The sequence below is a fragment of the Oreochromis aureus genome, linkage group 2 (genome assembly GCF_013358895.1).
Source record: "Oreochromis aureus strain Israel breed Guangdong linkage group 2, ZZ_aureus, whole genome shotgun sequence".
Taxonomy (NCBI): domain Eukaryota; kingdom Metazoa; phylum Chordata; class Actinopteri; order Cichliformes; family Cichlidae; genus Oreochromis; species Oreochromis aureus.
In genome coordinates, this window is record NC_052943.1 from 9925288 (window position 1) to 9997376 (window position 72089).

Genomic DNA, 72089 nt, shown 5'->3' on the forward strand with positions numbered 1-72089 from the left:
CTGTCTCAGCTAATTTGTCTCTTCAATCTTGTAAGGCGGCCACAATCCACAGAAACCCCTTTATATAAACACACACTGGCATGGAGGATATCTTTTATTTTGAGAAAAAAAGGAAGGTTTTTTTAAGAATATATAAATGTTAAATGGAGATTTTTTTTATTTTTTTTTTAGCTGAGTGCATATGAGATACAGATATATAATTTGATAAAATGGTCCCAAATGGTCCACTTTTCATAGCATTCAACGATTATTTATAGATGAGTTTAAGGAGTCTGGAGATGAGTTGATGTGGAAGCTCAGTATTATAATTTCTTTCACAGCGGCCCGAGACTTGCCGAGTCAAGACAAGCTCCATCCATTCAAAACAATCAAGTGATTTAAAGTTTTAGGAAAAAGTCTAAACCTAAGACTAAATTCCTTCCCTTTTCAACGCGAGGTGCAAATTTGGATTATAGTTGGTGAGAACTCTGTTGAATGATTTATAGGGAGGCCATGAATCAATTTTTTTCTAATGATTTATGTCCTAATATTTTCCTATATCCACTTACTCTTTTTTTTTTCTTTACAAAAAGGGGAATACTAAAATCCATGATCTCAAAATCTGAACAATAATTTACAAATTTGAGTTCAAATGTAGGTGCATTAGTCTGTAGACCAGGGGTAGGCAACTCCAGGCCTCGAGTGCCGGTGTCCTGCAGGTTTTAGACGTATCCTTAATCCAACACAGCTGATTTAAATGGCTAAATTACCTCCTCAACTCGTCTTGAAGTTCTCCAGAGGTAATAAACTAATCATTTGATTCAGGTGTGTTGACCCAGGGTGATATCTAAAACCTGAAGGACACCAGCACTTGAGGCCTGGAGTTGCCTACCCCCGTTGTAGACCTTATTCCATAGGTAAGAATTGTTTAATTACACACACACACAGATGCAAAAACTACTGTGTATCAGAGGGCTACTTGCCCTCTGATACACAGTTTGATTATATTCTCACATTGTATGAGCATTTATTCAAAAGTTTCAGTAATGCCGGCGAACAGCAGCGAACAGCGGCGAACAGCAGCTAACAGAGGCTAACGGTGAACAAAAGAGCAGCACTTACAGACAGAAAAGTTCAGGATATCCCCAACAACTCACCTCTCCATTGCTGTCATCAGACAGATGTGAGCTTCACTCAATGAATTGTATCGGGCTGCTTCATAAAATTTTACTGCCTCTTCAAGAGTAAATAAATGTGGACACCTGCTGAGTGGGCTAGCAGGTGAACAGTGCGCAGAGATGTTCGGCATTTAGCGGCTACTGTAGCTGGAATCTTTAAATCTAGGTTTTTGATAGATGACAGACTGAGGGGTTGCATTAAACTCTACTATAGGATCAGATAAATAAGGATTATTTTGAACTGTGAATCACGCAAAGCTACTTCAGCAGAGTAAGGACTTAAAAAGAGACACTGGGAAATTCCTTTGTTACAGCAGCTAAAAATGATGATAAACAGAACAGAAATAACTAATAGATTAAATAAGTACACTGGTATTAATATAACTCAATAAAATATGTCCAGTTAAATATTCTCTTGTGTATGAATAACACTTGGGAACATTCTGTTCTCTCTTGAATCCAGCCCTTCTTTCACCAGTAACTTCCTCCAGAACCACCAATCCAATGAGGCATTTTAAAGACATCTATCTGGCTTGCGGTTTCTGCCTTGCTGCCGTCATGTTTTGTTGTGATGCGACTTATCTCTTTGCCTATTTTAGGGCTTTTAGTGAAAGATTAATATAAATTTATACTGGTGATTAAGAGTCTTCCTGTTTGTCAAAACTATTACACCACACTGGTCAGATCAACGTTTTCTGCACTTTGTTATGTATTCTGTTTTTGCTGGCACATCTTTATATTGGTCACAACCCTGTGTGTATTTTTTCCTTAAATTTGATTTCATTTACTGACACTGCAGAAAGCTACCCCAGGAGAAATCTCCTCACTGTTTGCTGTGGGATACACAAGTGATTCATCCTTTTGCTATGAGTGTTGTAGCTGAGTGTTTCCAGCCCTTGGTTATAAGGTTGCATCCCCAGACAGTCTTTAACGCCCCACTCAGTGGCTTCGGCTCACTTTCTGGTTGGTTTCTTTATCTTATTTAATTGGAAGAAGTGCTTCTTGAAGGCATTAATTTGTTATATTAACCCTTATGCCCTCTTCATTTTTTTAAACTTTTTTTTGATTTGCCGATCACTTTGGCTGTGCTATAGCTTGTGGCTTGGACTTTTTTGCAGGAAATCTGCTTTTTAGTAAAATCTTTTGAAAACTAGTGTCTTTTACTCCTACATGCCAGCCCTACTCTGTTGATGCATGTTGCACCTTTTCAACACCTTCATGAACAAAAATGTACATGCACAAAGTCTATCATAAGATCCTGATACAACAATATTTTTTTCTGCTTTTTTCCCCATAAATCACTTAAATAACTTGAGCCCTCTTCAAAATGATGACATTAAATCATTTATAGGATTTTAACACTTTAAATGCCATTTGATTTTACACATGTGAATTATTCAGTATTTGTTGAAAAAACTTACAAACAAACAATTATTTTTTTATATAATAAGTAGGATGGGGATGGAACATTGCTGGTGATTAGAGTCTTGGATATGTCAGCGATCAGCAACAAAACTGATTTGTTTGTATTATTATTTTTTGTGTAGTGCCAGATACTCCCTCTCGACACCTTTGTGCCCCATTCACTTTACTGAAATCACTTTTTTTAAGTCTTTCTGCCAATGCAGCACAAAAACATGTATTCTGTTAAGTCAGCATTTTATTTTGAAGAAAAGCAGTGATATTTGACATTTTTACTGCATTCCACCAGGTACAAACTTCTTACTGTTGTAGGACAGTCCATGAAATTCTTGTACTTTTGCCAGTTATATTATGGAGCTGTGTGACCACCAGGGAGCCCCAATGGAGGGAGGGAGCCCCATTTGTATGGATGTGTGTGTGAAACAATTTTCAAATCAACATTTGGTTCATTCAGTGGAAACATTTATTATGCAAACTGCAACACCACTGATAACTTCAACAACAAAAGACAATCACAACAAAACATATGAAATATAAACAAATTTGAAACCAAAATACCCAGGCTGTGAATATGTGATGTGTGAGTGTGTTTGAGAGAAAGAGATAAATAGATTAAAAGAGCATAAGTGTGTGTGTGTGTGTGTGTGTGTGTGTGTGTGTGTGTGTGTGTGTGTGTGCGCGCATCTGAGAGAGAGTGTGTAAATCTCTAAACATGCACTGATCGTTTGGGGGGTGAAAAAGGTCATCTTGGAGGGATGCGTTTGATGTGTCTTTGAAGACATGCTTCAGTCGAAACATGGCCTCTTGCTTTTGCTGTATTCAAAAACAAACTGTTGTTAGCGTGTTTATGCACCTGGCTGCTTTCACAGCCAAAGATAAGCATGCATCTTGGCTGAGGGGTCATTTCATTCGTGATCAGAGAATAAGAAAGACCCGGAGCAATGGTGGCAGAAAACACCGATGCTGCCACTGCTGCCATCAGCTTGACCAGAAGGAGAGATGTGTGCTGGTTCTGCACAGGCCTAAAAGGTCTTCGTCCGTCTGCATCAGGTTTAACAGGCGCATTTGTAGAGAGCACCAGGTCACATACTGCAGGGCCTGCTGGCCTGCTGCTGGAAATGAACTAAACACACCCACGTGAACTCTCACACACACAGACAAACACACACACATATATCGGCCAGCCATGGCAAAAACCTTACATTGGGTGGTGGTCTAATAAATTTGTTAAGGACTATATATTTATCTACTTAGATGAGGTAGAATGAGGTGCTAATAATTCATGTTTTTACAGGAATGAAGAAACCATTAAACTGTAAATAATTTTAAGTAGTGTGTAATGTCGGGTAATTTGGTGGAAAAACAAATTTCCCTATCTTACACTGTACATATGCTGTACTTTTATGGCCATATGTGGTTTTGGTCTAGTAAGCACAAAAAGAAAGCCATATAACACGCTATATAACTAAACTGTACAAATCAAAATTATAAATAAAAGTATTAATAGCTAATAAGAACAGTTAATAATGTTAATAATTTGTTTAGTTTTGGAATTACATACAAATAAAATTTCATTATTCATGTGATTTATTTATTTATTTTTATTATTTTTTTTCTACAGTTTTCTGGTGTATAGTTTAACAGTGTTTGTGAAAGTGAGGCTATTTAAATAGTTCAGTTTAATTCTGAATAATGACTCCATGTTCAGTAAATGAGTTGGTGTTTCTCTTTGCCCCGTTGGAAAGGGCACTGACATTAATTCATTTTCTTTGGCTGCACATCAAATGACAAACTATATGATACTTTTAGATAAAAGCTGCCTATAATAGGAAAATGTTCTGTATTGAATTTTGCTTTATAAGGAAACTAATTAAAATGACAGAGCATGTCTAAGTTGCCAAAGAAACTATCCCCGGCACCCAATACTGAAGGAAAGGGGGGAAAAAACTCCCCAAAACATTTAAAGCAGTAACTCAGTGGGTTGAAGGGTCCTCTCAAAAAGGAGGAGGCAAGTTTTAATTTCCTTGGCTTGCTAAGACCAGGGAGTCATCCAAGACCACCAGAGGCTAAGTTTAACTTGGCATGAAGGCAGTGAAACTTGTCAGATGTAGACAATCCATAAGATATACCATGTAAACCTAAAAAACCCACAAAGTGCACAAGCTATTAATGGGAAACTTCACATAATTGAATTAAAAATAATTGAGTTACAAATGTCATTCTCTTAACACAACAGTTTTTCAGTATAAAAACACTTTTAGCCTGCGTTGAAAGAATGCTATTTAAGAAACAGCTCGATGTTTTTTAAGTAATTATTTAAGAAACATCAGGCTATTGGTATGTAGCTGCACTGCGCAGATTTGGAAAGTAAGCCTGTCGCTTTCAGGCTTTGAGTGACTCCACCTGCACTTTAGTTTTGCTTTTCATCAGTGCAGCTCTCAATGTTTTGAACAAGGCAGAAGTGTTAGCAGCTGTTCATGAGAGCAACCGCTATCATCACACACGAGCAGACAGTTTTACTGCTGCGTCTTTTTGACCAAAGACTGAAGGAGCAGGAGCCAAATGTGAAACTTTGACTTTAATAATTTTCACAGGAAACAGATTTCTGATAGTGACTTTGAAAGCACCCACTATGTTATTTTAGTGTATAAAATTTTAATCAGGCAGCAGCGTCAAGGTTTGTTTAGTACTTTGATGATTCCTTGACCATGAAGTCTCTCCCAGAGGCACAACTCATAGTTGTCTCAATCATCCACATCCCACTATAATACAGCACGCTGTCAAAATCCATCAGCTTAACCTATAGGACCTTTACTGACCTAAAACTGACCCCTGGATATTTTATCTTATCAGTGACCAAATACTTGCTGCACAGTGGCATGCTAATGTACAGGATTCCACATTTTTCTCATTCTTCCTGCTGATACTCACTCTGCTATCCACCGTCGTCTCACGAAAGGCTAAGCTTTTAGGGTCATACTTACTCAGATGGGTTTTCAAAAGGGATCCTGTAAGCGAACGGGACAAAATATGTTTTGGAAAGTAAATTGTAAAGACAGTAACAATGAAAAAGATAAAGGTTGATATGCAAATAAACTGAATCTATATTGTCAGAGCTGCTTAAGCTACATGCTAACTTGTGCCTAGCATGTAGAGCATCTTTCGATAATTGTAACCATAGTTTTTCAAAGATATGGAAGGTGGGAATGATCATGCTGTAGGCGTATGGTGTTTTCTCATAACTCAATAGCCATTCGGCTAATTTTCTAATGTAACCACATGTTGTTGTTTTTTTGTCAACTGTATAGCGCTGTCAGTTTATTTCTCTTTCTTCCAACAACCTCTTTCTTTTCAGAGTTGCAGTAATTTTGCATGTATGCTTTTATACTGAGCAAGTACAAGATAAGTGGAGCCCCTCAATTCAATTTAGCCTCTTGGCATTGCTGAGCAGTACTTACATGCTCGCGTGAAGACTTCAGTGTGGTCTGTGTAGAGCTTTTTCCAGAAGTATAAATCAACCTTTAGATCTTGGTAGGAGTGTTTATAGAGCAATCTATGGATGTTTGTCAGTGGTGGCTGATTTAATTGGGGGAGGGGAAAAACCAATAAAATCTTGACTGCATTTTGTTTCCTTTATTTTAGTTGAAATTTGGGCATCAAAACTGCAGTAACTGCGTTTATTCATGCTGTTGTCTTAAATGTTTGGAACTACTGTTACACTTCTATCCAGCTATCCAGTATGTACAAGGAAAGAACTGTTGTGCATTCAGCCTGCACTGGGTAAATATGAAATACATCAGCCTAAAAAATTGAAAAAGATGTTTTTTATGACATTTTGAAATGATGTGCAGATTTCCTGAACGGCAAACAAATATTTGTTTTCAAAAATATGCCCTGAAAAGGTCGTTAAGAGCAGTACACAGGTGACCTGAGGTACTCAGTTGAGTTTGAAAAATATCTTTTACAGCTGAGGGAATTCAGTATCTTTAAACCTGCAATAAATGATTTGGTTTGCTCCCTTTGGTTCTGCAGACATTGCAATCACTGATATTATAACCTTTTCAGCTGATATTGCAAACTTCGTGAGCAAACATGCGTTCAACAAATTACACCATTATCATTAGGTCAAAGTTGTGCCTGTGGCCACCTGATGAATGTAAAACTGTTATCCGCTCTTCTTTTTATTTTCTGCCTGCTCCGGGGAGAAATATCTGGTGACTAAGCTGTTAAATCCTGCAGTATGTTCACCTGCTAGTTGCTGATTCTGTCTGAGCCGTGGGTATCTGGTGAGAAGCGGGTAGTGCATAGAGGATTTTAAGAGCTCCCTGCTGTGGCTGAAAATGATGCCATGTGCACAGTGAGAATGAAGTGTAAAGTACGAGAATAGACAGCTAAACAGCAAATGGAAAGTCACCATAAAGTGCTGAAAACTGGGGGGGAGCTGCAGAATCAGGTTTAAGATATCCCCTCCACACTATCACACTGATTTCATATGTACAGTAACTTAACACCAGGTGGTAGAAGGCTGCGTGTAAAGATGAGACTGTTTCTACACCCAGTATCACCGAAACAGGGATGAAGGTGGTCTCCGCTATGCTTTGTTTGACCTTGGTAACTCTGTTTAGAAACAGTGATGTCAAATTTTCCTATAGTAAACCTTTAGAGTAGCAAAGTGAAAAATTAAGCCACTAGAGTTTAGAAAAGGTAAATATTTAATTGTGACTGGTTTACTGGAGTGTGGCATGAAGGATAGGGGCTCTGTAATCCCAGTAAAATTTTCAGGTTTGTTCTGCACTGATATGATGACATGCTCTGCATTGTGAAGATACAGAAAGTGCCAAACATGATGAAAGATGTCATCAAGGACGCGGATTCCAGAGCTGGTGTGTGTTTTTGTGTGTTATTATTAATCTCTGGCTCTCTTCCACAGCTCGTCTTTGTCCTGTCTTTTTCCGCTCATCTCCCACCCATTTGCGGCAGATGGCCACCCGTCCATGAGCCTGGTTCTGCAGGACATTTCTTCATGTTAAAAGTGAGTTTTTCCTTCCCACTGTTGCCAAATCCAGTCTTTAAGAGATAGCTATGAACCCTGCTTCCGGCTCCAAACGACTCTGTAGTTAATAAGGCTGTTGTGCTTTTAACATGTTTTAATTCTTTGTATCTCTTTGTATTTAATCAAGCCCCTAAAAAAAAAAAAAAAAAAGTCAGTGATCACTGTCGGCCTCTCTTCATTTTTATTACCACTATTCATTTTAAAACACAGTTTTTAAAACCTTACGTAACTACATGCAGCAGTAAATGAATGACTAACCTCGTATTGTGGATGGATTATCTCAGTTGTTCTCCTGACTGAAGTTTGGTCCGTTTACAGCCATGTGATTGCATTTGTCCATAACCATTGGGAACTCTCACATTAACTTTTATCGAGTGGAAAAAAGTTAGCATCCTCCAGCTTCACTGTGTTTATATTATGCTAACATAGCTGTATTGCTAGCGATTACGTAGCACATCATTATATACCAGCTAGCCCAACTTCAGCAACCCTATAAAAGTCACTGCTGTTTAGTTTACTGTCTTTGTTTATGTTAGAAGTGATAGCAGAGCTGTAAGTTTTAAGTTTTTCAGATATCGCTCAGTCAGAACATGCTATATCATGTTTAGGTGGAAACTAGTGAGCTAACTTCCTGCTAACTTCTAACTCCGTTAAATTTCATAAATTCTGTTTTCATGGATGCTTGGATGTTAAACTTAATTGTTAAACCTGGTAAAGCAGCAACACTGATCATTTTATTAAAGATGAAAAAATTTAGACAGTTTTCAACTCTCAGTGATGCCCCAGTGTTCATTTGACTTAGGGACCTGAAGCAGAGTTTGGACCCTGAAACAGGCTAATGATGTCAGACTTAAACACTGGATAGCCTGGTCATAGAGGATCATATGATTGTTGGGGTTTTCTATGTTTTGTCTGTATTATTGTAGGGTCTTTACGCACTTAGAAGCAACTATTGCTGTGATTTGATGCTATATAAATAAAATTGAATAGAATTGTGTGTGTACACGAACATAAATTAGGAAGCCTAGAAATTAGATTTTTACTGGGACCAGCTGATATTTAATGAGCTGTGCTGTTACCATTTTTCTCATAGTTGGAGTGCGAGTGCCCACTTACCAAAAGAAAAGTGAGCCAGACCTGTAGCAAGTCAGTGAACCCAGTTATATTCGCTTACTGTTATTGTTTAGTCTTTGAGTTCAAACAAATTCAAATAATGTCCATTATTACAGAACAAGAAGTTCAACTGGGTGCTGTGTTAAGTCGCCACAGAAGGAAATGCTTTGTGGAACAAATTAGAAGGAAGCACATAATACCCAGGAAAAAACATTAGCGGCCAATAAAGCAGCGCACGGTATTCACAAGATTTTTCAGAACCCATTTTTTGGCAGCGTCGCTGTGTGTGTGTGAAAGATTAGCTGAGAAACAGTTTTGTATTCGAGATATTTCTGTTACCATCAATCCGTCTGACAGTCTTTACAGAGCATCCCAAAACCATTAACGCCTTAGAAGCTATTAGTTCAGTCACTGCATTAGTTAACAGCATTTTTCTTAACTTGCGCTCACATACACACATGTGCTTATTAAAAATGAGCTTGTATGTCATTTGGAAGCAGAGCTGCAATCTTCTCTCTGTTTTAATTACTGTCATTACAGGAAATAGTACAGACAGGCTTTTGAGTCATGTTCTCACACTTTGTGCTTCAGCCAGACTCACACAGCATTCAGGAGAGCTGCTCCCAGACTCAGGCGCCTCAGTAAAATCATCAGTCATGTTCAGCTCTGCTCTGCCTGGTCTTGACAGCGAGAGGGACACAGATTTGCAGCATTACCTTATCGTAGTCGGACTATATCTGCTTTAAAAATGAAGGCCTGTCAGGAAGAAAAATACGCTGAGCATTTTTAAATTTTGTCATTTCCCAGGACAAAATGTGTACTTTCAAGGCTTTGATACATTAGGGACCTTCGACTGCATGTTCTTCTCGGTCAGCTGTAATTGTAATTTGGCTTTTTGCAGAATAGATGTGTCCAAATATCCAGTGTGATATTTTGTTTTCCATGGCGTCATTCACCTTCACTGAACAGTACAAAGGTAAATGGAAAACAGGTAGTGACGCAGAACGGTGACATGTGACAAGTTAACCATGCAGGGAGGGTGAGATGGGTGACAGCTGTGCACGTGAAAATATTTCACATATGAGATATTTTTACTTTTTGTCATAAAGGGAAAGAGGAAGCCTTAATATTACCATAACATGTATAACTAGACATTTATTTATTTTTATTTGTTAAACATTAACAACTCATTTACTTTTGTAAATCACTGTCAAGGTTTGCATGTAAACATTTATCTTATCTGAACTGGAGTCCAAAAAATTGGGACTTTTTAAAATAAACCTGTCTCTCCCATTTCTAAACTAATGCAGCATTACCCAGCTTTAAAGAATTGCTTTTGTTCTTTTAAATGTAAGTATCGTCAATAAGCTAATAAAACAATATTTACCTGGAATTTTGAAACAGTTCTTAATGTGCTCAACAGGATTTGTTTGACTTTATCAGGTGTACACTAACGCCTTAAAGCCTGAAATATGAAATAGTTGCCAGAAAATTATAAGTTTTGAAAATTGAGAGTTTACTGAACTATGTGAAAAATTTGTTTAAAAAAAATTTATTACATTTTAATTGTGTACTTTTTACAGTACTAATCTCGGCTCTCTTGCTACAAACCTGTGAACCTTCATTCCTTTATCTTGCATGGCTGAGATGTTATCATGTGTGTTTGCTGAAAAATACCACATAGGAGAACTTTGGCAGGTGTTTAGAACTTTTACAGGATTGATGTACTTACGTGAAAGTTTTAAAGCTGTATTGGTGCCATCAAAAAGAAGTATGAAATGACTCTTGAGAACTCACTGTTGTGAGTTAATCACAAGCCGGTTTCTAGTTTGCTGCTTCATATTAAAGTTTTCAAAGCTATGTGTTTGGATGGGCTGTGTCATACAGGCTATTTTACAGCTGGATGCAGATCACTACTAAGTGTAAAGTTTAGTCTGTCCTAAATTGACATCCTTGGTAATTACCAAAATCATTTTTATTGTTCTGTGATTGGTAATAAATAATATAAATAATAAATATTCATTTATTATTCGGACCTGCATATTGATTTGACAAAGAAATTACAGCGTTCACTTTTTACTATTCTTGATGAAACTGGGACAAGAATTACCCACATTTGCATTTTGCATCCATTTTTTGCATGATAGGTTAATTGAAAAATCTAAATTTCTCATAGGTGTGAATGTGAGTGCGAATGGTTGTCTGTCCCTGTGTGTTAGCCCTGCGACAGACTGGCGACCTGTCCAGGGTGTACCCCGCCTCTCGCCCTGTGACTGGGATAGGCTCCAGCGCCCCCTGCGACCCTGAAAAGGATAAGGGAAACGAATAGATGGATGGATCCAATTAAAATAATTTATTTTTTTTAAAAAAAGGTAACAGGATTTAATATGGAAAAAAAAATTCCTCTTTGTTAGGGTAGGTGGAACAGGCTCGAGCACCCGTGTGACCCTAAACTGGAAAAGCAGAAGGAAATGGACGGAGGAATTGTTGGGAAAAAGAAAAGTTTTTTTGTATTTTATATATCTGGTAAGAACGTAAAAAATAGCTGAGATGAGCTCATTATGTCAATCTGTTATTCATAGGAACACTTTGTGATTGTCTTCTTGAAAATCCACTCTTTAGTCCTGAGCACAAACACACCAGATAACCATAATACCCTTGTTTCTAGTTTGTACCGATGAAAGGTACAGACAAGACTTACTGCAGTCTCTCAGAACAAACACTGCTCTTTTGAAATCCACAGACCTCAGCCAGAATAAACAGCGATACAATGGAAGCTCGTACAATATCGTACCTCATTTAGTCTGTTGTGTACTGGCAACTGTTTTGGAGGAGAAGGTGGAAAGAAATGTGCAGTGTAGCTTGGACAGATGTGAGGAATTGTGCGTACAAGATGTGCACATCTCCAGGGACTTTGTGCTTGTTGTTGAGAGAACAGCCAGCAATTTGCCAGATCGCCTTTCTTCTAATGACTTTTTAATGTGTCAGGCCATAAACAGTGAGTGTGAAGTAAGTCTGGATGCTTCACATTATACATCATTTAAATGTTAACGGTGAATGATGTTATCTCTATTTAGGATCATATGCTATTAAAAAAGGCAACATATTTAATTGAGTGAATAAAGAAACCCTTCTCTCTGTCTTAAACAGGAAACTCAGTTTCACTTGCCACTCTATCTGAAGTGGAAGTATCTTTCTTTGGCTAATTAAAATGCCACAGGCATCTGTGAGAAACTTGGTCAGTCCCAGCAGACTCTGGGCCAAGAGAGCTGCACAGTTGCAGCTCTAGTGTCTCCAAGGAGATTGCGGTCCGATTATAAAGAAAGGCGTCTATGGTTTTAACCTGTATACAGGCTGCAGCACAATACTGCGGAGATGAGAGGTCACGTTGCGTAACCTGAGGAATTTCACTGATTGGTCATTCATGTCTGGGTCAGGGCTGATGGACTTTACTAGAAACCCGTGAAGCAGAAAGAGAGAGAGGCAGAGGGAGGAAAAAAACCCCACTATGCACAGAAGGTTTGTGAAAGTCGCCTTTGCTCTTGGCTGGAAGGCAAGATTAAAATCATTCTGTATCGCTCGGTCTATTTCAGAACTATTTTAAGCTTTGGACTGACACAGGGAGATGTATCCACATTTTTAAATAGCTGTTGCATGCTATTTTTAATGTAAACAAAACCATATAAAGCAATTTTCTTAAAATGCCTTATTCAGTATATGACACTCCAATTTGTTATTCATTGCCAAGATGCAGGACCACTGCAGCAGCAGAAGCAAAGTCCATCAGAGCATCACAATGACAGGTCGTGTAAATGCTCTACATCGAGTTCTTGACCATTAGGAACACTATGGAGCGAGGTTTGAACAAGTGGATTCAGGCTCGGGTGGTTCTTTTGTGCTGCTGCTTTCCTGACTGCAGTAAGGCGCACAGCTACCATCCAGCAAAGGCAGTGGAGAAGACTGTGATGTAAACAGTGCAGACTTTTTAATAAATGTTATAACAGGAGGGACATCCTCTCAGGCCTCGAGTGTTTCTAGTGAGAAAAACCAAATGTAAACAGAAGTGTTGTTTGCTTACAAAAGACTCCAAAGTGCACATTTAAACAAATCCGCGCATTAACCTAAAAGAGATAAACCAAGCCTATTAATTCAGTCCATTTAGTAGCATCGCGCGGTAGGACTTCCATCAGCAGAAGCACAGTCATCATTTCCATTTCTTTTCTGAGCACTCTAAACATTTTTTTGTCCATTTTCAAGTCGCCAAATTAGAAAAAAAATCGTTTAGCATCTACATTTTTAAGACGTCCAAGCAAAGTCAGTGATATCGCATGAGAAAGATCGTGTGACGTGACCGAAAGATCCAGGAGATGAGTTGTTCATCTGGATGCTGTAAATCTGGGATTATTTTTCTTTATCCTGTCAGATCATCTGACTGTTTTTAAAGCTGAGTCAATATGAAGACCTGCTGATAGCCTGAACTGAGCCTCAGACAGATAATAAATGTCTATATTCAGACTCAGCATTACATAAAGTCCTCATTGGAATGTCACATCTGCCCTCTCAGGTGAGATTTTGTTTTCCCAGTGACTCAGTGCCCTTTCTCCAGCTCCTAATTGTGTTCATCTATGCAGATAGTGCGTTTCCTTCCCGTCTTTGTTTAGGTTCCACATATAAATCCACATATAATGGGTGAAGATGAATGATGTCCTCTGTAGACGAGATGGTTGAAGGGAGATAAAATGCATGCGTGAGTATAATATGTGTGTAAAAAATTCCTGAAATTCCTTAAGGAGGTAAATTGGCCCGAGTAGAGATTCCTTTTTTGACCTTGACTTGGAAGCAGCAGGAGCAGCAGCAGTGATGTGAGAATTAACAGAAGATTAATGACTGTCAGTGTCTGAGAAGCTTGTCAATTTAAATGTCTTATATTCTAACATTTGCCAAAAAGAAACGTAAAAAGCTGTCTGAGTATCTTTTTAAAAATACCCCTTGATTTCACCTCCCTGGCTGTAACTTATGTTTGGCTGTTGTGTAAAAGTCTCCGAGAGCAGTGGTAACTTCGGAGCTAATGATGTCACTGTAAGGCAGGCTGTAGAAATGACCTTTAACTCATAATTCTGGCTGAACGGAAGCATGATAAATCACCCTCCCTCTGTCTTTAACAATGATTCAATCAGAAACCACAGAATGGGTGTTACTCCTGTTGATCTGGTGAATGATGAAGAATTGGCTGAATCCTTCATCTATTGACTGACTGGTTGTTTACGGCTGCACTTTCAGTGTCTGGATGCACTGAAAGTGAAAATTGGGGTCATGTAAATAAAGCAAGGTACATATTACTACTATAAAATTGTGACTTTAGCGTGATTGGTTATATCTTCTTTAGAAGTTATTTGTTCAAAAGAGGTGACTAACCAAATGTCAAATAATCTTTACTGATGCATCCACATAATGAAACCTTGTTCACTTTACTCAGTAAGAATCTTTCAGTAAGATTTCATAGTGTGAGGAGCGACTGTGACACAAAAAACCCCCCCATAGTCATGAAAAAAGTACACCCACTTTTAATTTGTAGATTTTATGTTAAGAACATATAAAAGTCCTCGCCAGGTTTGAAAATGACAAATATCATATAACATGTTACACTTTGTCTTTATTTATTTAATAACAACAAAGCCAATAAGAAGACCCATTGGTGTAAAACTAAATACACCCCATCATTCAAAAGCTTGTAAAACCAACTTTAGCATCAGTAACTTGAAGTGATCATTTTCTGTATGGTTTTAGAAGTCTCTCACATCAATAGGGATGGGTATTGATAAGATTCTCACGATTCCGATTCCATTTTCGATTCTGTTTAACGATTCGATTCTTTATCGATTCTTTTTAAAAAAGGAGAACACTAAGGTCGATTAGCTTAGAACTTTGTTTTATATCTTCTCTTTGAACAAGATAGAAATTTAGGAGTAACATGGCCTTACGAACCCAACAGTGAGCTCTTAAGAGGATCCACAGCCTACGGCTCTTCAATGGGGTGTCACGGGGTCCCCAGGAAAAAAAATTGTAAATGTAAAATAATAAAATAAATATTCTTCTGTAGCAATAACAAAGTATAACATAAATTATTCTGTAGCAATTACACAAGAATATCCAGTAATGTCCCTGCCAACAATTAAACACATTCACTTACCGAAAATCGGGGGCATCTGCTGTGTCAAATGGGTGCAAGCCTTTGACCACAAACTTAGTCGCTGCTCGGTGACATTCGTCTATTCTGGCCTGAAAGGAGACGCTAACGGTAGACTGCAGCGAGAACTGCCAGCATCTGAGCCAGCCAGACTCTGTCTGTCTCTCTCATCATGGTCACCTAAATGCAGCGCACAGTAATGGCAGGTTTTGTAATAAGGCAGATCACGCTAACATAATATGCACTGTTAGTTGATTATTTACCCGCCGATTAACGGGAGAGGGCGTGCAAGCGTTATCGCTGCTGCTGGGTTGAGATTCACGAGTCCGGAGCGGAATTAAAAACACGACATTCATTTAAGGTTATCGCGTGTTTTGTGAGCAAATGCTTTTGCATATTCGAAGTGTTTCCTCCTTTAAATGAAATATCTACTCTGCAAGTGTTGTAAGTTGCCCTGTTGTCATCCGTTCTCGTAAAGTATAACCAAACTTTTGAGCGTTTGAGCCACTTAGGCGGCCTGCCAGGTAAATGACACTCCGCAACGTGGTGACGTCATTCGGGGCGACTGGAATCGATAAGGGAATCGTTTGCAAAGATGGCAAACAATTCCAAGGAATTGAAACAGTGGGAACCGGTTCTCAACAAGAACCGGGTTTCGATACCCATCCCTACACATCAATGTGAGGAATTTCGGTCCACACTTTAAAATGTTGCTTCAGTTCATTGATGTTTTTGTGCATACGTTTAAGGTCCTGCCACAGGCAGGTTGAGGTTTTGTCCATTACAACACTTTGATTCTTTTCTCAGCCACTGTGTTGTAGTTACTGTTGTGCTTGGGATGACCATCCTGTTGGATGACTCAGTTTTAGTCGAGCTTTAGCTGTTGCACAGATGGCCTCACATTTGAGTCTAGAAGACTTTGATATTTCATAGTCAACTCAGTGATTCTAAGGTGGACAGGCCCTGTGACTGCAAAACAAGCCCAAATCATCGCCTCTCCACCACCATGCTTGACAGGTGGTATGAGGTGCTTTTCTTGTGCATTAACGCCAAAGTTCTCTACTTTGATCTCGTCCGTCCAAACGAGTCTTTTTCTAATGGTACTGCTACAAACTTTAACGTTTAGCATGCCAACTGAGGCCTGTGCCGTTTGATATGTAGCTCTAGTTTTTTTCTTTGCAATTTCTCTGAACATTACACAGTCTGACCTTGGGTGGAATTTTCTGTGACGTCCACTGCCGGGAAGATTGGCAACTGTCTTGAATGTTTTCCGCTGTTAAATAATCTTTCTCACTGTTGAATGACGGACTTCAAATTGTTTGGAAATGACTTTCTTGGCTTTCCCTTTCCAGATTGACAGGCAGCAACAAGCATTTATTTAAGGTCATTGCTGATGCCTATCCTCCTTGGCATTGTGTTAACACATGTGAACGCTTCCAACAAACCTCCAAAACTCCTGTTTTCATAGAGGTGCTCACACATGCTGCTGATCTGTTAATAAAGTGCATTTAATTAGCTGCGCTAGATAGGCTGCTACTTACCCTCTTAATACCTATGAAAGGAATAAGGGTGTACTTACTTTTTTTTTGTTTAACTTGGCTTAGTTTTTATTTAATACTCTGATGTGTCATGTGTTATTGCTGATAAGATTAGGACTTTAAGGTCCAGATTTCTTTCTTTATTTTTTTATTAACCTTAGAACTGAAACAGTGTGTTTGAGTATGCTTAAATTTCTACATTATGTATATTAAAGGAAAAAATATGGAACGCTCTCAAAGAACTGTTCAAGAAACAATTTTACGTCTGATTTTATTATGGATTTGGCTGCTGTACTTAGGACTTGACACCTTCGGATGATTACCATTATGTTGAGTCAGGCTTAATCACATGACAGGGAAAAAAAGCATAGAAGCTGCATGATTTAAGCCAGCAGGAGGACTGACAGACTTTTCTTTTTTATAATTTTCACATGATTATGCGAGTTTGTCTCGTTTTGAGCTTTGCTTTGACAAAATGTTCTGAAGGACGATGTTCTATAAATCTTGGTTTTGTAGGCACTCAAGTAGAAAAAGCTAATTTCACATCTCCACTTTTAGTGGACTGATGCTCAAGAAACTCTTTCCCATACTGGTCCCCTGTTCATGTCCTGGTATGGTTTTCTCAGCATCTCTCTGTCCTGTGTTAGTAGCAGGGGTGGCCAGGCCATGTGAGTAATGAAAAAAGGACTTTTTTTCCCAGCGGAGAAAAAGAGTTGGATCTGGATCAGCTTTGGGTCAGGAGAGCTTCTTTTCTTCTGTACATCCCTAATCATCTTTCCTTTAAGGGTATGTTTATGTTTTCACATTTTTCCCCTCTCCGATTGTGCCGAAGGAGAGTGAACTCATGAGAATGCTCTTCCTCATACCATGTAGGCACGGAGGCTTAAACTCCTACCTGTTGTTCATGGCTACAAAGCATAAAGAACAGATGAATATGAACATCATCAAGTGATAAGTCACTGACCCATAAAACAAAGTTTGCAAGTCTCCCTTAATGATGCTGCAGTGAGTAACAGTGACGGGATTCATGGCAGCGTCCCAGCACACTGCATGTGGGAGGAAAAAGAGATGAGCATCAATACTGGGAATGTTCAGAGTTACTGTGCTACGTGTCTTTTAAAAGGCAGTAATGTGAATACTATTTATTTTCTTAAATTCAAAACAAACAAACAAACAAAATCTCACTTGCTACTGTGTTGGAGTGTATAACGCTTGATCTCCACATCCTGTCCTCTCCAGCCCTGCTTCTCATTCCTATTTTGGCTCCACTTTCTTTCATTTCCAGCCTCTTTTCACTACTTACTCATACTTTCTAATTGTCTTTCACACAGTGGGACTGAAATTCTCTCCTCATTTGCCTTAATCTCCTCTGTCCCTCTTTCTTTTCCCTCACCCAGCCTTCTGTCTTCCAGGAGCGTTTGGAGGCATTTCCGCTCCCAAACTCATCATGAGCTCTGGTCTCCCCAGTGGGATATTAATAGAGAGAAGAGGAGTGGAACATTGAGACCCACTCCCATGAGAGATGAGGGTGGGAAGTAATAAGTGGGGAAAGGGCCGATCTCCATAGTCACCAGCAACCATAAATCCATCATGTGTTAGTTGCATGCACACAGATTATGTTATGTTCTTGTAGAGGAAACTAAAAAAAAAGAAACCTTGACAGAGAGAAAGGCATTTACAATAATATGCAAAACACAAAGAAACCAACTCTGTAACCCATCAAAACACTGTTTCTGCTCAGTGGGTGCTCCTATATAAAATTCATAACAGTTAAATTTACTCTGAGGAACAACTCTGAGCTGATTCTCATTCATGACCGAGAAAAGTGCCATAATATTCAAAGAGCAATTTACAGTCTGGCAATTCCAGCAAATTGCAGAACTTGCAACTAGAGATGAGTGTATATATGCACTTCAGTAATATTACCTGTTGTTTTTGTAGTAGTTCTGAATCACATCGAAAAAACATACAACCTAGCATGGTGTCACAAAACAGAGAGCTACAAGGAAAGATTTATTCCTAACAGTAGTTTGGACACTGAAAAACCACAGAAAACGTACCCTCATATGCATATTTAGTAATATATAATACAATATATAATAATTGGCACATCTTTTATGTATATAAACATAGTATTTTAACCCTAAATCATAATCTTTTCCTAATCAAGTGGTTTTTGTGCATAAGCTTAACCTTGGCAAGTCATCTAAACTTCACAAATATCGAGTGAAAAAAAAACTAAGGTGTGAAAAATATTTGTTTAATGTGAGTCTAATTTGCACTTATAGCAGTAAAGTCGAAGCACATTAAGTTTCTTTTCTTTCTCGAAAGTGCTTCTCTCTGTGACGCAGAGAAACCATTTAAGTGGCCATCACACACCACTGCTCGTCCTCTGCCATTGTTCTCTCAGCAAAAACACTGTCACCTTGCGTCACGACTGGTCTGTGGATTGTGGAGAACCAGTCATGAGGCGACATCAAATTTTGCAGCGTGCAGCTAATTTGCAGTGACCATGCAAACCACGGCGAGAACGTAGGTTGGCGACAGCGGCGTAATATGACAGGCACCGCTGCCAGTGTCACGTGGCCTCATTACACAAGACTGACGACATTGCTACTGTACTTGGATTCAATTTGAATCGTGGGAGTAACAAATAACACTTGATTTATGCACCATGAGGGACTTAAGGGTCACAGCAGCTGTTGGTCTACAGCACTGGACAAAAGTCTTGAGTCACCCTTCATTTCTCTCCAACGATCCAGACCTTCTTGTAAATATTAAAGTGATCTTGAACTATAGTTCTCCCAGTTTTCTAAATGTCTTTCAAAGGTTTACTTTTGATATTGGCTGCTTTATTGTGTTTGGCTAAACGATTTGTTGTTTTTGGACTGATCTGTTCTAAGGACTTTTGCCCACTGGGAAGCTGCCTCGAGAAACGTACACACTATATTGCCAAAAGTATTCAGTCGTCTGCCTTCACACACATATGAACTTTAGTGACGGCCCATTCCTAATCCATAGGGTTTAGTATGATGTTGGCCTTTGCAGGTATAACAGCTTCAACTCTTTTGGGAAGTCTTTCCATGAGGTTTAGGAACATTTCCGGGAATTATTGACCATTCTTCCAAAAGCACATTTGTGAGGTCAGACACTGTTGTTTGATGAGAAGGCCTGGCTCACAGTCTCTGCTCTTATTCATCCAAAAAAGTGTTCTATCAGGTTGAAGTCAGGACTCTTTGCTGGCCACTTAAGTTCTTCCACACCAAACTCACTCATCCATGGGTTTATTCACCTTGCTTTGTGCACTGGTGTGCAGTCATGTTGGAACTGGAAGGGGCCATTCCCAAACTGTTCTCGCAAGTTGGGAGCATAAAAGAGTCCAAAATGTCTTGGTATGCTAAAACATTTAGAATTCTTTCACTTCTGTTGGATTGCCAGACAGAAAAGCATGATTCATCACTCCAGAGAACACGCCTCCACTGCTCTAGAGTTGAGTAGCGACGTTGCTTTACACCACTGCATCCAATGCTTTGTATTATCCTTGATGATGGAGGCTTGGATGCAGTTGTGCTGTTATTGAAACCCATTCCATGAAGCTCTGTACACACTGCTCTTGAGCTAATCTGAAGGCCACATGAAGTTTGGAGGTCTGTAGCTGCTGACTCTGCAGAAAGTTGATGATCTCTGCACACAATGCACTTCTCGGCGATTTTAGGTGGTCTACCACTTCATGGCTGAGTTGCTGTTGTTTGCAAAGCTTCAACTTTGTTATAATACCACTAACAGTTGACTGTGGAATATTTAGGAGCAAGAAAAGTTTGCGACTGGACTTGTTGCACAGATGGCATCCTATCACAGCACCATGCTGGAATTTACTGAGCTCCTGTTAGCAACCCAGTCTCCCATAAATGTTTGTAGGAGCAGTCTGCATGACTAGGTTCTTGATTTTATACACCCGTGGAAGTGACCGAAACGCCTGAATTTAATGATTTGGGTGAGTGAGTGAATATGGATTTCATTTTTCATTTTTTCTGGACAGATGTACAGCACCTACTGGCGGAGTTCATCACTTCCATTCAGTAAATGTAACTTCGAAGGTTCAAAAGTCTCTGAGCTCAATATCAGCAGTGCTCTTTTTCTCCTTATCTAACAGATTGTGTTGACAAGCGAAGGCAAAAACAAGCTGTCATTAGAGGACAGCAGCGGCACACAAACTGTCAGGACCGATGTGACCACGAGGTCTTCATCGAGGCGTCACAATGCTGAATAACTGAATAAAGAAATGTCATATTGGGAGATTACATGCATTTAGCTTAAAATCAGATATTCAACTAAATTTCTACTTTAAAGTATTTTAATTTTCTCTTAGTGATGTTAATTTTAATGATCTCTTTCTCTAGGATTGTTGTCCCCCTTATACACCATGGAGGGGTCATTTTATAGACCAAAGAGGTATTCGCCTGATCAGCACTCTTGCTTGAGAGAAGAGAGTGGATACTCCGATGTCAGCAATATTGCAAATCGATGCATTTTCCCATCCGCCTGCTATGATGGATCACTCTGGAAAACCTCAAATTGACTGGAAAGCTGATGTATGTGCTATATTAGTATACTCATTATTCTTCAAACCCGAGTTCAGCTTCTCTTTCTGCTTTTGTTTCGAGTTTCAAGAAATAGGAGCTGACTGCAGCAACTACCAACATCCTTAACAACTTCTAAAAATGACACAAAACTTTGACCTACGCAGTCCAACTTCTTCTTTTCTGTTTGCTCATGCTTTTATCGGACATCAGCAAAAGTCACCTATAGCTATAGATTTCTCAGTGCTGGGACGCCGGCCTTTGACCAGTTTTTCTGCTCAGAATGACATTTTTAAATCGTTATCTGTACAACTGACTGACGGAGGCTTTGGCTTGAATTCCAGAGTTAAATCACAGAAAGCAAGACTCCCCTTCTGTCAGGGAAAGCTTAAGCTTAAGCTTAAGCAACGAGACTTTAACTCATAATAGTATTAAAGTTGCAACAGGCACCTCAGCAGGCTGTATTCTCTAAAGCATAATTCAGAAAGGATGTCTAATATTCTTACTAAATTGTCATTTTTTTTAAAAGTTTTAGATACTGTTTAATTGATAGTTATTTTGAATTTGAGGATAAAGTTTCATATTATTTTATTTATGAAGTGCATCAGAGTCAGCATGAGGTTTTTGGGGGTGAATGATGGGCTGAAGTGTGGCTCTGCATCCCGACTCAGTTTGTGAAGAGATTCAAGTCATAAAAGTGGGTTTGCTATTTTAGGCATGTGCTACACAAAATATACACAGTGTAACTGAAAACACTGTGAAACTTTGTTGGTATCAAACAAGAGCAAAATCTTACGCTGATTAAAATCAGAGTCAGCTCTACTGGCCACAAATATGTACACACACAGTGGGCTCTATTTTGTTAATTGCACACAATGTGCTTAACAGACTCGACAACCAGACAACAACAGCATAACACACAATAACATTTATAACACATATACATATGTGCAGTGGTGCAGAATGTGACAATCTTGGAGTAATAGGGTGGATAACTGCTTACTATATGCACAGATATAGATATGTTCAACTTAACAAAATTGTATTACTGTTTAGGTAGAAACAGTAACTGAAACCAAGGTCTTTGTGGTTTTGGCAAGTTGTTTTTCAGTTAATCCTTAGTTCTTGTTTAATCACACTTCACTCATAAACTTATGATATTATAACATGCTTTCAGAAGATAAATTTTTACATACTTCTATCTACTTTATCTGCTTCTATGCCCAGGGACTCCAGATGGAAATTAGATAGTAGCTAAATCTGGTGCAATGCATCTTTTCTCTTAGGAGATTAATGTTTGTTTGTTTTTGTACATGGTCCCGGACAAATAAAGTGGAAATGAAATGAAACAAACAGTATCAAAGAGGGATGTAGACTCTGTGATATCACCCACTTGTTTTGAAGTTTTGGCTGCCACCTTGTTGTTTTTTTGTGGAGACAGAAGTTACCATATATGGATGAAAGGGTGGAGACTTAAGTTGTCAGCTAATGCTTTTGAGGTTACTCGGCAAGCTGCGTTAAATAAACTGTATGCGTGCGTACACACGTATGTGCGTATGCACATATCTACTGTTTGGTGCTAAGGGACAGAATAATAAAATACTAAAATGTGACTCTTGAACACACACACACACACACACACACACACACACACACACACACACACACGTAGTGAAAAGATCTGGTTTAAGTAATGGACTTGAAGTACTAGAAGTGTGGCCTAAAGGATTCCAGTTGTGACTCTTGTAATGAGGGGAAAAGTTATCCACAGAGACCAAACTGGCTGTTAGACATGCTTTTAATTCTGTAATGCAGTTTTTGGCACTTCACTTCACATCACCTGTTTTTAATCTACTACACCCGTTACCCCTGTCTTCACCTACCACTTGTCAATTTTCTTATTCTCGCTGGGCAGGTTTTCAGATGTTTTGCAGTATTCATTGTTTGTGTTTCTAGTGATTTCTCCCCGTGTATGACTTTTGTCTGCCATCGGAAATTTGCCTCTCACCTGTTCCCAGCTTGATTTGTTTGTCCTAGCCGACTGCCTACTTGTGCATGACCACGGACTGTTTGATTAAAGATTGTTTTCGACTACCTGTGCCACAGAGGTCCTGTGTCTAGATCCTCTTTTCTGTGAAACTGTTAGACAAAGGGCAAACACTACCATGAAAAAATCTCATAATTCTGCAGTCACCACATGAAAATAGATTAAAAAAAGAATAAAAAAACCCAAAAACCTAAACAAACACTGAAATTAAATTTGCCAGGTGCATATATTAACAATAGACTCTCATTAAACTGATAGAAACCCTGGATGCAATTATGTTTCCTTCAGACATTTTTTGCTGATGCAATTTAGAGAAATTAAATTTCTCGGAGACAGGCTTGCTTTAAACTCTCCCATCACACCTTTTGTCAGTGAAAAGATTCCAGTCTCATTAGGTCTGCTGTTAATATGAAAATATGAGAAGTGATTAGCGGCTTCACGAAATGACAAAACACAGGACATCACGGAGGGAGGACAGTGATCTATGGAGTGCTCGAGCAGCTCGGTGGTGGCTGACAGTGTTGACAAGTGGAGGTGGAGACAGGCCTGTCAGAGGTGAGTGGAGGGCATTGCAAGACTGGCAAAAACAAAATATTTTTCTTAGACTCTTGTCATTATGTGCACACAACACTTCCATTAGTTATGTTCTTATAATGGCGACTTTTTACCAAACACACATATTGTAAAGTGCATATGCACCTGCATGCACTAAAATGTGTTGCTGTGGGATTGTGTATAAATACCATTGTGCGTTCCTTGCTTTTCATGTCATTTTCTCCTTAAATTCAAAAGAAAAAATAGTCTAAAACAAAATCCACCTGCAACTCTAAATTGGACAAATGTTAGCAGACGAAGTGTTTGAAGGCCAGACTAGGCAACTAGGCAACATGACTCTTAAACAAGACCCAACTCAGACAGGCACACAGTTAAAACAGTTTATTTAAAGAAGAGTTTGCACAGGAATGAGTGAAAGCCACAGGGCTCAGGGAATAATGTGTCCTAAGGAGAGGAGAGAAGGAGTCAGGTCCAGCGGAGCGCAGAGGAAATTTCCTAATGATCCAGTTTCCAGGATGGTCTCAAAGGTATGCATGAATTATCTTAATTGGAATGGATAAGCTTGGAGGGAGGAGCACTGGCCTGTCCTCACAAAAGGACAGGCCTGTGGGTCATAGGAGGGTGGCATGGCGAGATGGAGCGTGTCCTGGAAGAGAATTCCTAAGGAGAGCGGTAAACTCAAAGAAGGTAGGTGAGGTTGCTGAGGTAAGTCTTGAGGTCCCTTTCATCTGCAGGATGAACACAGGATCAGTACACATATAGATATCAGTAGGAATAAACAAGAGCCTGTTTACGACTTGGAGATGACAGACAGTCTGGCGGAGTCCTGATGTTGAGAAATATCAGCTGCTGATGAGATCAATGAACCACAGGTGCGCTCGCTGAGAAGCTGCCTGTCCAACCAATCCAAGAACAGACAGAGAGAACAGAGCCAAACACAACGGCCCAATACCTGTATTATGATGGATGGATGAGACAAATTTGTCTGTTCTGTGAAGTGTGAAGTATGTTAAATAAGACTATAACTGGACAGCTTGTAAAAGCAGCGTGTGTATTGTTTGGAAAGCAGTGGAATAAGAAATAGGAACAGAAAGCAACCGGGAGTGAAGAGCTTCTTCAAAATAACGCTTATTCTTTTGAGATGTGCAAAACAAAAAAAGGAACAGTGTGTATTATTTCAGGTCTATTGGCCACTTTGAGGATCATCCTGAACCTTGTAACCAGCTGATGTGTAGAGTGCTATTGTAATATCTGTAGGTAGTTAGTATTCTTATAGTATGTATTTATATTAATGTTTATATAAAGGTGCAGCTATTATTTATGCTGTAAATCTTGCATAGTCCTGCACCATTGCTGTTGTTTTGGGGGTTTTTTTTGCATCATAACACCTTGTTTGCATACAAAAAATGTAATTCTGATTCTTATTGTAATGAGTGGTGACTGTGGTTGATGTAATTAAAGTAAAAGCATCAGGAACATGTGACGTGGGTGCACTGAGTAACTGTAAAAATCTCACAAAGGACGTTTTTGAAAGTCATCTCAGGAACAAGCTGAGCCCTTTTAAATTGTCAGCCGCAGGGCCAGAAGAGAACAACTCATCCCAGACAAATTACAAAAACAATTTTGAGTGTCCTTCCACTGTTTTCTTTCTTCGCCAATTTTACAGCTGAACATAAACTTTAATAAATCTCCTGAAAAATCACAAGCAGCGTGAAGGAATTCAGATGTCCAGAGTGACAATCTATGGATAAATCAGGAAAACAGGCTCATAACTGTTAGTGACAGATGTGACACTTAGTCATGTTTCCTGTTTATCTGTGTGTGTCATCGATCTTTAACATTTAAAGTGTCCCATAACAAATAAATGGAGGAACGCACGATCTGTTTATATTACAGAATATAACATTTCCAGCCTTTTGTCCCCCTTTTCTTTTACATGCGAGAGTTGAGCTTTATATGTACAATGATAAACTCTGGAGTACTTCATAACAACAGATGAGACATACATTTTCCCCAATGGGCTCATTGTGCATCACAAGAATTCAAGTCCAAATGTGGACCAGACAACCGTAATTTCCTTCTTCATTTTTAAAAAGGGAAGTGAAACCTCCAGTATTTGATAAAACAGTACGTGTGGTGAGGGAGAAGCTCATTACATCCTCACTTGAGGACATTGTTAACAATAGCCTACACATGTGTGGTCTGTTTTGCTTTTGCCTCTGGATCCTGATCCGAGGTAAGTCGATATTTGGTGCTTTTATTGTTTCAGACTATATGTAGCGTGCTTGTTGGTGTAGGAGTGTGTGTGGGTGCAGTAGTGGGCTTCAAATCAGGGTTACAAATGTAATCTGTATCATCTATTGCTGTTCCTTCACAGTGTCCTTCAGCACCAGAGTCACTGGCCTCATTGGGCACAATGTCACTTTGACATGTAGGTATGATGCCAAAACCTATGGAGTCCTGAGTTTTTGTTGGGGCAAAGACAGGGTGCCCACATCCAAATGCTCCAACACCATCCTCTCCTCCACCGGTGAGGCTGTGTTTTACAGAGGGTCCTCCAGGTACCAGCTTTTGGGCCGAGTGACAAATGGAGATCTGTCGCTGACCATCCTCAATGCTCAGAGGGAAGATGCTGGGGTGTATGGCTGCAGGGTTGAGATTCCTGGGTGGTTTAATGACCACAAGGTCAACATTGAACTGATCATAGAAGAAGGTAACACTCATGAAAAACTTTAGTGTCAATCACAAAATCATTGATGCTTTTTAGTTGAAAAAATTGGGCTGTTTTGTTTTTCATAGGTGCGTTGGAACAACCTGTTACACAGAGCTACACAATAACTACTGCTGGAACAACAGGTGAGCAAACACCTACAAATAAATACGTTTAATTTTTAGCATAAACTGTATCTTATGGATTATACCAACTGACTATTTCAGGTGCTACAGAAATACTGACAGTGTCGGCATCTGAAAGCGTGGAAGTTGGTCACCAACAAATGGACGCAGTTCAAAGTGAAACAGATCAGGTATTTGACTTTTTACTTAAATCAGGAGAAAGTTGTGTGTTATAATACATCAATTCCTATTTGTATAGCACACTTACAAAGTGCTTCACAATTTTACTAAAATCACACATTAAAAATAAGCATATATGTTCCAGTGTACATAGACAGAGTCGACATATGATCTTACAGTTATTCCTACATCCACACATCAGATGTAAACAATAGCCAAATACAATAGGAGATAGTGTAAAGAAAAACAGTCGTTTGAAGCAAAGCACAGATTGATCTCATGAGCTGACGAAGGCTGTTCTAATGTTTTTGGCACCACAACACCTAAATTGTGATCACCTGTGGAGTTAAAATAAAAGCGTGAAAGAGTTCAGCGATCAGATGGTCGGAATGGCCGACTGACGTTATAAGGTCGCAGTAACTCTGCTATAGACGCAGGAGTCTGTTCATGTGGAGGTTTATGTATTAGTAATAAAGGCTTAAAATAGAGTCTGGTTTTCAGTGTAAGACAGTAAAGAGAAGTAAGAACAGAGTTGGTGGGTGATGTTTAAAAATATTCACAGCACAAAGTTAACTCAGATAATGAAATGTTTTAAAGCACGATATGACTCATGGTGAACAGGAAACCTCTGGCGTTTATTTTCCTTTAGATTTTTCTTCTAGCAGTTAGAGAAGAAATGACACTAACTTGTAGTTTTGTCTTTTTATTTACTTATTTATTACAATATTTAGGACATTTGGATTTCCTCAGATTAACATTTTGTCTCAAGATTGATGTGAGACAATTAATTCAAAAAATGAGTGTAAAAAAATTCTGATTATTTAAGATTATTTATGTAACATATTTAAAATTATATGGCCATTATAATTGACCCAGTCCCTCATGTTAAGGTTTATTTTTCATCGCAGGTGAATTTCTTCTCGAACATTGGGAACATTGGCAGGATGGCAGGTCTTTTATTGCTCACCATAATCATAATCCTCTGCTTTATTTTCCGTAAGTATGGAATGGATTATCGTTTGTGAGTCATCTCCCATTCCTGATTAATTTAACATTAAAAGTGGGCATCTATCAAACAGCTGAAGTCACAGAGCGGGCTTTCCTTCTTACTGAGTATCTTCATATTTGCATTTCTTCAACCTAGGAAGGATGTTCCTGATGAAGGAGGCACTAAAACATCACAACTCCATAACTGCTGAGAATGTTTATGAGAGCATCGCGATGACATAATGCTGTTGATCAAAAATAAGACACCAGATTTCTACAGTATAAGGAACTTCTGGCTGCAGAAGTGGATGCCTGACGTATGTCTAACCTTCCCATTTCTGGAGCCTCTGCTTAACTAGTTTCCAGTTAAGCAGGTAACAGGAGTCACTACAAAGATCTCACAGAGAAGGGTGCATTTGTTTCACAAATTGCAAAAAGAACCTAAAGATTAATTAATGTTTGCATTTACACTTTCTTACTACCCAGAAGAGTTTTGGATTGTCTGTACTTGCAGACACAATGCCACCTACTGGCCCTACTGAGCAATAACAAGCAAATGTGAAAAACAAGTTTGTTAGGTATAACAGCAATATTATCTGAGTATACACCTCTCAGCTATAATTTAAAAAACTTTTGCATGACATGGCTCAAATGAACTGTGACACAGGTGTTTAGTGATATGAAAAATATGTACTGTACTATATGTTATATAAGCTTTTTAACCACTGAATAATGTAAAAATGGAAGATGATTTGAGAAAGAACCTTTACATGCCAAGACTAATTGTTTATGGTTTATTTATTTCTCTCTAAGTCGTGTCTCTGAGTCATTTAAAAAGTCTTGTGTATGCTCTGTTACACTGTATTAGCAAACTGAATAAATGTAATTACCTCTACCTCATTATAAATCTCCTTTAAATGCTTTTCTCTGGAAGCCAAAAGTTATTAAACACAAACCTGAATAATGTTTTTCCTTGTTTAGTTCTTAGCAACACGCGTGGGACTGAAAAATATTTATACATTTTGCCAACCAGTAAAGACCAGTACAGGACTCAAATGCACCACACAGAGCCAGGAGGCTTTAACTTAAAAAACCCAGTGTTTACTGGACAAATCCATACACATGACATCAATCAAAACAAGTACAAAAATGCTTTAAAACGTCTTTAAAGTAGAACAAATAATAGAACATATAGATTTAATACAGGTGACCTCACACACAGGGGGTAAAGTGGGATTTGGCAGCGTGGACCTTAAGCTTGTGGGTGGCTGAACAGCATTGTTTATGTTGTTTATGACAAACAATGATAGCTGTCAAAGTTTGTTGCCCGTCCAGTTCCGAACTTTGAATACCATAAAATTATTATAATGTAATTTGTTTTGCACGCTGCATCACGATAAGTAAAATTACAACTTACCCAACACAATCATGTTCAGATGCAATATCTAAAATGAAAATCTAAAATGAAATAGCCTGAATTCACCAGTTTATCAAACATGAACAATCCTTATCATTTAAAAAAGTTATCTTATATTTTCTTACATCTTGAACTCTCTATGTTCATCTCTCCCTGGGAAGTACAGTAGCTGTACATTAGGTAAAAAGACACACAGTGATGCAAACTGCATGTATGAATAGTTACATTTGAAATGATCCACCTCTCGAAAATGTTTCTCCATTTGTGCTCGCTCCTGTTCTGCAGCACTAGTTATATACTGAAAAACCACAACTTTATTTACATCTGCACCATGAACGCACAACAGAGCTGAGAAGGGAAAAGGCGATGTGGTTATGTTGCAAGCGACGCCGTGGGATATCATTATTTTCTTATCACTCCATACCGCCAGCTTGAAGCAGCTGCAGGCTGCAGCACATGAAAAATCAACTCCCTCTACTGTGTTCTGTATTACTCTGACTATCAGATCTAATTTCTCATTAACTGAAGGTTGATTGTTTAAAAACACTCAATATTACTACAGTTTGTTGTTGTAATGACACATTTTGGAAGTGATCAAAGAGGAAGCACTGTGCTGAGTTACTTAATATCCAGCAGAACCAAATGTTTGCTCAGCAGTCTGAGAAATAAGCAAAGAGTCCAGAGCCCTTGAGTGAACTAGTGTTTCTGTTTTCTATAGTGTTCGGAAATCATCAGTCATCATTTTTGGTAAACCCGTTGGGTGTTTTTTGGAGTTTTATTTTGCGCATATCTTTGCCACTGAGCAAAAAAATGTGAAATTGTTTAGATTTGTCTTCCTATCCAGATCAGCATGTTATGAACAGATAAACAAATAAAATATGAGAAGGGGATTCTGCACCTGTGGCACCTCCTGTTTTAATTGAACCACACAAGGAATGATCGATCGGTTCAGTTCAGATTTCTGCACATTTCATTGAAATAATCCTGAATTTTGGATGGGGAACCAACGCAACAAAAACAGAAGCAGCTCTGTTCCGTTTTAGCGAGAAGAAAAATGAGTTGTGGCGCACACACTAAAAACAGCACCATGCAGTTTGGAAATATTTTAACACTGAAATCACACTGTGCTCAGTTCTGTTTTGTTTAACAAGGGAGTTAACATAATGAGAGTGTTTAATAGACGGAGCGTGTGCTGCCTACAACGGGTGTTTTAGGCAGCACACGCTTACTGTAAGCATGTGTTGGAAACTAGGACTGTACTTCTACAAGTTTCATTTAGACTTAAAAGGTATGGAGGTTCCCTTTTGTACCAAAATAAACTTGTTAGTTAACTCCAGTTTATTGTAGAGCCATGATGCAACATCCAAGTGATGCTGCCGAAGTTACATTATCCACAAATAACAAAATGTGAGTACTCTAAATATTTATTACACCCACCTTTGGGCATAATAAATATTTAACACGCCTATTTTAGATGGAAGATGGTCTAGCTGAGACAAAATGTTTTCCCAGCACTTTGTGGGCATCAGTAAAGTCAACACCTGTCCTCTATCACTGCAGGAGAAACATTGGTTGTGTTTTTCACTGTAGTAAAGGAGCAAGGCAGCTCAAAATATAGATGAAGCAAGATTTTTCAGAACTAGATAATATTTTCATATGTAAGAACAAAATGTAGTATGTGGTATTTACACACGCTGACCACTTTATTAGGAAACACAAATATCAGTTTAATCAATCACATGGCGGCAGCTCAGTGCATTTAGGCATGAAGACACTGTTGAGACGTCCTGTTGAAGTTGAAACTGAGAGCGAGCATCAGAATGGGGAAGGAAGGTGAATACGTGAATTTCAACCTGGCATGGTTGCTGGTGGTCTGAGCAATTCAGAAAGTGATGATCTGCTGGGATTTTCCCCACACACCTGTCTGTGGAGTTTACTGAGAAAAATTATAAAGGTTTAAGAGTGAAATTGATAACAGGTTATAACGTTAAAGCCACTGAGACTGGGTCGTCCTTTTTTGTCTCCTAGTTACAGAGTTAATATTGGAGGATTTTATCATCTGTTTGTTCTAAATGAATTCTAAAATAGTTCAAATAAAATGTGTTTTTCCTGATCTCTCGATTCTAAACAGAAGTAATACTTGTCTCAAAGAATTCATCTCAGCAAACATTTTCCTTTGAAGAACAAAGATGTGCAGATTTTTTTTTCCTGCTAAGATATTTGTTGACTTTATTTATTTGAAGAGAAACCTTTTGACCCCCACTAATCAGTATGAAAGAAAATATACAATGTTCAGAACAGGGGCCGCCATTCTCAGACTAAAATAAAATGTGAAAACGTGTTGTTTGTGTCTGAGCACTAATGCCGTTCACATAAATGAATGATAAATCCATTGTTTTGCTGTTATTTGATGGCAGATTATGCACTTATATGGCTGGAAAAAAAGGCTGCTGTTGTATTAGTAACACATTGCCACCTACTGGATCTAATGCCAAAATATTAATGAACAAAAAATAACCAAGGTCACTGTAATCTTACCAATGTATACTTTGTTGCTGTATTTTTTTTTAACACAAGGGCTTCACTGTTTTACAACATACTTGTTAGGTCTAATTGTTGAATGTTGCCATTGTGTTTCTTAAATTTGTACAGTCTTAGTTCAAGCAGTATTATCAAAGCCATTCCTTTGATCCTGAGCACATCTAACCACTTTGTGCTGGGGGAGGTTTTATTGTAGAAACATCCTATCTGACAGATCTGTTTCTTGTGTTGCAAGCTTCCTGCTTTTACGACCCTTAGGTCAGCAGGAGGTCATACACACACACACACACACACACACACACACACACACACACACACACACACACACACACACACACACACACACATTCCTACTTACATATAAAGGTTCACACATATACATACAATGCCTTAGAACCATGTGGGCGTTGCTTTGCTGTGTTTTGTGTGAACTGTCTCTCAATAAAAGGCAGCGAGAGGAGGCCGGATTTGGGGTCATTTCCATGCTGGACATAGATGAGGCCTCCCTTGCGCAAGTAATCGATCGATCGCTGACTGTCTTGTTTTCATTCATGATGAATAAGTCTCTAGAATTAGCGGGGTTTGTGGGAACAGACCCAACAATACTAGTCTGTAATCAAATCTCTCTTTAATAACAATATCTCAGAGCAACATTTTTGCTTGCTCTGAGATATTGACTGTAAAAACCATTACACAGATTTTCACTTCAATTCATTAAAAGAAAGTTGCTTCCCTTTCACTTTTAGTTCCTCTCTCTATAAAACCCCCCAGTCGTAATATAAGCTAAATAGAAGAAATTAAGAGTGAAAGCAACTGTTTCCGATCCCCTGGAAAAACAAAAAAAAGTTTTCAATGAGGTCACAAGAAGACGACACAAGCGGCACCAAGGTTACACTGTCACACTTTGTTTCACCCTGTTTCTCATAAATGTTCACTGTATGAGGGCAGCCTGATAGGTGAGTAGCTGGGTTGTGTACTACGTGGGTGGAAGCCCTGGTTTCCAGCTAACCACATTGTTTCTCTGCTCTTTCCCTGAACTGCATTTTATGTCTCTTTCCATTTTATCTTTTAAAGAAAAACAAGTGAAATCAATTTGTTAAGTGTAGTTTATCACAAATCCTTCTAGATTGGAATTTCACGCAGAGATAAAAGCAAAATGTGATGGTACAAACAATACTGTGCAAAGATGTTGAGCCACCCCTTATTCTTTTATATTTTGTTTCAAAGGAGCCAGACTGTCTTCCTCATCCACCATGCAAAACCATCATGTAAGTGTCTAACTGACAACAGTTTGATTTTTCAGCATGAAAATGATCTCAAACACAACACCGCCAATACCAAAGCTTAGACAAAAACACTCATAGTGAAACTGTCAGTAATGGACTGGCCTCCACAGAGTCCGCACTTCAGCATTATTGAAGCAGCGTGGGATCATTTTGACAGATAAGGAAGGATAAGGCAGCCGAAATCCAAAGATGAGCTTTGATTGTCCTTTACGAACTCTGGAGAAGCATCCCTGAAGACTACTTAAAGAAATTAGAAGAAAACTGACTAAGAGAGGTCAGGCTGTGTTAAAGAATAAAGGTGGTCACACCAAATATTGATCTTCAAGCTTGTTAAAATTGTAGATACACTGTTTTTGCCTTATTTACTGCATTTCATTATATTAAAAAAACAAAACAACTGATGCACAAATTACCAATTTTCCAAGTAAAATATCAAGAAATGAGATATGCTAATACAGTAATGTGCTCAAAATTTTTGCACATTACTGTATTGTACTGTATTATTAATAATTATTTTAATTAATTTTGTTTGCTCACTCACTTAAGGTACTGCATGTACAAAAAAAAGGTTGCCTTTCAATCCTGTAAACAAACATGATTAAAAAAAATCTACTAGCTTTTTAAAAAAATGTCAGAAAACATCTTGTACCACATGTGTCTTGGGTTCTTATCAGAGAGGAAGTTCTTTGCTGGGTTACCAAACAGCCACCATACTCAAATGTTTACTCAGCACTCAAAGAAATCAGTTCAATGGCCTTTGGTTAAACCAGACTCTCCTTCTTTTTAAAAAAAAAAAATGTTAAAATGTATTTAATGCATTAAATTTGAGGACACAATAAATATTTGATTTCAGAGAATCAAAGTGCATTGTATATCTTTAAATGCCTTGTGCTGATGAGTAAATTGCATGTTTTAAAGTTACTTTGATTTCCCGCTGGAATAAATTATTAGTAATAATTTAAAGCATTAGTCTCCGAGATGCAGGGAGGAAATTTTGAATAGTTAATGCTCTATCCCTACCACTGCTACAGAGGCTGAGAACCAACACTGGGAATGAATTCATCATTTTGATAACCTTGATTCTGTGTCTGTCTAATCATCAAAAAGGAAACAGTTTGCCCCTTCTAGTAAAAGGAACCAAAACCACAAAAAAGGAAACGGCTCCTTTCTACATTCCTCTTCTACCAGCAGAAGTTATTTGTGTGTGCTAATCAAGGAAGCATCATGTGATCTGGAAATATTTCAGAGCTGAAACCACCCTGGGTCTCGTTTAGTGGTGTTTAGCAGGTCAACCAATCTGTCCTTTGATTCAGAGAGAAGAAGGTAAAATGATTATTTTGGCCAGCAAACACCTTGCTGTGTATTGCAACCTTCTCTTTTGTTTTCTTGCAGGTAAGACAGCCATGCATATGATTTGCATTTGATTTAGCAGTGCAGTGAGTAATTGATGTATTTTTCCAATTAAAAAAATGTAAAAAAATCTCAATGCCTTTTCAGGTTTCGTGTCTGCAGAAACTGTAACAGTTACGGTGGGAACAGATGCTGTTTTAAAATGCAGCTATGATGCAAACTATTACGGCAGGCTTTCCGCATGCTGGGGCAAGGGAACCATACCTAACAGTGGCTGTGCCAACGAGGTGCTAAAGACAGATGGGACGTCAGTGATCAGCAGGTTGTCAGAACGTTACCTGCTCATGGGCAATCTTGGCCGGGGTGATGTGTCTCTGACCATCAGGCAGGTCGAGGAACAGGACTCTGGTGTGTATGGCTGTCGTGTGGAAATACCAGGCTGGTTCAATGACCAGAAACGTCATGTGACTCTGAAAGTGAATGCAGGTGAGACAAAGACAAATGTTCATAAAATAAGCAGCATGTTTAGTTAAAAATCGTTTTTTGGGTAGTTTCAGTTTTTGTCTGGTAACTGATTAGTCATCTCATTATTTCAGCGTTGTATAAGCTCATATTTAGTTTTTTCCCTTTCCTTTTAGTTCCACCAAATCCACTGAGAATCGAGGCAAGAGAGGTGAAGGAAAGGACCGTCACTATTCGCTGGAGTCCTGTGTTTGACGGCGGCCGTCCCATTACAGCTTACAGGATTGATATAAAAAACAAACAGAGTAAGCATAAGAAAACCGACCCAGTAACCATGACACATTTTGAGAGATTTCAAAAGTAATTTTAAAGTCTGAATCTATGGATTTGTGCTGCACAGCACCCTGGGAAACAAAAAAAACCACCGAGCTGCACGATTCTTCACTGACTCACGTGACTTTGGTGGATTTGAGTCCATCCAAGACCTACAACCTTCGCGTGTTCGCCATCAACAGCGTGGGGATGAGTGAAACCAGCAACGTTCTCACTATCACTACAAAAGAAGCAGGTTTGTTTCAGCATCAATAATCAATAAATATAATGATCTAGAATGTAAAACCAAATTCACATTTTTGGCGGTCGCTCCCTTTAAAATTTGTTTTCCCTGCAGCACCAGGGGGCCCGCCCCTGGATATGCAGCTTGTGGCCCTCAGTTCCAGCAGCATCAAAGTAACCTGGAAGGTAAAGTCACAGTTCAGCACCGTTTCCTGGCTTGTGACTGGACATAGTGTAGACTAACTCTTTTCTCTCGACTAGCCTCCGAAGGCTGAGCTAAGAAACGGCGTTCTGCGGGGTTACAACATTAACTACAGGGAGTATGACGCCGTGGCCAAACAGTTTAAACGGTGGCAGTATTTAAATGTGGCGGCCACGCGTGAACAAGAGACCGTCACTCTCGTTAACCTGAACCCTTCTACCATGTACGGCGTGCTCATACAGGCCAAAACAATCGCCGGGGTCGGACCAGCTTCAAATGCACCTCTCTGCTCAACTTTGGATGAGAGTAAGTTTGGAAAAATTACAAAATATGACTAAAAACAATTTTTTGTCATGTTTTTTTAATGTCAGTTTGATTTCATGCATTTTATTTAAAGTTCCTAAAACAACAACAACAGTAACTACTTTGCCTTCTTCCACTGCTGCCACAATGTGGATACATTTTTCCTCGGGTACGTGTTATCGAGCAAGTGTAACTTTTTCCTCAGTTATTTTTTGAGAAATGACTTACTGGAATTGCTTCTTCTTTTACTCTACTTCAAGTTTATGCAACTTCAGCAACCTCAGCAACCCCATCAACTTCAGCAACTTCAAGAACTTCAACAACCCCATCCTCTTTATCAACCTCAACAACTTCAACAACCCCATCACCTTCAGCAACTTCAAGAACTTCAACAACCCCATCCTCTTTATCAACCTCAACAACTTCAACAACCCCATCACCTTCAACAATCTCAACAACTTTTTATGCCGCCACAGTTTGGGAGCAAAGCACTGCCAGTATCTCAGGAGGTAAAACATTTAAAGGGAACATTTGTTTCCACCCCTGATTTAGTTTATGAAAATAATGGTTCCCAGACATAACTCTCATACTAAAACCAGAAATCAAACGCTTGAAAAGATATAAACTTCTTTTACTTGTTAAATATCTCCTAGTGCCCCCGAATCCCCCAGTGATCGAGTTAAAGAAGGTGGACGGCAATTCGTTTTCCCTTTTTTGGAATATTGGTTCCGAAGGTGACAGCCCCATCACCGGGTATTTCCTCGAGTACAAAGCAGTGAATGGTAAAAACTTCACTTTAATACAAGCTCTAAAGCTAAATTTACACTGTTAATCCTCATATCACTCTGTGATATTAAGTTAAATATTTTCCTTTCAGCTTCCTGGGATTACACAAAGAACGCTGTGGACTTTGGAGCCCATGAGACGGAGGCCACAATAATAGAGATGAATCCCTCGACATACAACGTCCGCATGTTTGCCAAGAACAGCCAGGCCACCAGTGCAGCCAGCAATGTCCTCACGATCACCACTGGGGAAGCAGGTGTTGTTTTCATTACAAAAATGTATTATTGCTCCTATAGTTGTGTGTTTGTGCAGTTCATCAGGCAGAACAGGACTGCATTTCCCATATGCTGTGGTTCATTAATGAACGGAAAATTGTTTCCTCGTGTCAAGGCAGAAGAAGGGATTTTTGTTCATATTCTATTATCTTGCCTCCAAATTTAAATGAGCAACAATTTTATTATTGCAGTTTATTGTAGTTCCTCCAACATCAGGAAGCTGCTTCACAGTGGGCCTCTTGCACTTGTTGTTTCTGCGTGTTAAGTTGTTTTGCCGAACACAACATTTGCTGGACTTCCTCCCAGCTCATTTCCTTTGTGGTTGTGCATTGTAGGTCATCAAACGGACATACTCATTACCAGCATGATGCCTTATACTGTAAGTATTTGGATGCTACCATAGAAAAATCAAACAACTACACATGATGCTGAATAGTTCACTTGATTGAGCAGATCAACTTTATGGTACTCCTTTCTGCTAGGCAAGCCCTTTGAAGAGTCCTAGTCCTCACCTGATAGGCATCTTTGTAGCTGTGGGCCTCTTGGTGGTAACAGGCGCCATATTAACCACGTGGCAGCTTCGCCGTAAGTGTGCTTAGCAGCGTTGCTCCTTATAGAAACCCAACTTCCGCCCCTGAACTGTATGCTCTCTCTTCACAGGACTAAAACAGAAAAAAGGCACCCTAAGCATGTAAGTGTTTGCGGCGCACGCCACGTTCACCTTGAGAGATGATCTGTTTAAAACTGTCACTTTTTCATGTCTACAGCTGGCTGGGTAATGGAGAAGTACGCTACACAGACTGCGAGTCACTACACGAGCTGTAAAACACAGAGTTCAATTGGGCTGCGGAAGGATCGTAGAACTAACCAAGACAAAAAGTACTTTTAAATTTCACATTTGCAAAAAAAAGATTGTATATTTTTGTCTGTCACCGAGGAAAGACGACTAATCTGCTAAAACGTCACCGACATGTCGGGCTGATTACAACTAACCAAAAGAAAACACCCATTAAATAAGCTTACAATAAGGGGGACTCTGGGTTTTATAAAGCAGCTTCTGTTTGTGTGTGTGGTTGTGTTTCTACAGTCATCATTGAATCATCAGTTTTTTTGTTTTTGTTTGTTAGTTTTAGTTTTGCGTGTAATGGGAACGCACGACAGCTCTCCTATTGTTTATGTTTTTGTGAAACTTTTACAGTGTTTGTCCATCTGCATGTACTTTATTTCACAGTGTAAACCACAGTGTGTATATTTAACAATCACAGAATAAATTAACACTTAGCCACAAGCTATGCTGAATGCGTTTGTTTAAAGTGTGCTCGATAAATCACCAGTTAAAACCACAAATGCGTGCAATCACACCTTTTTTTTTTTTAAATAAAAAAAAACCCTGCTGGACTTAAAAATGAATTGAAATGGCTGCTTTTGCTTAAATCTCTTCAGTGAAAAAAAAACTTCCGACAAATTAATTAAAAGTTACATTTTACCACTTTATATAATTATAAATGAAAAGTTAGAGCTGCTTCTTTATTGAAATCGTTCAAAACCCAACAACCATCTCCAACCACCAGAGGGCACCAGAGTTTCACTGGTAAGCTGATGTACCGCTCTCACTGCGCTCTCACGTCGCCATCAGCAGAGCCGTCCTCAGCGGTTGGCGCTGCAGCCAGCTGGATTTCCACCCATCTGTCCTGTAAATCTCTTAATAGTCCTAATTAAGGAGAAGAGGAAGAGGAGATGATCTGATACCTCCGTGGAGCTTTGAGGCAGCTGCCTGAGAGGGAGTCTCAGACTAATGGGGGATCACAAGGGGGGGATACCTAAGCCATGTGTCTCAGCGGGGACCACATGGCACAGTAGTGATCAATGTTTGTGTGTGCACGCATTGATGTTTTTTTTCTTTTTCTTTAAAAAAAAAACGACTTCCACTTCCTGTTTCTCCTTGTTTATATCTCTTTAAAATGTCCTACAACTAAACCACAGATGGAACAATTGTTGTTTTTAACTTCACAAACTGACTTCCTGAGAAATGGACTAATTGTCTACAGTGGTGTAAATATTGCTTGATTATTGCTTTCCTGTGGTAACCCATCACAAACTCAGAGTTGCTGACGCACAAAGTCACAGTACACTTTGTGACCCTGGCCTGTAAACAAAGCTCCACCACATCCCTCCTTTCTGGACTTCCTCTCGTCTCGGGACCCCTCACTTCTGCTACCTCGCTCCCGTTTTACCACTTTCCTCTGCCTCTTCAATCTGGCTTCGCTTACACAAATATCGGCGCCCGTTCCTGTCCTGGTGCTTTCCTCCAAACTTCCGCATCCTTTTCTCCTTTCATCCATCTTCCTCTCTGTTCTCAAGTCCCTCTGATTAAACTGTGTGGCACTTACACAAACAGACGAAAACAGGCAAGGAAGATTGTGGGAAACACTGGTTCGATGACTTTGATGAGGTCCCTTTGATTGGCCACACAGCCAAAAACCAATTTACCTCCCAGCCACCTCCACCCACAGCTTCATTGGTTCTTGCTGGACCATGCCTGCCGTCAGAAACCCACACAAAGCGAGAAAGCAGTAGTCAATATACAAAGAACGAGGGGTTGAGACACCAAAGGGACAGTTGATCTCGATGATCAATTTAGTGTACAGTATATGCGTAATCATCCAAACAGTTTTTACTTCCGGTCCTCTTTTAACATCTGGTATCAAACATGCATGAAGGTAACACCAGAAAACTCCTTATGAAGGCCGTGCAGAGCTGTGTCAGCTGCGCCTGCTAAAGGCTTCACTGTGAAATTTGCAGGTGGGAGCTTGAAGACTGAGGAGGGAGTGTATGGTTATAATAATGGCAGCACTAGCAGTGGGGACAGAGTTAGTACTGTAATAAATCATGCACTATGGTTCTGGCCACATCAAGGCCTCAACATTCAGGAAGTGGGGACCCTGAACGGTACCACATACACCAAAGGCTCAGCTCCACAGGAGGGGCTGATCTCCAGGCCCCGTTGCCCCGGAACGGATGCACGGCCCTGGGGCCAAGGAGCTGCCAGATGTTGGCCCTTCTGGAGAGGCTTATGAACTTGGGAATAACAGAGCAGATGAGAGTATTGAACAGAGCACAAATGAAAGGGCCAGAGAGTTAAGTCGGAACAAAAAAAGAGAAGGCAAGTCACAGAGGCAGCCTGTGAAAGCATGCAGGGGTATGGCCTATTTGCTGATGAAAGAAGCACTAATTGATTCAAGTCTTTATTCAAACCCCCTGCAAACTACAGCACAGGGAACTTTTCATCTTCTTAGACCTGCAGCATGGCTGTCATTGTGGAAATGAAAACAGTCCAACGCAGCGATGCTAAAATCAGAACCAAAAGTTCTGCGTGAACTGGACTGATGGCAAACTTGTGTTGGTTGTTAAGGTGTAAAAAAAACAACAAAAAAATCACCTCATTTATGAAGCGAGAGTGATCTGCGGGCACATTTGTGTTCAAGATGATGTGATCTGATTAGCCGACCTGAACCACACGGAAGTCAGCGCACATGTTTGAAGGTCAGACATAACAGTTGCCATGGAGATATCACAAAGTAAACCATGTGCAATGTTGTACGCCACAGTCATTTCCAGGAAGGACCCATCAGCTCATCTGGGTTTGTGTGTGTTGGTTTCTGCGTACTTTTCCTTGCGAGGCTCTCAGTGTGTGTACAGTGTTACAATATTCATCTGTTAAAGCTTTGATTCGCGTTGATTCATGCTCAGACTATTCAAACTATGATCGGCTTCAAAAATGTGCACAATGCAACTTTGTAAAATCCCTGAACTCTGTGATACATGTATGTAAACTAAGCACACTGTAAACATTCATTATGGCATGCTATTACTGAGCAGATCTTGAGCTAAGTGGTGAATTTCAACCTTCTCGGAGGTCTAAGTTTCCATAGAAACACACTAGACTTTATATTGATGTAGCGAGTTTATAAAATGCTGGAGAAAAAAAAATTGCATTTGGCAGCCAGTCATTGAGGACAGAAATAGCTATACTGACATGCTTGTTGCTTCCCTTTGCACACCCATAATCCTTAATGCTTGCAGATATTTCCATAAACGTTTGAACATCCAAAACCATAGCCTGCACGATTCATATCACACGTCACCTCTCATTCAGACAGCATTAAGTGTCAGAGCTTTGAACAGAGGCATGGCTCTTAATCTGTTTAAATTTGCTTCCATCTCCACGCTAACACCACTGACTTTTGCTTTTTCATACACCTGCCCAGAGGCGAGTTCTAGTAAAGAGAGGCGTCAAATTGGAAGACCTCCATCGTCCTGGCAGCTGAACACAGTGGAAGTCTTGGATCTGTTCAGGGGATTGGACCAGCTGAGCTCTGCAATGGAAGACAAGTGGCTGGCGCTGTTGAATGGGAGAAAGAGTGTGGAAGGATGGAAGGAGAGGTGGTAAAGTAGAGGAGGAGGGAGGGAGAGGTAATCACATCAGGGGATTAGTGGCTGTTATTAATGTTGGATAAGGCTCTTTGCTGTCACTCTCTCACTTACATGCACACACAGACACACACAAATTTATGCCTCTCTCTCTCTCTCTCTCTGTCTATCTATCTATCTATCTGTCTATCTATCTATCTGTCTGTCTATCTATCTCCTTGTCTGTCAGACAGTAATTCAATTACGCAGCTGCCTCTCCTCTCCTCGTCCAACCTCTGGCCGAAGGCAATGCGTTATGATTTTGGTTTATAATATTCTCGCTACCTACTTCACGAGGGAGAAAAATGATCTGCTCCTATGTGCATATGTTTGTGTGTGTGTGTGTGTGTGTGTGTGTGAAGGAGTGTTTGTGCGTGCTTGTGCTGGCATGCCACCCCTTGAAAGATGGCCATTCAGTGGTGAACAAACAAGACATTTGTCTAAAGTCTTGCATCACCTCAGGGAAGACTCTGTGGAAATGTGCTTTGCCAGGTTATCTTTTGCTGTTATTTTCAGCCTCTCTGTGATTCACAGGATCCAAACTCCATGGCGTGATTTGTGGGAGAAAAAAAAATTGACACATGTCATTTGTGCCTCATGCCATAATTAGGTTTTTCTTCATTCTAGTGCCTACACACGCTAATTAACAAAGTACGTCTATAAAAACAACACTTTCTGACATTAGTGGGCATGCGGGGCTGTTAAAGAGGATCATAAGAAAATGGTGTGGATTTATTGGCCTCGGACGCTAAATCCACACAGACATACATGCAAGCAGATAGCCAGACAGTCAGAATGGCTTTCCTGTGAGAAGATATGGGCCCGGGCTAAAGACGCACATTTGCAGACTCTTTCATCAGTGAGAATTTGCCTCAGCCTTGCAGAGAGCCACAAAGACACCAGCATCCCACCGTGAGCTGCAGACACAGCTGCACCGCAGTTTCATCATCTGAATGGAGTTTCACAGCAGTCACAAGGAAACCAAAGTCCCCGAGCTCTATCATATCACCCGAGGACCCTGGAGGCTCAGCAGCATGTCAGAGAAGCTCATAGGCGACACAAATAAGTAAATAGGCAGAATCCACATGCAAAGGAGAAAAACTACAGGGAGGGATGGAGAGAGTTTGAGAGGCAGCCAGCCATTTGGCCAAGCAGATAGAGACAGCAATAACACATATATTCAGGATTATTGGACTTGATCTTTTAAATGCTTTTGTCTTTGCTTCTCCTTTGACAGTCCAACTAAACAGAGAGCAAGTTGTGTGCGAAACATATTCACAGGTGTTCAGTACAGATGTGGGTACTTAGATAAATTAGTACTTTGTTGCACTTGTCTCCAAATAAGTAAACAACTGTAAAAGTACATGGCTGCGTTTTTTTTCTTAAGTTGGTCTCTATGAACAGAGGGATCTGAAGGCCCTGTGGGGATACACACACATCTCCCCAGACACATACACACACCAATCTATCTGTCTGTCAGCTCTGTGCTCATAATCACATCCTATCCCCTCGTGTTCCCATACACACAACCCCCCGCCTCGCTTCAATGTGGAGGGAAAGAAATGAGAGATCCCTCCAAATGCTCTCTAAGATTAAGGCTTTGTGTTTTACATGTGTTATCGTTGCTTCCCTTCGTTATCCCCCTGCTTTTGTCTCAGCCTCCTCCTCTAATTAGAATCTTGTCCCTTTCATTCCTCCGTTCGCCTTTCTTCCACCTGTGAGAGCAAGCAGAAGAAGAGCAAGGAGAGGGAGGAAGAGGAGAAGAAGAGGAAGAAGAAGGAGAAGAAGAAGGAACGAACGGGTGGAGGAAAGATGAAAAGCGCGCCACACGGAGCGAGTGGCGGAGCGTTGTGGAATGCGGTGTCTGAGGGGAGGATGAAGGCGCTTGTCACGTCTCATCGCACAAACGTACACACACGCACACGCACACATATGCAGGCACACACAACCTGGCTGTGGTGCAGCGGAGACGCGCAGTCCCGCTGAGCCGAGCTTTGAAAAGAAGAAAGTGCAAAGGGAATGAAAAAGAAGAAAGAAGAACAAGCAAGAAGAAGCCACCGTGTTGGATGTTTCATTTTGACCCATATTTGTCCTGACGCATAAATCAAACAGGCGCTGAGGAGCCCGGCGCATCTGTCACGACAGGGCGTTGGAGAAAATATCTAAGCAGATCCACCCGAATGCACACACCACCGGTGGCATGAACCACAATTCGGAACTGCAAATAATGAGAACAATAGAATGTATATATACAATGTTAAGGCGCGTAAGTCTTGATGCCAGCATTTTTTTTTTTCATGAATGTGAACTGCTCTAACAAGCATAAAATCATTTCCTCATGCTCCCCTGCTCCCCCCCATTGCCCCCCTTCCCTTCGCCTCTTTGCCTCCAGCCAAGATCAGTGCTGTCTGTCCCCTGGCCCACAGTTTGGACTCCTTGGCTGTTTATGTGCGAGGTGAGGACAGCCTGGCACTGTGCCTCTGTGTGCGGTCAGGCCGTGTTTACATCTGTCTGGCCCTGGAGCCTGGAGACTGGAACCTGGAGCTGTGCGCCGGTGCATCCTGGACATCACCCAGAAGACTTTAGCAGGACCTGAGCACTGAGTCTCAGTCAGGTTGAGACGGTGCACAACTGCCCGATGAATGGCCCACAGTCTCAAAGAGCCACCCATGTCTCTTTGCATAACTGACCCCTTTTCCTGCTTTGCACCTATATCATCTTCTGCTTTTTGTTGTTTATTGCCTGCAACACATCGACCTGCTCCACACTCTCCCCAGACTTCCCAGTATCTTTGAGAAAGTAACACAAGAAGCAGAAAACTGCAGACTATTTTGCTCTGATTGAATATCTATATATTAGTACTCAGGATTTGTGTGTCTGAGATATGTTTAACATGCACTAATCCGCTCGAAGCGGCAAAGAAGGGAGAGATGTGAATAGCACTAGTTGCGGTACATGAACAGAGTGATCTGCCTTTTGTTTTTGATAGCTGATGAATATGCATGTGGCCCCGGGAGTGACTGAGTTTGGGGTGGGGTGGGGGCTCAGAGGAGCATGTTAAACAATAGAATTACATCTCTGACATGCATCCACCGCGAGGCTGGGATTAAGCACAGTGCAGAAGAGAAAAAAAAAGAAAACAGAAAAGAAGGAAGAAGGGAGAGAAGGAGAAGGATGGAGATGGAGGGTGAAGCGATAAAAAAAACGGATCTGCTGCTTATCTATTGAAGAAATGGAGGCCTCGGGGAGAAGAGGGGAGGGAGGAGAGGGGGAGGGAGGCAGTGGTGGTAAAGAGAGGGGAGAAACGGGAAGAGGAGGGGATGGCGGGGAGCGGGTCGTCAATCCGATGTATTTAATTTCTTTTTCTGTTAGTGAATCATCAAGGGGATGATCCAACAGTGGATCAAAAGAACAAGCAGGGGAACGGGAAAAAAGCAGATTAATGCGACAGAACAAAGGAGCAGTTTCTCCAAGACGATCACAACTCCTCTTTCTCTATCCTCCACTTCTTCTCTGCCCGTTCTCATCTTTCTATATTTTCTGTGTTTCCTTCCCTCACAACTTTTATAAATGCTGTGAAGACACAAACAAAACCTGAGAGCATCCGCAGAAGTTTATCGCATCATAAGAGAGTGCTTGACACTGGATATTTCTGGGCCTTGTGGCATCTCCAAAATCCCCTTGAGTGGCAAAATGTGCTAGCATCTGATTCATCTTTATGCGCTTCATCTGTGTTCTGCTGTGCAGTGCGAGCAGCTTCCCGTGAGGCTGCGAGCAGACCACTTGTTTAGTCTGAGCTGGCCTGGCTGGCCGAAACTTGAACACGTTTATGAAAAGCCTACAGATCAGAGTGGTGGACGTCCAGCGAGCGTGTCCCTTTTTATTTTGAATCGCCGGGTTTGTTCATAGAATGTTTGTGTTTAATGTAATGCCTTAATCTGGACGTTATATACCAGTACAGCCATAGCATAGTTCCCCTCGAGTGACCCTGGTTTGTGGCGCTGTCTGAAGTGTTTTCATGCAGTACTGTTGTTGGCTCAGAGCTGCTCCTTCTGTCTTTGTGTCAGTGAGACTATAGCAGTATGGGGCCATATCTCAAAAGTGTCAACAATGTAGTGTGAATATTCAGCTCAGGGGGGATTTGGATCACAACACTTTGTGTGTGTCTGTGTGCGTTAGTGTGTAGGAAAGGTGGATGAGGGTTTTGCCAGGTCAGGCTTGGATGGCACTCCAAAAGACAAACGGGCTGCTGAGATGGTGCGACGGTGTCCAGTTAAAACAAATATGAGAGGCCCCAGTGGTGCCATTATTAATCCCATTTTACATTTCACTGCATCCCCTTGTTCCAGCCCTCCATAACACTCTTTCTCTTTTCCTTCTCACTTTCTCTCCTTCTCTCTGTCACCTTTTCTGTGATTCGGCCCGAACCGCTGCAACTCCTACTCAGTTCACCATAAATCCTCTTCATACCTGCCTGTCTTCTCCAGATGGCAGTTAGGGAGAGAGTATGAGAGTGTGTGTGTGTAGGAGCCTGGTCTTATTCCACACTGTACCCAACCCCCTGACTTTCTCTCCCTGTGATAAACTAGAATAAACTGAAGTCTGAAAAAGTCAAGCGGTGTCCAGCCAAGCTCACGGATGGTTGACAGTCAATATTGACCCTGGGCTCAGTGTCTCTCTGTGCACCCTCCCCTCCCCTCCATGTCACCTTGACTTGCTCACACACAGATAGGACCAAGTTGCCGGCAGAGGCTTGACACAGCTGCTGACCCTGGTCTGGGTATTTTCTCATCCTGCTGCTGGTTAAGAACAGCCTAAGGGAGGGTGTGAATCGCTTCCCAGGTCTGCAAGACAGCACTGAGTGATGTATGGGAGCGAGATATTGTCACTGATGCTTAAGTTTGAAGGTGCATCGTTAACTGCTCTTTGCCAAACAGCTACAACAAACCCTCACGCCTGTGTACCGTATTAAAACCCGGCTTCACTTCTGAGAGTTTGCGTGTCTGGAAAGAGCCAGAGAGAAAGTAGAAAAGTATTGCATGTGCATGCTCTGATGTATCAGTGTGCCGCTCTGTACTTGCCTTTGTGTGTCTGTCATCACAAACACCTAACATTGAAGGAGACAGGCTGCCTCCTGACAGTTATTTGCTAGTTTTGGTCTCTCTGTGCTCCGTCTAACTTTCTGTCTCTCTTCCTTTCCCCAAATTACCCCTGGAGGACTGAGCGAGGGTAAACACAACCACTGAGAAAAGGCTCACGACACACCGCTTGTTACTGTGAGAAGCCTCCCTCTCTGTCTGTTTTCTCTTTTGTTTATCTGCGGCTCGTATGATTCCCTATTTGTCAGCCATCTGGGTTCTATAGAGACTGCATGCATACTTTTTTTTACACCGCACACAAAGTGAGCAGCAGCGGCAGGCGTTACGTCGCTGGATGAACGAAGTCTAAATTCAGGGAAGGTTTTGTCGCAGCTGGGTCAGCTGCTCTGTCGGTGAATTACAGAGAAAATTATAACGTTCCTCTGAAGGTTGTGAAGGGGAGACTACACGTGTGAGCGTGGGAGTTAGATATTACATAAAATGTAAGTTCCATCAATTATCCAGGTCACTGGCTGAGGTGAGATGCCACCAGCTTGAGCATCAAGGTTTCAGCTGCACTGTGTAGGCCTCAAGCAAACTGACACAAGTGATTTATTCATGAAACCCTATCACCAACTCCTTCACTCCCCTCTGAATATGAGCTACCTCTCTGTGATGAAGAATTTCTGACTTGCCTGATTATAATATATCTGAGACTACTCGGTCATATGATACCTAGATAGGTAGATTCATAGATCCCCAAAACTTCACCAAATAAAATGTGCCTCTAAATGCTAATGCTAATCAATGTTAAAAATGAGCAATGGAATGTGTAAAATGAGCAAAGTCCAGCGATGAGTTACGTTTGATCTAAAAAATGCACAGTAGTATGTAAGATGTGTTAGAATAGCACAGTGCAGTGCATAACTACTCAGTACAAATGAGTGTGGATGAGGGATGCTAGCAGGGGTGCTAGGGTGCTATCACTTCTAATCTGTGTCTTGAGAAAACACACTGCATGTTTTAGAGTAGATGATTAGTCTAAATGAAATAGCTGAATAATCAGTTAGGAAACTAGTCGCTAATACAGCCCTACCTTCTTCCACCTGTGGGACTGGATGACACTTGTTGCCACAGCAGACATCTGAACAGTAGGATTCAAGAGGCTGAAAGGAGTAAGCAGTTTTTTCACTCTTTATAATTTTTCAGGAAGCAAATAGTTGGAAATACTTGTTGTGCTTTTCATCTTTGTTGGCTGATTACTATTTATCAAGGAGACTGAACCCGAAGTACAAAAACACAGTGCTATGTTTTACAGAAAAGGGGATCCTTATTGTTTTAAATCTTTACACTGATATTCCTATAGATAGATAGATAGATAGATAGATAGATAGATAGATAGATAGACAGATAGATCTATGATTGGCTACCAGCAGCAACCCCAGGTGTAAAAAGCATCTGTGATTAAGGTGTGTGTGTGTGTTCATGCATGCCTTACACCTTAATCACAGACGTTTTTGGTTTTCATCAAAGCCCCTAATTTTCACAATTCACATCTTATAAACCTGCCCCCCGCTTCAGTTTCTCACAGCACACCTGCACTCAATATGAATCCCCCGAACTCCCCACCGCATCGCACACCACACATGCTGGACCTGCTCGTGTGCTCTTAAGTGGCCCACAGCCTCGCCATCACTCTGTGTCATGTGTCCACTGACAGGCATTACACATGAGCTCCCCTCCCACAGCCCCACACTGCTCTCTTTCATTCAACCTGGAGTTTCATTGCAACAGGATATCCTGAACACTTTACATTTCCTTCAGTTGTGCTGCAGATGTGCTCGACTGGCACAAAGCGAAAGAGAAAGAGAGGCAGGGCTCGCGCTGCTGTCAGTCGGCCAATGAGAGCACGGCCAGCTACCAGTTCACATTCATGTGTTTCTTCTTTTCTCTTCATGTTAACCCACGTCTGTTCACTTCCACTCCGCTGCATCCCCAAGGTGACGGCTGGCTTCTGCTACCATGGCTCATGCCTAAAGGCAACAGGGCGAATGGGCCTGCTGTCCTTAGAGGTTTGTGACCAGAGGCCATCTGTCCCCATTGATTCTGCCCAAGTCTCAACGGCATGTTTCTTTGATGAGTTCTGTCTGAATTAGTTAGCATGAGTTACCCTCCACCGTGATCAAAGTTACCTCCAAAGCCGGGTACAAGGAGAGGCACTCTTGGTCTTAACCTCTGGTAAAATCCAGATTTTTTTGTTGCCATATTGTGAAATTTTAGGAATCCCAATGAAATTCCTGTTGTACATATTTGATCTGACTTTAAATTCCAAGGCTACACAGATAGAAACATGGAGGCAATTCCAGCCCTTTTTCACTTAACTTAAAATATCATTTGTTTACATCCCCTCCAGAAAGTCCCAATGTGCTGGAATGCACAAGGAAAAGCACTCTGAAGCCTCAGTGTGTTTGTAACCCTATAAATAAAGGTGGCAGTGGGGAGTGCGGTTGACCATAATTACACAGGCCCTGTTAAAGCTGGGGCGCACTCTCTGTCTGTCTGCCTCCTGATCCAGTAACCAGCCATAGCCACTCCCATCTATGCACAAACACACACTCACACAAATGCAGAAACACTTTCAGATGGGATGTGGGTCAAAAGTTTTGTTTTTCTACATCTGTCTGGACTTTTAAAACAATGTTGGCAGTATATTACATAATTGGAATATTTAAACAAACAAAATTTTTCTGGTTTTGTTCCCCCCCCCCTTTTCTGTGCTTGTGCTTTTATTTGTTTTGTCTAATTTCTACATCGCGGATCGATTACAGAAAGTTAGCTTATTGATTTTGCTTTTAAAACACTGGTTGGCAAAACTATGTGAAGCTCACTGAATGTTGATTTTCCAAAACCTTGCCATTGAACAACATTTTCGCCCCATTGCAAAAGCTGCGCTGAGTCCTGATTGGAGTGGCGAGACTGTTTTTAGTCCCTTTTCACTATGTGTATTTTCATCTCTGTGCATGTTCACATGCTAAATCTCCATCTGGCCGCTGTGAAATGAAGTTCACAGCATTGGAGTTGAGATGTAAACACACATTCACACAGTGTTCTCTTTCTTGCTAAGCTGCAGAGACAGACATTTACCAAACTGTGCTGTATGTCGCGTATCTGTACCAGCCAAAAGTGGTTTAATGGTGTGTATGTGCGAATGTGCACCTGCGTGTGTGTGTTTGTGTGTGAGAAAGCGCCTAAGTGCACACGGGGAGAAACGTGTACGCAGATCAGCCAAGATTTTCTTTCTTACACTGATTTAAGCAGCCAGAATAACGCTGCAAAATTCTATACTCTCTGCCGCATGGTACAATTTGTTCCAAAGCACTTGCCTTGCTGTACAAAGCACAAACAGGCAGCCAACTATAGCTAGCTCAGTCTATTACTGTCAGCAGGCCAACTGCCAACAAGAAACACATCCAACAGTTTTAATACCTTGTTTTCACAAAAGCAGTTTTTCACTCCAGCTTATAAAAGCCAAATGACAATAACAATAGCATATATATGAAAACCAGCCTGTGTTGTGTAAAGTCTTCTTGAAACTGGTGTTGCAGACGGCCAGTGGTCCCGTTCTCCCCACCTTCTCCGTCCTCTTGTGGTTTGGCACGGGAAGTGTGCACTTTGGGCGGGGTAAGACTGGATAACATGGTCAGGGTTACATGTTTTATGGTCATTTAGCTGGACTGTTTGAATAAGAGCCTTAGTCCAGTTTACAGTTCTTTGAAGAAAAAAAAAGTCTATTATTTGTCACACTTGCTTTTCCTTTGAGATTCTCTCACGCTGAATAACTGAGAAAGAGAGAGAACAAGGATGGAGAGAGCAGAAAAGTGTCGGGTTATAGTGATTACTTTCTCCACATTGCTCTATAGTCCATTTATCTCAGAGGTACTCCGGTGCAGAATTGCAATAATGTATTTTAATGCACCTCCACATGAAAAAAAAAGTTGACCTGCTGCTGCTGCATGTGTCAGGCTTGAGTACTCATCCCCCCACATTTCTGAGCCTCATGCACCACTGTGCCTTGTAGCATTAAACATTCAGGAGAAACAAATGAAAAGAACTCTTAAAAGCTTTAACCAATAGGCTTTTACAAGCCTACCAGGCTGCATTCGAATAAAAACAAAGACTAAAGTGGTCTAGACAGCAGGAAATCCAGCTTTGAAAGAATACAACTAAAGTTAAATGCTTTCCCTTTGGTGGTGGCAAATGCATTGCAGTGTACCATATATATACTCATTTGGCTTATTGCTTGAAGAAATTGAATTGGTGCCACAGAGATGCAATATTCAGATCTTATGGGGACTGAAGGAGAGTTGCTGGCCGACCATAAAGACAAATGAGCAGAGGACGCAGTGTTTGTGGAGCTTTTGATGAACAGTGATGTATCATCACATGCAGTACCTGTCTCCAGCACTCAGCATCAACTCCAGTTACCCCAAACAAAGGCAGTGGCAAATTTCACCAGGGAAATGTGGGGATACGATGAAATTCCTCACTGGTTTTGGCTCAGAAATGGCATTAGTGTTGGAGAGTAAATCTGCAGTATCCAGAGGTGTCTCTCCATCTGTCTGTGTGCGTGCCTGTCTGTCTGTTTTTGCCCAGTGTCCTCTAGGTGTCACTAGAGATGTTCAGGGGCCCAGACCAGACAAGGATGACTTATAAAGTGTGTGTTAAGAGCGTGTGTCCAAATGTGCGCCTGTGCGTGCGTGGAAAAGAAAAAAAAAGAAAAAAAGAAGAAGCAGCAGCCTCTCCGGTGCACTGACAGCCTCAATCCAGTTGCCGTGGTGATATCCTCTCCCAGGTGCATCAGTCACATCCACACACAAACGTGCAGAAGCACACATACACACACACGCGTGCACAAACACAAACACAAAGGGACGCACACCTCTTTTTCTTGGCTCCACTTGCTCACATGCCTCGACACCCACAGCTGGCTGTTTGTGCCCTTCCCTCCAGTAGCTTAGACAACCATCATTAACACCAGTGTCCCTGCGCTTCTAGTGTGAGCTCCGCCGTGTCACTCTTTCTCCCCACGCTGCACACCGCGCACCCTGCCTTTCCGCAGGTGTCCAACCCGTCCCCCCACACCCCACCCACCGCGTACTCGCTAATGAGAGTGAAAATGAGAACAATGGGGAGAGGAGCGCGGGGCCCGCCAGCTCATCTGGGCTCCGTTGATCTTGTTAATTGCGTCCGTGGACGCGCTCCGCTCCCTTTGAAGTGTGTCTGAAGAGCCCGCTTCAGAGACTGGCAATTACCGCACATCATGTAATTGCTGCAAGACAGGCAGCCATATGAGAGAATTCATGTTATGTGTGCGTCAGAGTGCGTGCGTGTGTGTGTGTGTGTGTGTGTGTGTGTGACAGAGAGAGAGGAAGAGAGAGGGAGAGAGAGGGAGATGATGCCTTCCAAGGTGTTGTAACAGCATAGCTAACGTCCTGTCAAACCGCAACACCTTCAGAACAAAATCTTAACAGCTTTGATGCAACAGACAGCTGCATTTTCCAAAATGACTACTTACTACTTTGTTAAAAATCAATTTGCACGGATCAAAAGAAATTCTTCCCCTTTAGAATTCAATTAATCTGTTTATTCTCATAAAGTGTCATCTCTGTGGTTTTTAAAAGGAGACTTTCATGGTCTGTTTACATCCTCCACTCCTACTTATAAATGTTTTGAGGTCAGTAGAGCTTTGTGATCCTTGGTAGCAAAAGTCTCGTTGTGTCTCTTCAAAGGCCACGTAAAGTCCCCTTTTTATGGGTTTCATTCCTTGTCTTTGTGGGCTGAAGCGTACTAAGTTTGCAGTCGCTTTTTTTTTTTGTCGTGTCAGCTGTGTTTCCACTGCTTTGGGTACTGATGTTTCTTCGAAGTTTTGCTTGGCAAGGAAGAAGTTCAAGGACTCGCATAATAGTGGTGATCGAGATCTCAGCCCTAAAAGCAGACTATTACAACTATATCAGCACTTAACTCTAAGCAGTCTGATTAGTAAGATGATACTAGACAGCCCTGTACATACAACACAGAGAACTGATCTATCTATCTATCTATCTATCTATCTATCTATCTATCTATCTATCTATCTATCTATCTATCTATCTATCTATCTATCTATCTATCTATCTATCTATCTATCTATCTATCTATCTATCTATCTATCTATCTATCTATCTATCTATCTAGCTTCATTGCAGTAATATATTTAAAAAGTACTTTTCTCTACGAACCATCTGACACACTGCCAACCTGCTCTGAGCTGCAAATCCTCTCTCTCGTCCTCCTTTGCCATAAATCTGATAATTTTACAGTAACATGCCGCTGTGCTTTGTGAAAGACACAGATACAGCGAGGCAACCCTGTGCTCCCACTCCCACGTCTGAATACAATTGAAATCGGTACAGATTAAATGTACCACTCTGGGCTAACTACAGGTGTAGGATAAACACTGTGCCACATACAGATGAGGAAACAGTGCACATTGTCAGACTTGTCAGACACACTTAACGGCATGCCTGTGTTTGTTTGAACTCTAATACAGGAAACAGGTAGAGTATGCGGAAATTTGTTGTCCTTTGTTGTAACAGTAGGAAAAACAGGGCAGCTCTGTGGGTCAGTGCTCCACCTGTCTATAATCCTACGTGATAGAGTGACAGATTTAGAGTCAGCAGTACTGTCAGGCATTTCACTCAGCACCACAAATTTCAACTTCCTGGTAGAGCTGTAAGAAAAGTCGCCTAAGTCAGGTTGCTTCACTGACTGGGAACAAAATTTTTAACACATTCAGATTCATTTAATGGCCAAAATATATCCAGACCACCTCCAGTCAAGGAGGTTATATTTTCAGTAGCATTTGCGTGTTTGTCTTTTTGACCATAAACACAGTAGCTTGAGCAGTTTTGAGTGAATTCTGATTAAACTGTGTAGGGGTGTAGGGTCTGGACATGTTAACAATCCATTAAAATTTCGCTTACATCCTCCAAGGGCTTCAAGGTCAACTTCATGATATTTTGGTGGAAAACTGACAAAAATGTTTTCTAGCCTAGGAACTATGATTTTTGGTAAGGTGTGTATTGTCAACATATATAAAGTACTGTATAAAGATTTACTATATCATGATACATTTGACCTCTGATCTCTCGTTTAAGGTCATTAGATTGATGTGAAGGTCAAACTGGCAATAATGCCATATAGAGCTGTTTATGCCTACTTATTGTCATTGTCTGTATTGACAACATATAGGCATGCAGGAAATTTTACATATTTTAAATGTCATGCTACTTTAGACCTCTGGCATCTTCTTCAAGGATAAATAAAATCTTTCCTAGAAATGTCTTTTATCTTTAAAAATATGATTAATTATGATTATGATTTGTTTGTGTTGGTAACATTTAATAAATTATGTTAGTATAAGGGGATCCCAAGTATCCCATTATAATTTTATCCAAATATCATGGCACATTTAAACTCTGACTTCACATCTGCCTTTCTCTCAAGATGACATTTCTAGTTGTTATATCTTTAAATAAAATACTGCAGAGTCAGTTAGAAATATACTGTAGTATAATATTATATACTAAGCACAAGTTATTTATGTCCAGTTATTTACAAATCAATACATATTATCAATTTCCTACTCTAGCATAATGTTTATATATAAAATACAATACTATTCCCTTAAAAGTATATATTAGAGAGAGTGCGCTGTCTTGGCGGAGGTTTGCATTCTCCGAGTGGCGACAGGAAGAAACCTGTGGCAGAACCAGGATCAGGGAGGCGCAGCCTTTTTTTTTCCTCACGATGTATTTATACACCATGCTGCATTTAATCATGAATTGTTATTAATCTCTAGCTCTCTTTCAAGGCGTGCCTTTCTCCTGCCCTCCTCCCCTCACCCCCAACTTTTGCAGCAGATGGCTGCCCTTCCCTAAGCCTGGGTCTGCCAGAGGTTTCTTCCTATTGAAAGGGAGATTTTTTTCCCCACTGTCCCACTGTTTGAACTGAACTTAACTTAGAGTGATCTATGAAGTTAGTTACTCAATTATAATCTGGGTGAACTTGTTAATTATGTATGTATATATATATATATATACATATATATATATATATATATATATATATATATATATATATATATATATATATATATATATATATATATATATATATATAAACACCCAGCACGCCCCTACGGGCGGTTTATCCTTCAAGCTCAGGTCCTCTACCAGAGGCCTGGGAGCTTGAGGGTCCCTGCGCAGTATCTTAGCTGTTCCCAGGACTGCGCTCTTCTGGACAGAGATCTCCGATGTTGTTCCCGGGATCTGCTGGAGCCACTCGCCTAGCTTGGGAGTCACCGCACCTAGTGCTCCGATTACCACGGGGACCACCGTTACCTTCACCCTCCACATCCTCTCGAGCTCTTCTCTGAGCCCTTGGTATTTCTCCAGCTTCTCGTGTTCCTTCTTCCTGATATTGCTGTCATTCGGAACCGCTACATCGATCACTACGGCCGTCTTCTCCTGTTTGTCTACCACCACTATGTCCGGTTGGTTAGCCACCACCATTTTGTCCGTCTGTATCTGGAAGTCCCACAGGATCTTAGCTCGGTCATTCTCCATCACCCTTGGGGGGCATCTCCATTTTGACCTCGGGACTTCCAGGTTATACTCGGCACAGATGTTCCTGTACACTATGCCGGCCACTTGGTTATGGCGTTCCATGTATGCCTTGCCTGCTAGCATCTTGCACCCTGCTGTTATGTGCTGGATTGTCTCAGGGGCATCTTTACACAGCCTGCACCTGGGGTCTTGCCTGGTGTGATAGACCCCAGCCTCTATGGATCTTGTACTCAGAGCTTGTTCTTGTGCTGCCATGATTAGTGCCTCTGTGCTGTCTTTCAGTCCAGCTTTGTCCAGCCACTGGTAGGATTTCTGGATATCAGCCACCTCCTCTATCTGCCGGTGGTACATACCGTGCAGGGGCCTGTCCTTCCATGATGGTTCCTCGTCTCCCTCCTCTTTCTTGGGTTTCTGCTGCCTGAGGTATTCACTGAGCACTCGGTCAGTTGGGGCCATCTTCCCAATGTATTCTTGGATGTTCGTTGTCTCATCCTGGACTGTGGTGCTGACACTCACCAGTCCTCGGCCCCCTTCCTTCCGCTTAGCGTACAGCCTCAGGATGCTGGACTTGGGGTGAAACCCTCCATGCATGGTAAGGAGCTTTCTTGTCTTTATGTCAGTGGCTTCTATCTCCTCCTTTGGCCAGCCTATTACCCCAGCAGGGTACCTGATCACGGGCAGGGCGTAGGTGTTGATGGCCCGGATCTTGTTCTTACCGTTCAGCTGACTCCTCAGGACTTGCCTGACCCTCTGCAGGTACTTGGTGGTTGCAGCTTTTCTAGCGGCCTCTTCATGGTTCCCATTCGCCTGCGGGATCCCCAGGTACTTGTACCGTATTTTCACGACCATAAGGCGCACTTAAAAGTCTTAGATTTTCTTCAAAAAGTACGGCGCGCCCTATAGCGCAGTGCGCCCTGTGTGTTGTAATGAGGACGTAGTAGAGAACACCATGAGAACGCTAAAGGGTGAAGTGTGGGCGTTGACTTTATCGCACATACCTGTATAAAAGAACAGGTATGTGCGTTATACAGGACATCGTTGTTTTAACAACCCTGAAAATGGCAAAGAGACACGCTTACGAAGCACAGTTTAAACTGAAGGCCATCAGCTACGCGGAGGAACATGGAAATCGAGCAGCGGCGAGAGAATTTAAGATTAACGAATCGATGGTTCGCAAATGGAGGAAGCTAGAAAACAAGCTCCGGCAGGTCAAGAAAACGCAGCTGAGTTTCCGCGGACATAAGGCGAGGTGGCCCGAGTTGGAGGAAAGACTCGAGCGGTGGATCATCGAGCAAGAAACGAGCGGGAGAAGCGTTCGACGGTCACCATTCGGCTAAAAGCAGTTTCACTAGCTGAAGAGATGAACATTGAACATTTCCAAGGAGGCCCGTCTTGGTGCTTTCGTTTTATGAAACGGTGCCATTTTTCCATCCAGACCAGGACTACGGTAGCGCAGCAACTTCCAGCGGATTACCGGTATAAGGAAAAGCTGGCCATCTTCGCTCCTACTGCAGCAAACACATCGGCGACAAAAACATCCAGCCCAGCCACATCACAAACATGGACGAGGTCCCGCTCACTTTTGACATCCCGGTGAGTCACACTGTGGAGAAGAAGGGGACCAGCATGGTAGCGATACGCACAACGGGGTATGAAAAGTCTTCTTTACTGTTGTGCTTGGCTGCCATGGTAATGGACAGAAACTGCCGCCTATGGTGATTTTTAAGTTAAAGACTTTGCCTAAAGAGAAGTTTCCAGCAGGAATCATCATTAAGGCAAATGAAAAGGGCTGGATGGATGAGGAAATGATGAAAGAGTGGCTGAGGGAGGTGTATGTAAGGAGACCAGGTGGTTTTTTCCACGCATCACCATCGCTCTTGATCTGTGACTCTATGCGTGCCCATCTCACAGCCGATGTGAAAAAACAAGTGAAGCAAATGAACTCTGAGCTTGCTGTCATTCCGGGAGGCCTGACAAAGGAACTCCAACCGCTGGACATCGGTGTGAACCGCCCGTTCAAAGTAAGGCTGCGAGCGGCCTGGGAGCGATGGATGACCGATGGAGACCACAGTTTCACCAAGAGTGGAAGGCAGCGCCGGGCGAGTTACGCCACAATTTGCCAATGGATTGTAGATGCTTGGGCTAACATGTCTGCTGGGACTGTTGTTCGAGCTTTCGCAAAGCCGGCATCATTTCCGAGGAGCCGCACGGCACGGAAAGTGACTCTGACAGTGAAGAAAGTGAACCTGGCATGTTTGATGGAGATTTAGCGCAGCTGTTCAATTCAGACACAGAGGATGAGGACTTCGATGGGTTTGTTTGATGATAAAAATGTGAGTACCAAACTTTGTTTTGCTCCTGCTTTATTTTTAAATACGCACACTTGTATGCTTGTGTGTTGTTGATGATGACGATTACTGGTAATAAAAATGTGAGTACCAAACTCAGTTTTGCTCCCGCTTTTTTTTAAATACGATACGGTACTTGTATGCGCCCTATAATCCAGTGCGCCTTATGTGTGTGATAAATACAGTAATGACACACATAACTGAGACTGCGCCTTTTAGTACAGTGCGTCTTATGGTCGTGAAAATACGGTAACTGTCCTCTATGTCTGCAATGTTGCCTTCTGGTAGTTCAATCCCCTCAGTTCTGACTACCTTTCCTCTCTTTGTTACCATCCGACTACACTTCTCCAGCCCGAATGACATCCCGATGTCATTGCTGTATAGCCTGGTAGTGTGGATCAGTGAATCGATGTCTCGTTCACTCTTGGCATACAGCTTGATGTCATCCATGTACAGGAGGTGGCTGACAACCGCTCCGTTTCGTAGTCGGTATCCGTAGCCAGTCTTGTTAATGATCTCACTGAGGGGGTTCAGGCCTATGCAGAACAGCAGTGGGGACAGAGCATCTCCTTGGTAGATCCCGCACTTGATGGTGACTTGTGCTATGGGCTTGGAGTTGGCCTCTAGTGTTGTGCGCCACATCCCCATTGAGTTCCTGATGAAGGCTCTTAGGGTCCTGTTGATCTTGTACAATTCTAGGCATTCCAGTATCCAGCTGTGGGGCATTGAGTCATAGGCCTTCTTGTAATCAATCCAGGCTGTGCACAGGTTGGTCAGTCTGGTCTTGCAGTCTCGGCTGACTGTTCTGTCTACCAGTAGCTGGTGTTTTGCGCCTCTGGTATTCTTGCCAATCCCTTTCTGTGCCCCGCTCATGTATTGACCCATGTGCCTGTTCATTTTAGCCGATATGATGCCTGACAGGAGCTTCCATGTAGTACTGAGGCAGGTTATTGGTCGGTAGTTGGATGGGACCGGTCCTTCTTGGGGTCCTTGGGGATCAGGACCGTCCGACCTTCAGTTAGCCATTCGGGTGTCTCTCGTTAACTAGCAGCTGGTTCATTTGTGCTGCCAGACGCCGTGGAGTGCAGTCAGCTTCTTCAGCCAGTAGGCGTGAACCATGTCGGGCCCTGGTGCTGTCCAACTCTTCATACTGGAGACCCTTTCTTGGATATCTGCCACTGTGATGGTTACTGGACCCTGTTCAGGGAGGTTGCTGTGGTCTGCCCTCAGATCCACTAGCCACTGAGCATTGCCGTTATGGGTTGCGTCCTTCTCCCATATGCTCTTCCAGTATTGCTCCGTCTCCAGCCTTGGTGGTGCTGTTCTGTTATTGTTCCTTGCCACTGAGAGTACACCTTTGCTGGTTCTGTGGAGAACAGCTGGTTTATTCTCCTGCCTTCTAAAGGCGTGTAGTCTAACCACTACGCTATCCAGCTGTATATACAGCTGTATATACATACATATATATATATATATATATATATATATATATATATATATATATATATATATATATATATATATATATATATATATATATATATATATATATGATTAACAAGAAGCATTCAGAGAATGCAAACCTTTATTATTGAAACTTTAACTTTATCTTCATTTATCTTCAAAACGAGATCAGAGATCCAAAGTAACATGATATTTAAAATACCTATATATCATTTCCTATATTCAATATGTTTTCAGTATAAACAATGGCAGGAAGAAACATAAATAGCTCTATACAGCATTATTATCAATTTGACCTTCACATCAGTCTATTGACCCCGAAGGACAAATTGACATTTACAAACTTAGTGGATATAAGTGAAATTTTAAAGGATTGCTAACATGACTCCACTCTACAACCCCTACAAAGTTTTATCAGAGTTCATTTAAAGCTTTTTGCATACAGCACAACACTGTAATGACAGCCCTAAAATTCAGTGCAATCCGAAGCAACAATACATTTGTATTTGTCACACATATGAACAATATCTGGATGAATGTGGTTTTTGTGTGTGAATGCATGTGTGTGTGAGAATGTTGTTTTTATGCTGGTCTGTCCACTTGTAAAATGATTCTGTTTGTTGCAAAAAAATTAAAATATGTGACCTGTCTTGGGTCTTGCGCTATTAGGCCCTCGGGTCTAATAGCGGATCCGGCCCTTTCCAGTTTTAACTGATTTGCCTCCCACCTGTGGAGGAATGTCTTTGAGACATGCCTCACCTTAATTCTCAGGTAAGGCTTCATCAACAATCATGTCTGGCATTTTTCATTCATTAAAAGAAGTGTGACCTGTCCAGGTTGGATCCCGCCTCTTGCCCTTTAACAGCCAAGATAGGCTTCAGCTCAGTTTACCAATGAGTCTCAAAAAGTCATATTGAAAATGAAAAACAAGGATTATCCAATATTACCAACACACTATTACTGGTTTTGGTAGCACGTTGACTATGTGCATTTGTTTCTTTTGATCTCATTCTAAGTGTCTGCAGTTGCAGTGGTGGCAAAAGTGCATACACATTGTACAGTACAGCACTACAGATACTACTGTTAAAAAAAATACTCCAGTTAAAGCACTGACACTCAACACTCAACTTCTTTACTCAAGTAAAAGTGAAAAAGTACAGGCTCTAAAATGTACTCAAAGTAACAAAGTAGCTATTTGGAGGACATTTCTATTACCTATTTTTGTGCAAAGCTAACTGAACCTTGTTCCATATTAATGTAATAGTAAAATAATAACAGCTTCTAATAAATGCACTCAGCTTGAATCATTTAAGTAGAAATTTAGCACATGGTGGAACCATAAAATCGACTGCAGTGGCTCAGGATGGGGAGAAGAACCACAGTTTTTTATTGTGGGCTCTAGTAGATTTTCTTAAACTACAGGCTGCCTGTGCCATCCTCTACACTGTCAGTATACTGTTTATGCTTTCTTTATACTAAACAGTATGAAGGGGGAATTCAGCAAATGAATCTAAGCTTCAAATTCATTTCTGCTATACTTAATATAACCTAACTCTGACCATGAGCACCACAGCCACTGTGCACCAGTCACACACAATGCTTCATTTTAAATAAAGCTTTCAATTTCCATTTGATCAAATACCACTGAGCAGTCCTCGCCTTTAAATCTAACCTCTCTTCTTCCTTTTCTGTTCTTCCTGTCCTGTCTGTCTTATCTTTCTCCATCTCTGACTGAATTTAGCTCTCTTTCTATTGTCTTACAGCAGCTGGACCTTTAGCTAGCAACACACTGTGTGACAAACACAAACAGTTTGTCTGTTTGTTGATGTTTGTTGAGCTGATAGAAACATTGCAATTGAAATTACCTGCTGCTTTAAAAGTTACTTCCTTTCTGCTCCTCTTACTCCTCGCCTGTAGCGCTAGCTAGATACTGAAATACCACAATCACAACTTATGGACTCTAAACTCGTGCCGGTCCACTTTAACCCCTTACTTTTGCACACGGGTTTGCCTCTTTCACCTCTTTTTATGCAGCATACATTGGTGATTAACAGACAAATAGGATTGCCTTTCATGTTTTACTGTTTAGCCTCAAATCAGTTTGTGTAACGATCCTTGGGAGTGTTTGGGAATTTTCCTTTCTAAGTGGTTTTGGTTCCTTTTTGACAAAAAGATTACGACATGGGGGACAGAGAGCTGTTGGCGGTGAAATAAACCCTGGAGGAATGGCGCCACTGGCTGGAGGGAGCCTAGCACCACTTTATCATTTGGGCCAATCACAAAAATGTAACTGACCTCAAATCTGCCAAAAGACTCAACTCATGTCAAGCCCAGCGGTCTCTGTTCCTTACTTGTTTTAAATTTTCCATCTCCTACCATCCAGGCTCCAGGAACATCAAGCCCAAAGGACTCTCCCATCAATACTCCTTTGACTCCGAACTGCAGGAATCCTTCCTTCCACCTGCAGGGTGGTCTCCCCCTCCTGGGGAATTAAGGAAACCATCCGCCAGGCTCTCCAGAATGAACCTGATCCTTGTACTGGCCAACCTGACTGGTGGTTTGAACCCTCTGCCAGTCGATCAGTCATCATTCACTGGGCTCACACAGCAAGGTTTGCTTGCCACTCGGATATGAGTAAAACAACATTATTTAGATGTCATTTTTGGTGGGAGTCCTTGGATAGAGATGTAGGGGATTATGTGGCAGCCTGTTCCATATGTTCCCGCGGTAAGACGTCCTCTCAGCACCCATCAGGTTCGCTCCAACCATTAGCTACACCACACCAGCCCTGCTCCCACATAGCACTAGACTTCACTACAATTGAATGGACAGACGGAAAGATTAAATCAGGATCAAAGAGTCAGCTCTCCGTTGAATAACATCCCAGAATCCTGCCACTTGGTCCAACAAGCTATTATGGATCGAATATGCTCATAACTCACTCACCTCCTCCGCCACAGATGCCTCCTCCTTCAAGGTCTCCTTCGGTTATCAGCCACTTTTGTTCCCCGAGAACGAGACGGAATTTCCTATCAGTCCAATCAGTGCAGCATCACCTACGGCACTGTCAGCACGTCTGGTTCAGAGCTCGAGAGGCCCTCCTCCGGACCGTCGAAAGCCAGCGGGACTACTCAGACTGCCGCCACTCCACCGCCCTGACATATCAACTTGAGCAAAAGGTATGCCTGTCTGGTGAAGACATTTCCCTGCGGGCACTCTCTCCTAAACTGGTGCCCCGTTTCATAGGACCATAAGAAATCGAGACCATCACCAGCCCCTCTGCAGTAAGACTCAAACTTCCAGCATCCTGGCACAACCACTCTACTTTCCATGTCTCTCAAATCAAGCCTGTCCACCGTTTGCCACTGTTCCTGCCAATCCCTGGTCCCATTTGCTTCCCTCCTGCCCATCATGCTCCACCTGGACACTTCTGGAAATTCAGGAAACAGGGTTTGTGACAGTTTGATGTTTGGGGGCATGCAGTGACATGACAAAAATCGTAGAAAGTACAGATATTTGTTAAAAAATGTAGGGAGTAAAAAGATAACTCAAACAGGTTTGAATGAGAAAAAATAAATACTCAATTAAAATACAGATACCTGAAAATTCCACTTAAGTACAGCTGTTTTAGTACTTTTCACTCTGCTCTCTGTTGACAGGATGGGGGGTGAGGGGAGGAAAATAGGACAAAGACAGGCTGTGGAATAAGCCAGAGATTAATAATAACTAATGATTAAATGCAGAGTGGTGTATAAACACATATTGAGTGAAAAAAGGTGAGTGAAGAAAAACGCTCAGGTGTGTTGTGGAAGGCCTCAGCAGCCTAGGCCTGGTAACTAAATGAGAGTTCAGGGTCACCTGATCCAGCTCTAACTGTAAGATTTATCAAAAAGGAAAGTTTTAAGCCTAATCTTAAAAGTAGAGAGGGTGTCTGTCTCTTGAATCCAAACTGGGAGACAGGCCTTAAAGCTCTGACTCCTATTCTACTTTTTAAATACCCTGGGAACCACAAGTAAGCCCAGAGTCTGAGAGCGAAGTGCTCTGTTGTGACAATATGATATAATGATGTCTTTAAGATAAAATGGGGCCTGATTATTCAAGATCTTGTGTGATAAGGGAATGATTTTAAACTAGATTCAGAATTTAGCAGAGAGCCAATGAAGGGAAGCCAATATGGGTTAATATGATCTCTATTTCTAGTCCTTATCAGTACTCTCATTGCAGCATTTTGAATCACTTCTCCAGAGCAATCATTTAGCACCTGTCTATTGCCACTTACCAAGCTAAATTAGTTGCACAGTATACTACTATTAATGTCAAAGTACAGACAGATTACTTTAAGCTCAGCTAGGAAAAAAATGCAAGTATTTTCTGTAATGTTTGGTAATAATGATAGTAATTTCAGTCCTATACTACTCTTTGATTAGCTGGAGCTGTGCCAGTTCACATTTGTTGCAGATCTTACTTTCAAACTTAACTGAACTCTGCTCCTTTAAATGTTTTCATGCAACACAATCAATATATTATAGAAGCTGTCATCAATATTAGCCTTCATCTCACCCTCAGCTGCTTGCTTGCAGCCTTCTCTCATTCTCCCTCTGCATCTGCAACCCCCACTCACTCACAAGTTCTCATGCTGCCTGTGGGGGTGACACAGCGGCAGTCCGCAGTGGAGAGGTATCCGTTTTGAAACTGAAAACTGACTGTCTAATTTTTTAACACTGAAGGCCCTGAAACACAGTAAGTGTGCAGCTTAGGCTGTTCAGCAGAGAGCAAAATACACAGGACACATACGATAATATAATATTATTACAATAATAACAATAATAATAATATGTGTCAGTGGGACGCATACTGAATGGAGTGGAGGAGACATGAGCACCTTAAAAACAGAGAGCAAAGTAGAAAGAAAAGTAGCAAAACAGCTGTAGAGACTCTTATAATGACATCAAAAGAAACAAATACACATAGTCAACATGCTACAAAACAGGTGATAATTAGTTTGTAATACTGGCTAAACCATGTCCCTGATCACCAGCTCTGCAAGTTAGCACAACACAACTAATTAGCTTCTTGGTGATTGTTTTTCTTTTATAATATGACTTTTTTAGACCCATTGGTAAACTTTTGTCTACTCTAGCTGTCAAAGGGCAAGAGGTGGGTTCCACCCTGGACAGATCAAATCTGTCATGTCTTTTCATATATGGAACGTCAGACGTGATTGTAATATGATGAAGCCTTAAATGTCACATAGGGTGTGGTATATCTCAAAAACATTCCTCCACAGGTGAGAGGCAAATCAGTTAAAACTGGAAAGGGCCGGATGCGCTATCAGACCTGAGGGCCTCCTGTGACATTTAGGTTACATATTTTCATTGTGTTGAAACGATATTGAAATATTGTGAAATATTTTGCAAGTGGACAGACCAGCATAAAATGTAAACATGCACACACACACACATGCATATACACACAGAAACACACATAGCAAGAGGGGAGGGGAAAAAAAGGCTAGCATCGAGGCAGCTTGCCGAAGGGCAGCCTGCCAAAAGAGTGGGAGAGAGAGAGAGAGAGAGAGAGGAAGACAGACAAAGAGAGAGAGAGAGAGAGAAGGCGGGAGAGAGGAGAGAGGAGAAGCAGGAAGGTCCTTACATAGCCTACAGGAAGAGCTGTGTCAGGGCAGGAAACTCCATGTTTGGGCACGGTGGTTTCCTGGCTAGCTAGAAGACTGACATTTCCTCTACTAGTTGGCTTATGCAGAGGGGATCACATGAAGGCTTGAAGGAGGCTGCAGGGGTGGTGGTGGAGGGCCTCCAGTAGGAAAGGGCTGGGCCCGATCTCTGGTTTCAACTCCAGTGCTCCCTCCCTCCCTTTCTCTTTCTGTGCTTTGCTCCCTGTTCAGACTGCAGCTTGTAGCTTATTGCTTTAACAGACACTTCACAGGTCAGCATACATTATTTGCACCATTTACAGTTTAAGTGACTGCAGGAATGCAGCCAGGAATTTCACATGACATTTGGTGCTATGTTAGCATAGCCATGCACCTACTTAATAACCCATAGGAGTTAATGACAGCATGATCAACATGTGGATAGCATCTGCATATAGCTCTACTGCATGCAAACCATGGATCCACTTAGCTCTGGAGTGTCTATCTGTTTTGTATTTCCAGAATTACTGGATGAATACTCATGAAATTTGACACAGATATTAGTGTTTCCCAGAAAAATAAATTGTTGGCTTTTCCACTACCACAATAATCAAATCATTTCTTAATGTGTCCATTTTGGGTTAAGAAAAATAGGCACCCTGACAACTTATAATGTTCCTGCCAGTCTTGGATGTAAAATAATTCACACTGGCCTACAGTAAACCTAAAAGGATATATGACAGCGATCACCCTGTTAGAATTTTTGTAGCGTTCTATTAGCTTCATTAGTAGACTCCATGCTGATGTTAGCTCAAAGCACAACTGTACCAGAAAATCAGCACCTCTGTGCAATGCTAAAAGTTATTTCTGACTCACGAGTTCAAAGAAAATGCACACACAAGCGCTTTTACTTTAAACTCTGGCATTCAAGTGTGTGCTGTTTCCGTTTAATTTTCAGCAAACAGACTTGCACACACAGAAAGACATCTCCGTGTTGTGTTTAAACTCTTCTCAGTCTGACTTTAATGATTCTGGTGTTTTCTCTCCTCCTCGCTTTCCCGTTTCAGAAGACGTGGAAATGGAATGGATGGGTAGAAATGGGAGCAAATACTCAAACCTAGATACTTTCAGTCAGTGGCTGAAACCACGTCGAGGGCTCATGCTTCACTGCTTATCGATCGAACATCTGTGCATTTGTCTCAACAATAAGCTTCGACTGCACCCAGACAGACAGACAAATATACAGACAGATGTTTCCTGGTAAACAGCTAGTGCTCCAATCAGACATAAATCTGCAAAAGCGACAAGTTTTAAGTCGTGCACCTGCCCTCTCGCTCGCTCACACATGCTGGGGAAAAGCAGCAGACTGAGGAAAAGGAATTAAAGGGGAGAAAGAGGATGGACCGTAGACGAGCAGGGTGTGGAAATATAATCTGAGACACAAAAACTCACAAATAAACAATAAACACATCCTGTCACGTCTCCCTGGGAGATTACGTTATAACCTGCTGCAGAGAAGCAGCATAGTGTAGTTCTGCTGCTTCATAGCAACGCATGGACGGAGCGGTGATGTTGGTGTTTGTGGCGACAGAGGACAATCTATGCGTGCTTGTGCGATTGTGTGAGAAAACACTTCAGAGAGAGAACAAATGATTGTTTATTGTTGATTTATGAATGTTAAAGGTAAAAGTCTAATGTTGTGCTTTTACCTTTAACATCCCCATAATGTTGGAGGAAATGTAATCAAAAATGGGATGAAGTGTGTTTGGGCACGGCAAAGCGGAAGAATAGCCTTTCATTTAACTGCAATTTCTCCTCATTTTTTACTGCCTTGGAATAACAGAGAGACCCTCGTTCTCATCCTTACAGCAGCTTTTAGCCCGCTGGTCTGGATAGAATAACAGAAAAGAGCTGGGGTCATTACTCACAATGGAGGACTCTATTAAGCAGCAGTGTACAGAGCTAAATGCACACACATACAAACACACACGCTCGCGCCCCGAGGTGCAGAGACAGCACAGCGGACTGTGTGTGTGTGTGTGTGTGCGCGCGCATGTGCACGTGGACGGGTCAAATGTGTGGCCCTCTTTGTATAAATTACACTTAACTGCAGGGATATTTCTGAGCTGTAAAAAAACATACACACACGGGCTATGCGCACTCTTTGTAATCTAGCACCATTATTGGCGGCTTCACGTACATTAGAGGATGAAAATGATGGAAGGCAAGAGGAGATAGGGCTGCTGAAGGGGTAATTTCACCGAGGGGGCATCCGAGGTATTTATAGCCAAACGATTGAAGCGTTGAAAGCATACTGAGTTTATGATCTGATCACAGATGTATCCTAATGGAAACATGATAGCCAGGGAACAGTAATGTACAGCTTACCCTAGGCTTAATGTTTGAGTCGACTGTATAGAAAACTTTACTTTTCTATCACCTTGTCAAAACATTTGAGCACCCAGCCAAAAATTTCCCAGGTTAAAGTTGGGTTATAGCTGTGGTCAAGGCAGTAATAACCTGTCAACTGTTTCACATTAGGAAGCGTAAAAGCCTACATACACACTTGACAGAGCTGACAGATGCTGACATGCCACTGCATGCAGTCACAGGCCCTAAATGAGGACCTAACGGTGTTGATGTGACAGAGATGTGGCTGTGCTCGGCGTGCCACACACTGCTTACTTTTAACTAGCTGGAGGCAGATGAGGACAGGCACAGAGAGGAAGCAGAGGAAGAGATTATTAGATTTGTATTTAAATAAATCAGCAGATAATTCGATTAGATTAGATTAAAGGAAGAGTACATTTTGGGAAAATGCTCTTTATGACACCACGCTTCCACCGGGTGTCTGTATGGTAAATATGAACAGAACTTCCCCCTGCTTTCAATCTTTTCTGCCATGTTAAGCTCACAAGCTATTGACTTCATATTTACCTGAAGCCATAAAAGTGTTATTAGTTTTCTAATTAAACTTTCAGCAAAGGCAGCAATCCATTCTTTTAAACAGACCCTTGAAATTTCCGGCCCTCAGAGTTTCCGATGAGTGCATCAGGTATAAAACGAGCGAGCTCATGACTTCATATGATCATTTGCATATGTGCATGTGTTTGTGTTCATGTGCATGTGCTGTTGGACAACAGAAGCTCCCAGCAGGTATCCCACACTCCTGCTCCCCAGACGCAGCACGCTGATGACATCAGCTGGTGTGAAAGTAGCCATTAGTTCCACCTCATCACTGAGGGACAAATATAGCAGCGCAAGGCTTTCATCAGACATGGAGGACAGCTGTAGTGAGGGGGCGGGAAAGAAAAACCTGGCCAGATGATGATATACATTCCCCGTATCCCTCCTCCGCCCCAGTTCTCACTTCTCCCTCTCCCCCGCGATCATGCTGTCACCCCTGAGACTCATAACACCTAAAAGGCTCCTGCATATAGGCACACATGGCAAAAACACTTAGGTATGCACTCCCACACGCACACACACAACTTACATGCAGACACACACATAAACCTGTTTGCCTAAAATTACATTCATTTGAAACAGGAATATCCTGTTTTGTGTATGTTATAATGCCTCTGCTTTCAAATGAGGTTTAGCAGCAGGCAGATGACAAGGGGTGCTTTTGTAATACCTGGCGCTGCATTATAAAAACACAGCAGGCACAGCACACCGAACTATTGTTAATGTTAGTCAAAACTATAAAACACCGGGATAAATGATGTCTCTTTCTACTGCTGGTAGTCCTGATGCTCTTATCTTTGGTCCTGAACTAGTAATGCAGGGTTTTTTTTTTTTCCTGTATTAGCAACACAGTTTTGGGGCTTTTTTTGTAGTTTTGAAGGCCTTGATTTCAGTCATTATTGACTCGATCCACATGTATTACCTAACAAGTAGGTTAGGGATTATTTTTGGCAGTGGGATAAGATTAAGTTATAGTCGGTGCTGATGTTCTATGGAAAAGCAGCGCACTTACCGATGTGTGTGTGTGTATGCGAGTGAGCGAGTGTGTGCACTGCATCTCAGAACAGGTGGCTGCGGTGCTGGAACAAACACCTGGCCTCCGCCTTTTGAGTGACAGGTGGTGAAGTCACTGCAGGGCACATCTGGAGGGTGAAGCGAGAGACACAGATTTTGTGTTCGGCCTCTGTCTCTTTCAGCTTTTGATGTATCACAGTGAAGCAAAGGTCGCCCTGATCTGATCCACGGAGCACAGTAGTTGATTTTGTGCCTGTTTTATGGTTCTATTTCCAGTCTATAATAGCTGCAGCAGAAAGCCAAACTATGTAATGCAAATTTGTCTTGAGTTATATTCAGTCCTGAAGCCTGCAGACACACAATCACATAATCAGAATATTGTAGCACGCACCTATAATCCGGGCTGCTGTGAAAACTGAATGGCCCCGAAATATAACTCTGTTGCTTCATTTGAAATGGGCAGAATCTCTACTACACTATTATTGTCCCGGAGCCAGTGCAATAATTTACACTCCTCACCAATCTAAACATTTACATGAGTCTTTTTGCTTAAATGACTGTTGTTTAGGAACTGAGGTCTTGCACGGTGCTGTCAGAAGCCTCTAATGTGCAGTTGGAAGCCATCTGCCGCACAACACGCGTCCCCTTTTGATAAAAAGGGAAAAGTCTGAGAGGCATGACTGCATTTATTTACCCAGCCTCGCAGACCCTGCTCAGGGATTGCATATGATATTCTGACTAACAGACAGAAAAGAAAATAACTCAAGCCCACTTACTAGCCTTGACACATAAAGACTTATGAGGGCCTGTTTGCATTTCAGAGCCACCCAGGTGCCTTTTGTAAAGCTGTAGTGTACTTGATGCTGAGTTGAAGAGGTGTCATATTTGGAGGTACTTAAGCATGCACTGTTTTGTTGTCTGTTCAAAGCCATGTACTTCAAACAAGCATGGCTTATTAAGTAGAGCTAAAGTTGCCAGGACACCTGTAGATTATTGTGGAAGTGATACGTCAAAAATCTCTTTTGTGTGCCGCAAATAATTTCAAAGATGCTTGTAAGCTACGCTGCTCTTACATCTCGTGTGTTTGAACAAGTACACTGCAAACACACACATCCACACATCTTAACCTAGAAACAGTGAACAGATTTGTGTTATTCTGACAATCTATTATGCGCTTGTGTGTCTTTAGATTCACAGAGAGGATCTGTTGTTTCAGGTTTACTGGAGTCTTTTTTTATTTCCCCTTATTTGCAACCCGAGAAGACATCTGAATACAGAACGACTGCATTTTTGTCCAGGTGTGTCATAACTTATGGAGTTTTTGACTCAACTCCTGTTCAGTCTGAATGCCATATCTGTAGAAATGTTGCAATCTATGTGAAATGTACCTGTGAGGAGGCTCGAAATCAAGCAGTTTCAATATAACCTACTTCTCCCCCCAAAAAGACACAACAGGTGTCGAGTGCAAGAGGCAGAACAGGAGAAAGCACCTGACGACCGACTCTGCATTCCCTTTTGGCAAGATTTTAAAAAAAAAAGCCATCCCAGTGAGGCAGAGTGAGGCTCTGAACATGAGATCAATGGAGCATATTTAAAAGACATTAGAGAGCAGTCCTCCTGTCACATTCCTGTGATAAAGTACAGGAATCTGGCCCCGAAGCATACAGTACCATGTATCTATAAAAGCGATCCTCCAGTGTCATTCCTCATGTGCTTAATCTCCAAGTGGAGATAAAAGATGGAGGATGGCCAGCAGGGTCTACAGGTCTGGGTCATCCTACCCGACACTGGGTTCCCCCCAGCGGGCCGGCAGATGTCAAGGGGTGAGGGTAGAGGAGAACGGATAGCTGCCGGCCCTGGAGCCCCTCATTCACTTTCTAACTTGCTCACATTAAAGAGACCTCTAATCACTGCAGGGACTTGGCCAATGATGTGCGTATCAAAAGGCATATTTCAAAAAGGCATCTTAAAAGGCCCGAGGGCGAAGAGGCAATAAGAGCACATTTGTATGTGGATGAAAGGGAAAAGTGTAGACAGACCTTGCATCAGAATACAGCGGGGGGAGATCATTAGCATCTCCAGCAAAATATGCACTAGCAGAGAGGGGGAGAGAGGTACAGTCAGCGAGGGAGAGAGAGGCAACAAGGTGGCAGTGGGACGGGGTTGTAGGGCTGAGGGAGAAGGGATGGTTCTCGTCGCCATTCGTTCTTTTTTGTTTTACACAGTTCCCAAAAAGAATAAGAGAACAAATAAATTTTTGAACAAAGGCAGGGCTCTTGAAATGGAAGCCCGCTGGGGGTGTGAGGTGGCTCCATTGTGAGTTACAACAGAGTGAAGCCACAACGCATCTGCACTCCCAAATCCTCTTACACTCCTCTCTCACCTCCCTAAGCAGAACAGGCCCAGTGCGTGAGCTTTGATATGCGAGGAAGAGCCTTGAATCAAAGGATGTGATGGGATACACAATTCCCTAATACATTGAGCAATATTGGCCCATTTCTCTTTCTAGCATTTTGGTTTTGGACTGTGACAGAGCCGTGGCACAGCCTCCCCCGTCTGACCAAAACTGGTTGAAATACTGTCTCCTAACACGAGAAAGGACTGAGAGAAAAGCGCCGCGTGTGGTTTTCACATTGAGTAAAGGACTTTCCTAAAAGCAGGGTAATATGAGAAAGTTGTGATGCAAAAGCTGCTGAATGGCTTCTTTTTTTTTGCAGCCAAGAACCAAAATAATTCTGTAAACAATGACAGGAAATGACAGATTCTGGGATTTTAAGCCACACAAGGAGTCTCAAGATCTGCCTAAAAAAAAGGGCTAGATATGGCTCTGAGTGTGGAACATCATAATTTAAACATCAAGGTGTCTTAACTCAGCACAGAGACCAACCACAATGCTGATTTGTGTTTGTGTGATTTTCTGCTACACTTTCAAATATTTATGAAAGTGTCGCAGCGGTGCAGACAATATCCAAGAAAATGGACCATTGTAACCTTATAACGCATTTTTTTTCTCCTTTAATTTTACACATAATTCAGCTTACACACACACACAAACACACACGTATAGTGTCAGCAGAAGTGAGGGTGGTGGACGCCGAGCTTTAAAAAAACAGTAGAATTGAACAAAAGCTGGTAACTTGGCACATTTTGCACACTTGTGCATGAGCAGCATGCAGACGCACAGCGTGAAGTAACTACAGTAGTTTGAGTCGTTAAAAGATGTCTATATTGCACAGAGATGCCTGCGCACTGTGCACGCACAAATACCCACACACCGATATACAGACACGCTCATGAGCCCAAATTTGGAAATTTGGTATCAGGAGACCAATTATCTTAATTATTTTCCCTTTCCCTCCATTATTCTCCTCTACTTGTTTTCCTGCTTTCTATTTTAGCTGTGTTTGCATTTGTGAGTATTTTGGTTAGTGCATTTCACAACACAAAATTACTCCAAAGCTCTGCGAGAAGAGGGATTGTGTGTGCATGTGAGTGTGTGTGTCTACATAGGCTAAAAAATCCGGGCTGTTTTATTTCCATACTCAAACATGTAGCAAGAGTTCCTTGCCTACGGAACAGTGGCAGATGAGTAATGATGGTG

General features: G+C 41.4%; 2 protein-coding genes across 5 annotated transcripts; both read left to right on the top strand.

Annotated features, from left to right (window-relative positions):
• Positions 1–849: 849 nt before the first annotated feature.
• LOC116329173 (hepatitis A virus cellular receptor 1 homolog) lies at positions 850–28622 on the top strand. Of its 2 annotated transcripts, XM_039617261.1 has the most exons (7): positions 850–896; positions 7510–7611; positions 26030–26365; positions 26452–26508; positions 26590–26678; positions 27576–27663; positions 27812–28622. In XM_039617261.1, coding segments are annotated over exons 2-7 (657 nt in total). In that variant the 5' UTR covers positions 850–896; positions 7510–7610; the 3' UTR covers positions 27898–28622. The 2 variants fall into 2 exon arrangements, with proteins under 2 accessions (XP_039473195.1, XP_039473193.1); XM_039617259.1 differs by lacking the exons at positions 850–896; positions 7510–7611 and adding an exon at positions 25675–25888.
• Positions 28623–34087: 5465 nt separating this feature from the next.
• LOC116329168 (protein sidekick-1-like) lies at positions 34088–38119 on the top strand. Of its 3 annotated transcripts, XM_031751147.2 has the most exons (14): positions 34089–34290; positions 34396–34734; positions 34887–35015; positions 35111–35278; positions 35381–35451; positions 35527–35773; positions 35865–35939; positions 36031–36279; positions 36424–36552; positions 36648–36812; positions 37167–37210; positions 37314–37416; positions 37492–37522; positions 37599–38119. In XM_031751147.2, the coding sequence occupies exons 1-14, from the start codon at positions 34227–34229 to the stop codon at positions 37654–37656; spliced, it is 1872 nt and encodes a 623-aa protein (XP_031607007.2). In that variant the 5' UTR covers positions 34089–34226; the 3' UTR covers positions 37657–38119. The 3 variants fall into 3 exon arrangements, with proteins under 3 accessions (XP_031607008.2, XP_031607007.2, XP_031607009.2); XM_031751148.2 differs by lacking the exon at positions 35865–35939 and having other exon boundaries at positions 34088–34290; XM_031751149.2 differs by lacking the exon at positions 35865–35939 and having other exon boundaries at positions 36046–36279.
• The last annotated feature ends 33970 nt before the right edge of the window (positions 38120–72089 follow it).

Coding starts and splice junctions, on each gene's coding strand:
- LOC116329173 (XM_039617259.1), top strand. CDS start 25,846: ATGTGTGGTCTGTTTTGCTTTTGCCTCTGGATCCTGATCCGAG. Junction 26,509..26,589: donor AACTACTGCTGGAACAACAG/GTGAGCAAACAC, acceptor TGACTATTTCAG/GTGCTACAGAAATACTGACA. Junction 27,664..27,811: donor AATCCTCTGCTTTATTTTCC/GTAAGTATGGAA, acceptor TCTTCAACCTAG/GAAGGATGTTCCTGATGAAG.
- LOC116329168 (XM_031751147.2), top strand. CDS start 34,227: ATGATTATTTTGGCCAGCAAACACCTTGCTGTGTATTGCAACCTTCTC. Junction 35,279..35,380: donor TATCACTACAAAAGAAGCAG/GTTTGTTTCAGC, acceptor TTTTCCCTGCAG/CACCAGGGGGCCCGCCCCTG. Junction 37,211..37,313: donor CCAGCATGATGCCTTATACT/GTAAGTATTTGG, acceptor CCTTTCTGCTAG/GCAAGCCCTTTGAAGAGTCC.